We start from the raw sequence: 72,089 nt of genomic DNA, 5'->3' as shown, positions 1-72,089 counted from the left end.
AATTAAGGTAACAAGATCTCTCTAGGTGAGAGTGTTTAATGTAGGTAATCTGCTTTGCTAGCGAGATCAGCCGGTTATTAGTGTGTTCTGTAAATTATTCGGTCCCTTGATTAATGAGGATTAATCGAGTATTTATAGCCTTGGGAAGCGTGCAACTCTCTAGGTTTAAGGTAAACCTAGGGCCGAACGGGCTTCTAGACTGAAATGGGCCTTGATGGCCGGTTGTCCCATTTGGCATGGGTGGACACGTGGCGTGTCTTAAGTGGTCCGTGGAGGACGCGTGGCGGAACCTGGTTGGTCCACTTGTCAAACGGTGCTCGGTGGATAAAAATCCCCTAATCAAACACCACAACAAACTTGTCCATAAATTAATGGAACACCCTATTCATCAAGTCCAGAAAGATTGCTGGAGCATTCCTCAATCCAAATGGCATCAATGTGAACTCATATTGTCCATATCTTGTTCTAAATGCAGTCTTGGGAATATCTTCGTCTGCAATTCTAAGCTGATGGTAACCAAACCTTAAATTAATCTTAGAAAACACAGATGTGCCTCTCAACTGGTCAAATAGGTCATCAATCCTTGGCAATGGGTACTTGTTTTTTATGGTGACCTTATTTAACTCCCTATAGTCAATACATAACCTCATACTCCCATCTTTCTTCTTCACAAACAACACTAGCGCTCCCCAAGGTGATGCACTTGGTCTAATGTATCCCTTTTCTAACAAGTCCTGCAATTGCTCTTTTAATTCACTCATCTCTACGGGTGCCATTCGATATGGTGCTTTGGAAATTGGTGTTGCTCCTGGAACTAGCTTTATTGTGAAATCAATTTCCCTTTTTGGTGGAATTCCAAGGATCTCTTCCGGAAATACATCCAAAAACTCATTCACCACTTCTATATCCTCAAGCTAAGTTGTCTCTTCATGTTCTAAGTTCCTCACACTACAGAAATACACTAGATTCCCCTTCTTTATATACTTTGCCAATTTCAACGCAGATATGATCCTTGGGCACTTGGTTTCACCATGCATCCAATACATCACAGACTCATTTTCAGTTGTACTCATTTTTACTTTATGTGATCGACAACTAATTTCTGCGATGTACTTGCTCAACCAATCCATTCCCAAAATGACATCGAAGTCACTCAACCCAAACTTGATGAGGTCAGACAAAAACACTTTTCCTTCGATTTCTAAAGGTACATCCTTAAAGGTTTTGGTACATTTTACCCCACCCGTAAGAATTACTATAGGTAAATCTACCACATCTACGGTTTTCAAACAGTTTGATAGTTTTGAAACAATGGCCTTTGAAATGAAAGAAAACGTTCCACCAAAATCAACTTTAACAGGAATAGATTTAATAGAAAAGGTATCAGTGATGACATCCTTCGTGGAATCAGCCTCATGCCTACTCATTACATTCAACTTCCCTGGAGCTCCAATTTTCACTTGATTATTCCCATTATTATTGTTGCCTTTCGCCCTATTCTGCTTTGCCCCCTTGTTCCCTAAATAGTTGTTGTTTCCCTGAAAGTTCCTTTGAGCCCCTCCTTGATTATTTCCCTGCTTGTTGCGGTTAGAGTTTTTGGAAAAGCACTCATACTCCCTATGTCCCAACTTGTTACAAGCGTGACAAGTAACCAAATTACCTTCACAGTCCTTTCTAGGGTGATTGTTTCTGCACCTCTTACAGAAATAATTCCTTTCATCCTTATTATTTCCCTGGTTAGAGTTCTCAACCCCTCCATTGAAGTTTTGTCCACCTTGACGATTGTTACCTTGGAAGTTATTGTTGTTGTTGTTGTGGTGGTACTTTTGCTTCTTGAAGTTGTTCTGGGTACCCTGCTGGTTTCTAGAGTTTTGCCCCACCTCTTTTCTCTTTTCTTTTCCTTCCATCTCAGCTAGCTCTTTCTTTTTCTTCAACTCCGATGTATATAGATGTGCAGCTCTCCCATACACCTCATCCAAGGTTTCAAACACTTGACCACACAACTTTAGTTGTAAGTCTGTGGTCAGTCCACTTTCAAACTTCCTAGCCTTAGACTTTTCTGTAGCTATAGACTCTGTGGAAAACCTTGATAGCTCAGTAAACTTGGTGTAACACTCAATGACCGACATGTCTCCCATTGCAAGATTAGAAAATTCCTCAGCCTTTTGTTTCTGTAAGAAGCTAAAGTAAACTAATCCCTACTCTTCTCTTGAAACATAGTCCAGTTAAACCCAGGTAGTGCCTTAATGGTAGCTTCATTTTTTTGCCACCAAAGGTCAGCCTCACCCCTGAGGTAATAGGTAGCACAACCTACTTTTGAATTCTCTAGACACCCTACTGCCCCAAACAGTTTCTCAAACTCCCTCAACCAGTTTTCCAATACTGTTGGGTCAGGTTCTCCTTGATAAGTTAGTGGCTTGCTTTGCGCCACTTTCTTAAATAGCTCTCCCTAAGTATCCCTATTATTGGTTAAGTTCCTTGCGAATTGTTGGGCAACTGCTGCCAACTGCCTCACAACCTCACTCAGCTCTCCTCCTACCATCTTTCTTCGCCTGAATTAAAACAAGGGGTCTTTATTAATTATGGTCTTGGCTAGCTCTCAAGTTAGACACCTAGCTAACTAACTTATACCCTTCATACGTACACATTAAATTTTAAGCTGACAAATTGAGAGTAAAATTTGCAGCTTGATCAACCAAATATTGATTGCTAACCAACCATACATTTAATAAAGCATCACATAAATAAATAAAAATAATTCCCTTGAATTCCTAGAGTTTAGAAATGAATTATGGGAATATATATTAGAGTAAGAAATGGCTTGTTGGAGTACTGATACGAAATGAATGATTTGGGAACGAAATGAATTATTTGTCAATGAAATGAATTATTTGACAAGGAAATAAATAAAGTTTTAATGAAATAAAATGAGTTCGAATAACCTACGCAACTCAATAGGTTTATTGACTCACTATGGACATGCCACTTATTACTTCACTAAAACTGAAATAATTAAAACGTAGAAATGAAACTAAAATCCTAAGAGAAATGAAACTACAAAAATCTAATCCCTTTAAACATTGTCTTTCTTGTCCGTCGATTGTTCGTAGCTTCCAGGATCGAATTCAGGATAATCTTCTTCTTCCATTGGTTCAGGTGTCTCTAGATCTTGCTCTACTTAAATGAATGGGATCGGCTTGTTCCAAAGTTTGCATTCTTTGGTTTGGGTAGTATTTGTGATAAGCCACTTTGACCCATGTCTGCCTCCGGAGAATATCCTTCCGCCAACGATTAAATATATATTTTGATGGAATTTCTTTCACTCTATGTTTATCCCAAACTCTAATGATATGCTTACATAAAATACCATCTTTTTCAAACTTCCGACAATCACAGGAAATGTCTTTGGTAACAGGGATAAAAGACAAGTGAGTAAAACCTCCGATATTAGGTGAGGATTTCTTCACTTGTTCCTTCCGAAATAAGCCAAATTATATCTTCAAGAAGATAATGGATTTCTGTATCACTAAATACTTCCTCACCCTTAGGAATGATAAATCATTCTTGAACATTCTTTTTGCACTTCTTTAAACTTGGCATCTGTGTAATTTTTTTTGAAAAAACCTCTCCGCTCTGAACTCACTTACAAGACGCCAGATGTATTTTGAATCCTTTGCATCATCATCTGTCTCATCGGTGATCCTTTTCTTCATTGCTTTGCAATATTCTTCAGGGAACACAAATAGCTTAGTTTTGCTCTCAATTCTCTGCCTTGTTTTCATACCAACCCAAAAGTACTCTTTCATGTAAGCCGGTACCTTCATGTGCCTCTTAATGAACAAATCATGTAGCTATTCATTCTCCTCCAGCTTATACATCTTCATTGCATAACACTAATAAATCTAGAATTCTTCGACAATGAAGCTTTCAAAGGATTCTTGAAGTGTTTATACCTGTAATTTTAACTATTGATTCATCCCAAACAAAAACATCAACCAAAAATTTATCAAAGCATATCAATGTTTCCACTTTAAAATAAGGAACATATCAGATCCTTGGTAATAGGAATATTGAGTAATTCAGAATACATATAATGTACTCAATGGGGTAAAACAAAACCGCATTGCTAACTAAATGGCAAACAAGAATCTCCAAAGCACACTTCACCAATTCAACAGGCCACGTGAGTTCTAAATGATAAGAATAATCGTCCACAAAAAGTATATGCACAACTACTGATTTGTCAATGCTGGTCACAGGTCACAAGTCAGTATGCTAATTCTTCACATAACACAACAGCGGACATGGATGCAAAATAATATAAAATAAAGGTTCAAGACAGCACATTTCCCAAGCTTATAGGGAATTTTTTTTAGGGTATGCCATATGCACCATCGGTGGCGTGTATTAGGCATAACTTCAGTTAAAGGCTTCCTCATTGCAGCTGCTTGGTTAGTGAGAATAGCAAGGGGAGCTTTGTTTCCCATGCAAGACAACCATTGTTGGAATATCTAACGAAAAGTGCCATAATCTTCATGGGAAATGAGAGCACAACCTAATAAAATGGACGGGCCATGGTGATTAACTCCTACGAAATTAGCAACCATGGAGTCTCTTGACATATGCTTTGCAACCCGAAATCTTTAGAATAGACAATCGTGGAGGTTTCTTTGTCCATCGTTCTTATAGAGATCCTGGAACTCCACAATGGAATGGGGTGTCCGAGAGGAGGAATTGAACCTTGTTTGACATCGTTCGATCCATGATAGGTCTCGTTGATCTTTCGATATCTTTTTGGGGATTTGCACTTCAAAATGCAGCACTCACACTGAATCGTGCTCTGACAAAAGTTGTTGAAAAGACTCCATATTCCAACTCTTTGAATTTTTCAAAAGATTCAGATTTGTGCGACATTAGATAGACATATCCATATCTACTAATGTCGTCCGCGAAGGTAATGAATTAGCGATCACCATTCCTTGCGGTCGTGCTCATTGGGCCACACACATCCGTGTGAATGAGGCCCAATAGATCACTTGCCCTCTCTCCTAACTTGGAGAAGGGTTGCTTCTTCATCTTACTAAGTAAACAAGACTCGCAATTTTCAAATGAATCCAAGTCAAATGAATCAAGAATACCTTCGTTACGAAGTTTCTTAATGCGTTTAATGTTTATATGGCCTAGATGACAATGCCACAAGTAGGTTGTATTCGACCCATTGTCTTAGCCCTTTTTGTGGTAATTTCAACACTATAAACTTGTTTGTCTAAAGAAAGCACATAAAGACCAATTTCCAAATGTGCAATATCATAAAACATATAATCAAGATAAAGTGAACAACCATTGTCTCTTATCTTGATATCAAAACACTTGGCATCCAAAACCGAAGTTTGAAAAATATGTTCGATGATAACAAAAACACAATAAAACTCATCTAGTTCTATTACAACCCATGAGGGCATAGACAAAACATTGTGCCTATATACACGGCGGAAAAAACCATCTTCATTGCCTGTTTGTAGTCGCACATCCCCTTGCAAAGCATCTCGCTTATCCTTGGTCCCTGAAAATAGGAACAAAGGAGTGAGTCATATTTGGTATCTAATACTCATGAGTTGCAAATTTAATTTAAAATTTTATAACGAAGATACTAGAGGTGGAAAGAACATTTCCGCTTTCCACATCTTCCTTGAACTTTTTGCATTCCTTCTTGTAATGGCCATATGCATACAGAAGCATTGCATTCTCCCTTTCTTGAAATTCTTCTTCTTTGCTCCCATTGGCCTTTTGGTAGCCCCATATGATAGAGAGTCGGCTTTGTGAAGCAATTGCACCTCCTCACCTAGTGAGTGTGACTCCTTCTCAGTTACCATTTGCAACCTAAGTGCATCATAACTGGGTGAAAGTGAGCTAAGCAAGATATTAGCCATAATCTCGAGTGGGATTTCAAGTAGCTCCATGTGCTTGAAGAGCCTTATCATCTTAAGCACATGGGCTTGGAGATGCATACCGCGCCTAAGCCTAGCACCACAGACTTTAGACTTTGGACCACACTTGGTACTTCTCTTTGGCAAGACACCCTTCTTCCGGTGGCTTAATTCTCATGTTTGAAAAGTGACCTACTCAAGTCAAACACGTAACCGTCATAGTTGCCACAAAAACTTTTGGTAACTCTCACGTTGGAAACATCCTCAAGTGCTTTGAGAGCATGTCTGAAAGATATGAGGAGAAGTTCTTCCTCCAATCCTCCTAACCCCCGTTCAAATGTGTTTGAGTGTATTTGAACAAGTCGGCACGGATTTGATGTGCTTGTTGACTTATTTCAGAGAGAATTCCGTTTGAGTTTTATAAGCTTTTGGGAATAATGATTTCTGGATCCCCTACTGATGGAGGAATGAGGAATGGTATTTTTATAGGGGATGAGTCCCTTGAGTGGACTTAATAGTTTTGGGCCTCGCCTATTTTATGACTTAGAAGTCTTTTAACCTAATCCATTTAATTTATTTTATAACCTGAATTGTATTTGATTAATTCGGATAATTTATTTGGGTGGGCCAAAAATAATTAAAATCGATTATCAACATGATTTAACTCAATTAATTTATTTAATTTAATGTATGACACTCATAAAATTTCCATGTCTACAGGTGTACTTTCCACCATTGAAATTGAAGGTTGAAAGAGCAGAGAGAAAACAACAAAAGGTTGAAGGAGGAAAGTGAAAATTAGAAAATACTAAAAGGTTAAAGGAGGAGAGAGAAAACAACAGTTAATTAAAGTTAGATATAATTTACATATACACCCCTTGATAAACAATTCTTATTTATTAAGGTTATAAACTTGTATTTTCTTTTTTATTATGGAAAAAAATAAATTGCAATAAAAGGGACTAAATTTTCCTACTAAAAAAAATCTAACAAAAATGGTTGCTAGGAGTATTGAACCCGAGACTTTGACATTTATCTACATACATAGTTGCTCCAACTCTGTTTCAGGGTTTTTTGATATGTCCTGCGGGAGAGTTACAACACCGAGACTGACCTCCGGCTGCCTGTACCTGCAAAACCACGGAGACTCCCAGGGGTGGGAGTTCCGCCTCCGACGATCAAGTTAGAACGCGTATGAGGAGTATAGTACGGAATGTAAATACTTCTCTCTGATTCAGAGAGAATTCTGCAATGAATATTGCTCGGTTTTTTGGTGTGGATTGAATGTGTATTCAATAATGAGTCCCCAATAAATGAGGATGGTTCCTCTATTTATAGTGAAGGGGATCAACTCCCCTTCTAGGGTTCAGGTGACACATGTCAGGAGAGGGTTGGATCCCCCTGGGTCTCTCTGAGGCTGACACGTGTCAGCAGGCCATTAGGACACGTGCTGCATTAGCATTGGTCCATTTATCAGGGGTATTTTTACCCCCAAACATTAGCCCCTCGAAAGGAGTAATCTCTCTTTTAAGAGAGATTGTTCCTTCCAAATAGGAGACCCCTTGAGCCTCTCTGGTCGGCATTTGTCTAGTTCAATTAGGGAGGAATTTGATTGACTTGGAAAATTTTGATACCTGGAGCGGTATGAAATTTTCCAAGTTAATCAAATCATAATAATGATTGCCGCTGAACTAGACAATGTCGACTCTTATTGCTTTTAGCCCCTCTATGCTGATAGCCCCAGATCAGGCGGACTGTCGACCATCAAGTGGGAGTAAGCGCGCAATATTATCTGGCCATTGGCCTCAATTTGATCATCCAGCCATTGGCCTTGGATTGATCATTCCGGCCATTGGCCTCAATTTGATCATCCGGCCATTGGCCTTCGCTTGATCATTCCGGCCATTGGCCTCAATTTGATCATCCGGCCATTGGCCTTCGATTGATCGTAAAGAAATGTACCACCCAAATGGGAGATGCTCTCTACGACGAATTCACTCGAATGGGCGTCGCCGGACGCCTCCTCCTGCTGGAGCAAACGAATTGTTTTTTTTAATAAGATCATCTGGCCATTGGCCTTCGCTTGATCATTCCAGCCATTGGCCTCAATTTGATCATCCGGCCATTGGCCTTCGCTTGATTATAGAGCAATGTACCACCCAAATGGGAGATGCTCTCTGCGACGAATTCACCCAAATGGGCGTCGCCGGACGCCTCCTCCTGCTGGAGCAGACAGTTGATTCAGGCGGTAATGCCTTAACCCAATTTGGCTAGGCTTCAACCCATATACATACAGTCGGCTTTAATGGAGTAAAATATGCGCGAGCAGAGCTGATCATGACGTTGTAGAGTATGCAACCATATGCGGTTGCAATGTTCAACACCTGCGACACTTGTGCAGGCAACATTTATACATGAGGCAAGACTTCAAACTCTACCAGCACATAAAGACGTCCAGCCCCACACTCGGTCATTACTCATGGCATTTCATGAGGTTGCAGTGACCCATATACATACGGCCATACATACGGCCAATCTATTTGCTTCGAAGCGAGTGCTGACACACGGAGGCCGCCTCATGATAAGGCCAGCTATTTCAAATGCTCAGCTTCAAAGACTTGCGATAATGCCATTAAGTATCGGCTGCTCATTGATCATTGCTCCCACAGCCGGCTTTCAATGGTGTGGCGAGAGTATCACTCAACCGGGCAGCTCATGGCTCAAACCACATACTTACAGCCGGCCTAGCAAGGACGCTCCCACAACCGTTGAGAATGACGCTTGTTGAGAATTATACAACCATTTACTCATGCATATACAACCGTTGACTCATGGCTTCAATCATGTGCGTACAGCCAGATTTCAATATAATCCTCAAACACCGGCTGGCCTCCTTGATAACCACCACATCAAGACCGTCCCTCATGAACGATAATGCTAGTTGCATGCTTCTTAACCCGTATACACACAGTAGACGATAATGCCGGTTGCGTGGCATAGAGCTGGCTGGTGCTTTGTGATTAAAGGTTTGCCGGATGCTTGATTGAGTAACCTCATGCATACAACCGGCTTAGCTGGCCGTGGTGTTGCAAGCATGCCTCCCCCATGCGGCATAATGCCGCTTGTATATGTTCGAAGCAACAAGCCGTTCAGCTCTTGCTTTCAATCGTGTATACACAGCCGTCAACTACGACGGATGCGTGGTGGCTGGGATTGAACCGGTTGTATCACCACCTTGCTATTTTTTCATGCGGATGCTCAACCTCAACCGGTTTCAATGGCCGCTCTCTTGTGTCCGTGTGCCGGCTGACTTGCATGAACTTTACACAAATAAGCTGCTTTGATACGGTATTAGATACCGCTTAAATCAACTCACATAAGTGAGATTCTTCCATGGTGATACGGCATTGAAGACCGACTCACCCTCAAATTTTTTAGCCGAATAACCATATAGACAGCCCCTACATTTAGTCGGCTGTGTTTGCGGGATGGAGAAGCTTTTTAAACAGAAGTGGAAGAGAGTGAAGGCTGCCTCTATGATGCCGCTTGTATGCCACTTTTGGCATTCATCATTTGGCATTGAAAAAGCCGAATGCTCATGGCTGCTACCACCATGGTTTACATAAGGCATAAAATACAAGTGCATGGGAATATGCTCCTTCATGCATATATTAATGTATATACAATTGTAGTAAGCGGCAAATTTGGCCAGCTCACTCATGCACTCCAGCTAGCTTTTTTAATTAATTTTTAATTTTTTTTTTTTTAATTTTTTTTATATCAATGATTTGATCAATGATTAAAATAATCATAATAATGATTTGATCAATGATCAAAATAATCATAATAATGACCAACCATTTTTTAAATAATGATTTGATCATATTATTTTAATCAATATGATATCATAATAATGAGTATTCTTAAACACTCAGTATAACCATGCTGGCCTCCTGACCCTTGCTTGCTGGATTACCGTGCAAATGTGTAGGCAAAGCGAGATGGTCTTCATTTGAATAGGGTGCCACCTATATCGAAGAAGTGCCTAGCTCACAAGCACCTTAAACCATACCGCTTGTGTGCTAGCTGGTGGCGTTGAGACATGCACTCACAACCGTATAATTGCCGCTTGTAAGGTTAGAGCTGGCCAGACGCTTAGCTTGCTAGGAGCATCATATTGCTCAAGCACTCACAACCAGCCTAGCAAGCAGGCACCTACAACCGGATTAATCAATGTCAGGTGTCTCATTGGAGGTGATCGCTACGCTCGCAATGTATGCGACCACCGGCTGCTTCAATGGTTCAAGATTTCCGGCTGAACCTAGCAGTAATGGCAGAGAGCAACACCTTTGCCACACATTATAATGCCGTTTGTGCCTTGATAGTGTAATAGAACAAACTCACTTAATCGGTCATTGGCTGGTATACATACAGCCGGTGAGAGTGTCGGTTGTGTGGTTTGAGCACAAAGCATCTGGGCAGCTCTAGCATTCACAGCCGGCTTAGCTTGCATGCACCTACAACCGGATTAATCATGACGGACGAGTGGTTTTAGTTGACTGGCTTGTGCTCATGTAAGGGATTTCCTTCGTTGCCATGGTGAGTGGAGTATTGCCGGCTGTATGCTCTTCAAATCAAGGCCGCTTGTGTATCTTGCTTCCTCAACAACTTGGTTGTTGCTATCCTTGATTACGATTGCCGCTTGCTATACTCATACGGCTGCCGTCTCATGAGAGCTTAAGCAAGGTTTCAAGAGTGCAAGGCTTTATTGTTCTCATGCATGAGAGTAACCTTCATGAAACTAATAATAGTGGATTGCCGTGTGGCTAGTGTTTCGGGGTTTTCTGATGTCCTGCGGGAGAGTTACAATTCTGAGACTGGAACCGGACGCCTGTACCTGCAAAATAACGGAGACTCCTGAGAGCTCCGCCTCCAACGGTCAAGTTAGTACCTGATTAAGGAGTAATTAATACGGAAATTAAAGTAATAAGACCTCTCTAGGTGAGAGTGTTTAATGTTGGTAATCTGCTTTGTTAGCGAGATTAGCCGGTTATTAGTGTTCCGTAATGTTTCTGTTCTTCTCTGTTCTTCAGGTGAGATTAATTGCTTGATCAATTGCCTCTCAATTGCCTGCTCCCTTTTAATGAGGATTAATTAAGTATTTATAGTCTTGAGAAGCGTGCCACTCTCTAGGTTTAGGGTAAACCTAGGGCTGACCGGGCCTCTAGACAGGATTGGGCCTTGTTGGCCGGTTTTCCCATTTGGCATGGGTGGACACGTGGCGTGCCTCGATTGGTCCGTAGAGGACGTATCTGTGATTGACACGTGGCAGGCTCCTATTGGCCTTCGTGAAGGACACGTGGCGGAACCTGGTTGGTCCACTTGTCAGACGGTGATTGGTGGATAAAAATCCCCTAATCATTTGCCCCTCACAGGTGGCACGTGACTGGTCACGTGTCGCCTGTGACAGGTGTCGCACGGTGACAGGCGACGGCCTGCTACAGGTGTCACCTTGCAAACGGCCGAGAGATTTTCCCGCCCAAATTTTGAATTTGGAAGCGACCCTTCGCCTTCTCACTTTGCCTATATAAGGAAGTGCTGACTTCGGTCATTTTCACATTTGAGAACTTTGCGAGAACATTCGGACCCCTGAACTTGCTCTGACATTTCGGACCTTTTCTGCCTACCGCCTGTTCTGACAAGCCGATTGCACCGGATTTCCAGAACTTCATCAACCGTCACTCGTTCAGGTAACTCAGTTCTCTTACTCTTAATTTTCTTTTTATTTTTTGAAATGGCACCACGGAAGCACACGACACGACCTAAGTTAGTGATCAGCCGGTCACCGGGGACGGCTGAATCTAGGACTAGGAGTGCCGCCTGCCCTTTTCTGGACCCATCTTTGCCCTTTATACAAAGTCCGACTGTATCTGTGTCTATGCAGAACGTGATGGCCAGAACAAAAAAGACTGCTATGATATCAAACTCAGACGGCTCCTCCCAAAGGGTGCTCATTAGTGAAACATCTGACCAGGCGCCAGATGTAGAATTGAAACGAGGCGGCTGCCAAGCCGACAGTTCTGAGAGAGGGGCCAAGGTGGTCCCTTCCCATCTTACCGTTGATATGTCTAATTTTCCTCCTGCTCCTTCTAAGGGAGAGGAGGCGGGCCCCTCTGGGAGAGGGGAGGAGTCGTCCTCTTCGGACTCGTCAGAGGACGAGTCCGAGTCCAGCTCTTCTGGCCACAGTTCTCCAGGCTCAGAAGAAAGACATAGCCGCCTACAAGAGGCGAGACTTTCTCATGCAGTTGAGAAGGGGGACAATTGGGCGGAGCCGTCCGCCTCTTACAGAGAGGAAAACGCCCCCTACTACTGCATGGTACCCCGGGGCCGGATCGCAACCATGCAAGACAAAGTGGAGAGCTTTATTGCTAACCACAGAATGGGCCCGGAATTTTTACTGTTCGTGCCGGATCCAGAAGACACTGTCGTCTAGCCGGCTGGTACCAGCTATGATGACGGCTGCTTTGGCTGCTATGTGGCGGCCATCAAAGCTGGACTGCGCTTCCCATTACATCCGGCTGTTCAGCGGATTTTAGATGGGTATGATTTGGGGTTATGGCAGTTAGCCCCCAACTCTTGGGTAAACGTACTCGGCTATGTGGCCGGGTGCAAAATGTACGGGGTGGAGCCAAGCTTTGAGGCTTTCGCCCACATGAACTATCTCAGCCGGACCCCTAAGTCGGGAGGTACCGGCTGGTATCAATTAACAAGCCATAGGGGTTACCTCATGACGAGAGGTAAGGCGAACAAATGGAAGGATTGGCGGAACACCTTCCTTATCATTGAGGGTTCAGACACGGAGCTGAACCAACGTTTTAACAAGTGGAATAGGGATCCGCCTCTTCTCGCAGGCGGCCGCAGCATGCCGCCTGTTCCCCCAAAGGCTAAAAGAGAGATCCTAGACAAAGGACTCTTCAAAGTAGAGACTAGGGTGAACTCTACTTCAGGGGTACGAGAGCAAGTACCCCTAAACTGCGTCCCGAGCTTCAAGTGGCTCTATGACGAGTACTTTTTGGCCGCCTGTGGCCTCAGCAGTCGGTGCTCTAGAGGTAGCCGGCCTGACAAATACTCTGTTTTTTTCACGCCTTGTTTACTTGGGATCTTTACTAACTTTGCTGTTTATTTTTTGCAGCTGACGCCATGAGTAAAATAACAGCATCCAAGACTGCGGCGGCCATGTTGCGGGCCTCTCTCATGCAACAGTCTTGTGCCGACTCCCCCAACAAGGGGGCACCCTTGGTAGGCTTCGAAAACTCTTCCTCTTTTAGGAGTTGTCTTATGCATATACTAACTCTTTTTGTTTTCAGTCTGGCACTCCAAGAGCTTCTTCCTCGCAACAGCCGGACCCCAAGGCCCGGAGGACGACTGTTGCAAGCTCTCCTGGGTCTTCCAGGAAAACAGTGGCGGCTGAGAAGCAGCCGGCCACTTCTTCTAAAACCCCGGCGGGGCCGCCTAGAAGTATGGACAATCACTTGTAAAAACTTTCACACTTGCTTCCTTCTTGACTAGGTCTAACTTGCTTTTTTTACGCTTGATGCAGCTGGCCCTCAAGGGCTTGACTTGGTTGAGGTAGCCAAGTCCATGATCAAAGTAGTTCCTCCATCTGAAAGGGAGGCGGTCAGGGGTGCCGGCACCCTTGACCTTGATGGGATTGCAGGGGTCCTTGCTGAGGTATACTTAGCATATTTTTGAGTATTTGAGTTCCAGGACGCCTGTTATCTTTTTTGTGTTTGGAAACTGACGCCCGTTTTTTTTTTTTGTACTTAGGCCCTGCTCCGAGTTAACAGCCTTCGCAAGCCGATTGATCGGAAAAACAAAGAGGTAAAGGCCGCAAAAGCTATGGCCGCCTCCAACTGTGATAAGGCAATGTTTCAAATTGCCCAAAATGAAGTACTGACCATTGATATTCTTTATTATCAGGCGCAGGCTACCGCCGCTGTTCGGGCTCAGTTAGAGGCGGCCCAGAAGAAGAATGACGAGCTGGAGGCGACCGTCACAAATCTTAAGGCCGAGCTGAAACCTCTTCGCCAAAAAATGCACTCTTACGAAGCCATGGAGAAATCTTTGGCCAACGTAAAAGAACGCCTGGTGAGCCAAGAGAAGAGTCTTACCCAAGAGCTCTCGGAAAAGGCCGAGCAAGAGAAGAAAGAGCTCTTCCGGGAGATGGTGGAAGACTCCGCTCAAATCCAGCGCATGACCTGGGGCCGCCTATTCCCCAATGCCGATTTTGCCTCATGGGAAAGAACGTACCGCCAGTGTTCGGAAACATATAATCAAGAGATCCTGGCGGCTGCTGAAGAAGAGGCGTTGGGAGATACGTTGGAGGAGGAGGAAGAGCCGGTTGTGGCGCTTGTGCCACTTGGGGGTAAGGCATCAAAAGAGGGTGCAGCTGAAGCCGAGTCCAGCAAGAAGAGTGCTGACCAGGCGGCAGCTGCTAATACTGAACTGCCCCCTTCTTAAGCTTAAAGTATTTTTTTTTCCACGGCCTGCGTGCCGTTTGCTTTGTATTTACCCGGCCAGGGGGCCGGGGCTTTGAATATTCTGCTGGTCTTTAATGACCGGCTTATTTTTAATCAAATTTTTGTTTTGATTCAAATTTGTCTAAGTATTCCATATCTAATATCCCATTGTTCACTAGACCGACTGTTGTACATGGCCGAATGTTGCAGACAGGTACAAATAGTAAGTACGCCGCCTATGCCCCTGGACGACTGGTTGTCTGTTTCCAGGATAGACGATCAGTCGGCCATTTATTCAATCGGTATTCGAACTATTTATTCAATCGGTCTGACCAAGTAAATAGTATTACCTAGTCGCCAAGGAATTAAGTAGGATAACAAGCGGCGGGTACCGGTTGTTTCCCTTTATTGCCAATGTTGGCTTTTAACTCGTAATTTGTTAACCTAGCAAGAGTAGTGGTTGACAGCCCCTGTTTATTAAAAACAGGCGGACGACTCATACCTTTTAGGCTCCATACTAAGTTTGAGTGACTATTAAGTTAACATAGGAGTTACTTAGTCTTCGTCACAATCTAGATTGAGTAGTAGAGGTACCAGGCGGCGTAGGCCGGCTAGACCCCTTGATTCGCCAATGTTTGTTGGCTATTAACTCAATAGGTACCCCCTGCATTTATCCCAAGTAATACAGGCGGTCATCTGACTCAGATGTCAACTGCTACCACTGGTTTGGTTAGTGATAGAGTTATCCTTGTCTCAAAAACGGCTACGTGGTTGCCCTTGGGGACAGTCGTATAGGTGTCGTGTAATTAGTTTATAGAACAATGTTCCACCCAAAAGGGAGCTGCTCTCTGCGACGAATTTCATCCGGAGGGATGCCGTCGGACGCCTGCTATGATGTTGGGACAGGTCGTATTAGTTTTGTAGATTTGATCAGGTGGCTTGGCGCCTGGTCTGATCATTCGGCCGGTGGCCTTGGTAAGTTCTTGGTGAACGTAGGTGCTAAGTAAAAGAAGGGTAGCCGCCTGTAAGACACAGGGTCGGCCAGGCCCTAATCTTTTTAGCTAAGTATTGTGAGTAAAATACTCAATGGAGAGTAGCCGACTGTAAAGGTACAGACGGCATGCCCCTCTGAAGATAGAGTGAAAAACTCAATGGAGAGTAGCCGACTGTAAAGGTACAGACGGCATGCCCCTCGTAATACAAAATTGAATAGTAAGTGCAAACTTTATTAAGTAGCTCTTTACTTTACATCATTCAGAAGAAATATTTTTTAAGGTTATCTACATTCCAAGTTCGAGGCAACGGTTGTCCGTCTGGTGTTTCCAGACGGTAGGTACCGTCCCTGACTTCCTCATAGATTCGGTAGGGTCCTTCCCAGTTGGGAGTTAGTTTGCCAGACTCATTAGCCCTACCAACTGCTTCCATTTTTCTAAGTACAAAGTCCCCTACTTTGAGTGGACGCCTGTGTACTTTTTTGTTGTATGATCTAGTCATTCTCAGGCGATAGATCTCATGGCGCAAAACAGCATTGCCCCTCTTTTCAGGAAGTGAGTCTAATGCCAGGCGCATGGCTTCCCAGTTTGCCTCTTCGTCATATAGCATTACTCGAAGAGTCGGCTCGTAGTGTTCTATTGGAAGAACAGCTTCCGCACCATAAGTTAGGAGGAATGGAGTTTCTCCAGTCGCCCCTTTTTCAGTCGTCCTAATGGCCCAGAGAACATGTGGTAGTTCATCCGCCCATAGGCCGCCTGCTCGTTCAATCTTTTTCTTGAGACCGTCTGAGATGATTTTATTAAAGGCTTCTACCTGTCCGTTTGCTTGTGGACGGCCGACAGATGCAAATTAGTGTGCAATTCCTTGGTCTCCCAACCAGCTTTTGAGAACAGGCGTCTCAAATTGGGGACCATTATCAAAAACCATAGACATGGGAACCCCGAACCGAGTGATGACGTTTTTCCAAATGAATGAAATTACATCTTTCGTCTTGATTCCCTTTACAGCCTCCGCCTCTACCCATTTAGTGAAGTAGTCAACGGCAACAAGTATATACCTTCTGCCGCCTGTAGCAGGCGTATATGGACCCAGAATGTCCATGCCCCACTTAGCAAACGGTAGTGGGCTGTGAATGGTAGTGAGGTCAGTAGCCGGACGGTGAATTAATTTGCCAAACCTTTGGCACTTGTCACATTTTTTCACCATCTCCATTGCATATGCTTCCAAAGTAGGCCAAAAGTAGCTCTGCCGCCTTGCCCTTTGAGCAAGCATCCTACCACCTATATGAGAAGCACAGTAACCAGAGTGAAGATCATCTAGTATCTCTCGTCCCTTTTCAGGAGTAACACACTTTAAGAAGGGTTGAAGGTACCCCCTCTTGTGAAGTTCTCCCTGTATCATTTCAAAACAGGAGGCTCGTTTTTTCAGTGCTGCCGCCTGTTGAGGATCATCCGGCAGTGTACCGTTTGTCAGATATGCCCTGATTGAATCCATCCAGGTTGAGCTTCTGTCTAGGATTCCAATAGGGTTTTCCTCGATGCTTCTCTTCTCCATTACTTCCCAAAAAACAGTTCGAGGAGTATCGGAGGAGGCGGATGATGCTAATTTTGACAGTGCATCTGCCTGGTTGTTTTCTGATCTCGGCACTTGGATCAGATGGAAATCCTCAAGGGAGCCGACTGCTTGTCGGACCTCCTGTAAATACTTGATCATGGCCGGATGGGTTGCTTCGTATTCGCCATTGTAATAACTCACTATCAATTGTGAATCAGAACAGGCGTCTATTTTTCTTGCCCCTGCCGCCTTGCACATGCGGATCCCGGCTAGTAAAGCTTCATATTCTGCCTCATTGTTTGAAGCCTGAAAACTGAAGCGTAGAGCATACTCGAACCTGTCGCCCTCTGGAGATTGACATACGACGCCTGCTCCACAACCATTTGAAGTAGAGCTTCCGTCCACATATACCTTCCAGACTTGGTCTTGAACTTGAGAGTCAGGAGGACGAGTCATCTCTACAATAAAGTCGGCAAAGGCTTGCCCCTTCACTGCTTTTCTAGGCTCGAAAGTAACTTCGAGGCTCTGTATTTCTATGGCCCATTTGATCATTCGTCCTGACGACTCCATGATGGTAAGGGGCCGCTTGATTGGTTGGTCGGTATACACGACGACTGCATGTGCCAAAAAGTAGGGCTTCAATTTTTTAACAGCCATGAAGAGTGCAAGACCAAATTTCTCCACTAGGGGATACCTCAACTCGGCATTTTTCAGTACGTGACTGACAAAGTAGACCGGGAGCTGACAGCCGTCCCTTTCAGCAAGGAGCACAGCGCTTAACGCATGATCAGAGACGGCCAGGTACATGTAGAGATCCTCTTTGGGCAAAGGGCTGACCAGCCTCGGCAAGGAATGCAAGTGAACTTTTAATTTCTGGAAGGCGGCCTCAGCATCCGGCCCCCATTCAAACCTTGCCTTTTTCTTAATTGCCTGGAAAAAGTATAGGCATTTGTCGCCTGATCGGCTTAGGAATCTCCCCAAGGCCGCCAGACAACCTGTTAACTTCTGAACCTCTCGGATGGTACGAGGCGACTGCATGTCAATGACCGCTTGCACCTTCTCAGGGTTCGCCTCTATTCCTCTCTGATTGATAAGGAATCCGAGAAATTTCCCAGACTCAACTCCAAATACACATTTCTTGGGATTGAGCATGACATGGTGCCGCCTGAGTGTGGCGAAAGTTTCTCGGAGGTCCGTCAGATGATCTTTCTGAAGTTTAGTCTTGACAATCATATCATCAATATATGCCTCGACGTTTCTCCCAATCTGATCAAAGAACACTGTGTTTATCATTCGTTGGAAGGTAGCCGGGGCATTCTTAAGACCAAACGGCATGACCGTGTAACAGTATAACCCCTGATCAGTGACGAAGGCCGTCTTCTCCTGATCTTTCTTCCATAAGGGAATTTGATGGAAACCAGAATAGGCGTCCATAAAACTCATCAAGGCATGACCCGCTGTTGAGTCGACCAGGTTATCAATTTTAGGCAGAGGGTAACTGTCTTTGGGGCACGCCTTGTTTAAGTCTGTGTAGTCTACACACATTCGCCAGGTGCCATTCGGCTTTTTAACAAGCACCACATTTGCAACCCAGTCTGGGAAGTAACATTGCCGAATGAACCCTGCATCAAGTAATTTTTTAACTTCGGCGGCTGCCGCCTGACTTCTTTCTTCGCCATGGTTCCGCTTCTTTTGCCGTACCGGCTTCTTTTTCGGATCCACAGCGAGTTTATGTACTGCCAGATCAGGACTAATGCCTGGCATTTCATGGACTTCAAATGCAAAGATGTCCTTGTATTCTTTCAATAGGTTGTGAAAGTCGTCACCAAGGTTTCTCAGAGCAGTCGTCCCAACTTTGACTGTTCGGTCAGGACGTGAGTCGTCTAAGATCAGGTCCGCATGCTCACCAGCCAGCTGAGGGCGGAACTCATCCGGCCGCTCCTCTGCCAATGATTGCTATTTTCTTGCTTTTCTTGCGGACTCTGTCTGGGACGCCTTTCTCTTTTTTTCGCCTGTTTCTTGAACAGGCGCACTCTCCTTGACATTGTCAAGGTCTGTTTTTTCTCCACTTGACCCAGTGGCCATAACAGTGGGCTTGACATCCGAGAGATAGCACTCTCGGGCCATCCTCTGATCTCCCCTTAGGGAGCCGACTGTTCCATTATCCCTCTCAAACTTAAGCAGCATAAGAGACGGGATTATAACAGCCTTGGAATTATTCAGGGTTGGTCGACCCAGAATCATGTTGTAGGCCGAGAGTTCCTCTACTACTAGGAACCGGACTACCATGTGTCGTCCTTCCCCTTTTTCGCCCAGGCGAATGGGTAAATCTACTCGTCCCAGTGGGTGGACGACTCCTCCTCCAAACCCTGTTAAAGGGTGGGAGGCCGGATGTATGCAGTCCGTCTGATATTTCAGTTTTGACAGACATTTGCTGCTGATGAGATCTGAGGAGCTCCCGGTATCTATGAGGATTCGGCCAACTCTCTGGTTGGCCACTTTACATTCAATAACGAGAGGGTCGTCATGCGGCCCCCTTACCCCTCCTAGATCCTCTTCAGTGATGACAATCTCAGGAAATGTATATTTGGACGGCCGTTCTTGGTGAACGGAATTTACATCTAACCGCCTTATATTATCTTTGTTGCCCCTAATAGTGGGGCCGCCTCCTGAGAAGCCGCCTGCAATGGTGTAGACGACTGCATCATCTGTATCGGAACTGTCGGCCTGTTGATTCTTTTTGGCCGACTGCTTTTTTGAGGAAGTGTTCCCCGTAGATTTCTTGACATAAGTGTCAAGATCACCTTGCTCAGCCAAGCGGTCTAGGTACCGCATGAGACTGATGCAGTCATTGGTGTGATGACCAACGTCATCATGATAAGCACAGATTTTGTCTTGGTTCCGGTTGTTTGCAGAACCCTTCATGGGGACCGGCTTCTCAATTGAGAACCGTCCCTTTATTTCTTTTAGGATAAACTGGTTATCCTTGTTAAACACATACTTTGGGGAGTATGGTTTGAATTCTTTTTTCTTTTTCTGGGCCGGCTGTTTAGAGGAATCAACCGCCCAGACCTCTTTTCTTTTCTCATCTTTGTTAGACGACTGTTTCTGTCGTCCTTCTCTTTTGTCGAACCTTTTCCCGTCCGACTGTTTTATCGTACACAGATCAGTCGCCTGTATATAGGCTTCTGCTTCAATCAAGGCCTCTTGAAGAGTCGCCACCCTTTTTCGAACTAAATCAAATTTGAAGGTAGACCCGTCTTTGAGACCTCTAAAAAAGTCAGTATAAGCTACCTCATCCGGTAACCCTTGAATCTGTATTCTCATCAGGTTGAACCGCCTGATGTAAGAACGAAGCCCCTCCTTCTCGCCCTGCTGAATTGTTCCCAAATCAAGGGTCGTTTTCTTCGCAGGGATGTTCATGGCGAAGTTGGAGGCAAATAAGTAAGCAAGCGTCCTGAAGCTGTTTACACAACCAGTCGGCAGGTTGCCGAACCATTGCTGTGCGATTCCCTTGAGAGTCGCTGGGAAACACTTGCACCAAGTGGGATCATCCAACCCTTGAAGGTACATCAGGTTGGTGAATGCCATCAGATGGTCTTCTGGGTTAGTAGTGCCGTCATAGGCGCCTACTAGTACATTTTTTACTTTGGCCGGCTGAGCGGCTTCAGTAATTTCCTTGGAGAAGGCCGACGGCTGTTCACCAAGTCTAAGCAACCGTAGCTGCCAGTCCATAGGTTGGACGTTTTTTGCTGCAGGTCCACCAAATGGAGGTGGCTGCATAAAATACTGTTGTTGCGGCACAAATGGTAAGTTTGGTACCGCCTGGGCACTATGAAAGCCGGACTGACGGGAGGTGCCGCCTGACTGACTCTCATGGTACGACTGAGTATGCCTCATCGAGGCATTTCGCAAACTGTCTTGAAAATTTGAAGTAGAAGCCGACTCTGACAATCGGTCACTCTTCTTCTGCTCTAGCAGTAGCCGAGCATCTGTGAACGTTTGCTTTGACCCGTCCGCCTGAATATGACGAACCGGTTTCCTATTTCCCGTAGGATAACGGAATTTTGTGAAATCAAGAGCAGGTGGCTCCCGCTTCTTGGATTTAGGATGAGGAGTCGCCTCTCGCCCTTGAACTGGCTTCCTCTTCAGTGAAGTGGAAGGTTTTTTGGCCGACTGCTCTTTGACTGAAGCAGGCGGCTTTTTGTTGATCAACTCTTGAATCTCTCCCTTGAAGTCCCTCATGAAGGTCATGAGTTCGTTCCTTGTGATGGGAGCAGACCCATCAGTCGGCTGTTGCCGAGCAGGCGGTGCGCCTGCTGGCTCGCTTCCTGTTTGAAGATGCTCCCGTTCCCTCCTTTCGGTATGACGGGTACGTCGGGCCCTTAGGGTCCCGTCTGGAGCTGTATGAGTTTCCACTTCAAATTCACTTTCGGTGTCATGGTCCGACTGAACTTGAGGGTCGTTTAGGGGACGCCTCTCTTCAGGAGTCGGTACAGACTTGGATGCCATCTCTGAAGTACTCTCCCCACAGACGGCGCCAAATGTTTCGGGGTTTTCTGATGTCCTGCGGGAGAGTTACAATTCCGAGACTGGAACCGGACGCCTGTACCTGCAAAATAACGGAGACTCCTGAGAGCTCCGCCTCCAACGGTCAAGTTAGTACCTGATTAAGGAGTAATTAATACGGAAATTAAAGTAATAAGACCTCTCTAGGTGAGAGTGTTTAATGTTGGTAATCTGCTTTGTTAGCGAGATTAGCCGGTTATTAGTGTTCCGTAATGTTTCTGTTCTTCTCTGTTCTTCAGGTGAGATTAATTGCTTGATCAATTGCCTCTCAATTGCCTGCTCCCTTTTAATGAGGATTAATTAAGTATTTATAGTCTTGAGAAGCGTGCCACTCTCTAGGTTTAGGGTAAACCTAGGGCTGACCGGGCCTCTAGACAGGATTGGGCCTTGTTGGCCGGTTTTCCCATTTGGCATGGGTGGACACGTGGCGTGCCTCGATTGGTCCGTAGAGGACGTATCTGTGATTGACACGTGGCAGGCTCCTATTGGCCTTCGTGAAGGACACGTGGCGGAACCTGGTTGGTCCACTTGTCAGACGGTGATTGGTGGATAAAAATCCCCTAATCAGCTAGTAATTTAAATAACATGCTACACATGTATAATATGTATTTAAGTACTACATGCTTTTCTTTTTCTACTAAAATAATCATGCTTTTTTTATTTATTTATTATTTTTTTTTTTACAATCATAATAATGATATGATAGTAAGAATAGCTTACAATCTTGACCGGCTAACCCTTGACATTCGTTCATGTTTCGCCTGTAGCACTTGACACTCGGCCTTATGATGCCTCATGTACTAGACAGTTGGCCTCACGACGCCTGTGGTACTTGGCCACTTGGCCGGATGCTCGGAGGCTGATATCATGCCGGCTGTATGTGCTTGAGATAACAAGCCCTTAGCTCTTGCGTTCAAGGCTCATGCGCCTATGCCGGTTGGATGTTTGTGTTGCTTAGTAGCTGGATGCCGACTATACCCATTGGATGTCATGCTAGTTGCATGTTGCTTGTCCCACATATGCACAGCCGGATGTGTGGTTAGAGCAGGTCGGCTGCCTATGATGCCGCCTGTATGGTATGCTTACAAAGGAGCCTGGGGACGACTGTGTATTAAGCAGCCCCTGCTCACACGCATGGAAGTACCAATTGGACTCAACACAAGGTTGTTTAGCAACTTTTAGCAGACGGAGCTGCCTGTCAAGATGTTGGACGCTTTGTGCCGCCTGCCCCCTGAGGAGGGTCGGCTGCATACATGACTGTCCACACGGCATGAATGGCTGCTGAAGCGCATACTGTGCCGAATGGATTATCTGAGGACTAGAATGGATGGACAAGCCGCCTGACTAACCCCCTCGGTTTGATTGTGAATGCCTCATTGAGGTATTCTAGAAGCTGTCTGGGTAAGTCGACATTGAAGTCGACTCGGACATTTAAGATGGGGAGGAGGCACCTGGTCTTTGACCTCGATCATAGGCCACCTCCTATCAACAGGCAGTACAGACTGCTGTGAAACCATCTCAGCAATACTCTCCCCACAGACGGCACCAATGTTTCGGGGTTTTTTTATGTGTCCTGCGGGAGAGTTACAACATCGAGACTGACCTCCGGCTGCCTGTACCTGCAAAACCACGTAGACACCCAAGGGTGGGAGTTCCGCCTCTAACGATCAAGTTAGAACGCGTATGAGGAGTATAGTGCGGAATGTAAATACTTCTCTCTGATTCAGAGAGAATTCTGCAATGAATATTGCTCGGTTTTTGTGTGGATTGAATGCGTATTCAATAATGAGTCCCCAATAAATGAGGATGGTTCCTCTATTTATAGTGAAGGGGATCAACTCCCCTTCTAGGGTTCAGGTGACACATGTCAGGAGAGGATTGGATCCCCCTGGGTCTCTCTGAGGCTGACATGTGTCAGCAGGCCATTGGGACACGTGCTGCATTAGCATTGGTCCATTTGTCAGGGGTATTTTTACCCCCAAACAAACTCCAAGACCTCCAACCCATTGAATTGCTCTGTCTAAAATAAAAAAGGGTAATGATATATGTAGTCCTTAGGATTATATATAAGCATTTAATATACTTCTTAAAATGAAATTAAGTTGAGAATTCATGACAAAATCATACATAAATCGGTGTAATTAATATTACTTTTTTTTCTCAATATTTCCCTTCTTTTTAGCTTATTAAACAATATTTCCGTTAGAGTTATATTTATCATTTTCCTATAAAAAAAAAACGGACTCACATAGCCTTGACTCCTCCTTTTCTCTTTCAGTTCTCCATTGAAGCGCGCTCACATCGCACTTGACGTTCTCCATCATTGAAGCAGCTTCTGAGGTAAGTTGTTTCGTTTTGTATTCAATTTCACAATCTAGGGTCCGAAAATCTCAACTATTGCTTCTAAATACTAACATTATGAAAACAAAACTATGAGCCTAATTGAATCACATATCCCTAAAATTATGTGATTTTTTCGAGATGATTGAATCAAATTTTGTTGCTAGTGTATTGCACAACCCTTGAATGTTAGGATTCAACTATGAAATTGAGTTGTTGAAGCTTGATCATATGGTTGGTGCTATTTTCAGATTAGTTGTTAATGTCAGCTTTAAACATGAAAATCCATCGCCAACAATTGTACAGTAATAGTTTCTAGTGTTCTTTGTTTGGTGGTAATATGGATTTTTTTCTACTCCATACTATTTAGTTGTAAACTTGTAATATTGAATTTTTGGTACAATTGGTTGTCATATGAATTTTTTTAAAATTTTTTGGAATGAAATCAATTATGACAGGTGGTTGATAATTATTTGTGACCCACCATCCGGAAATCCTGGATCCGCAATTGTTTGGCTCTAGTCCCAGCTCTGATCAATTCACGCTGCAATGGCCGCGAATAATTATGATTTATTCATTGATTTGCCAATTTTGAAGGGTTCTTGAGATATTAATATATAATAGTGTAATCTTATGCACTAGTAGTTTATTTGCATATTTGTGCTGTATCACATGTTCATAGTTTCAATAAGGTTTGGTTGTTGTACTTAATGATGCTAACATATGCTGCTTTCTTTTTTCTTTTCGGGCATTTGAAGTTAGGTGAAGTAGTGGGCATATGATGAGAGTATATGATGCTTGCTATGAAATATTGAAGATTCAGAAATTTCGACGGCTAGTCTCTTATGGTGGATTTTATTGTTTTGCGGCAGTATTGGGTTATGCTTATACCAACAACACGTAAATTTTATATGTTGGTTAATTTTTTATTGTGGGATGAGCTTTGATGATTTGATGAGGAATAATAATGCCTTTTCTGTTCTTGGTGGTGAAGCACGAGAGCTGGGTATTCCAGAGGTGATCAATTCTACGCATCTTATCCTGCAGGAACAGAAATGCTAACAGACACTGCAAAGGTTAGAACTGATAATTGTCGAGTCCCTCTCCATCTGGGAACTTGTGTATTTTTAAGGCTTCATTATCTGATACTTGTGAAATTTGTTTTGCAGTTATATAAAGCTGCGCTTGGCAATTGCTTTGAAGTGGAGGATTGGGGGCCTATAGAGTTTTGCATTATGGCTAAACATTTTGAGCGACAGGGGAAATCACCATATGCTTACCATGCTGTGAGTTTGCTTATATACTCTGTTACAATATAATGTTTTGTGGGTATGACATATCTTGTGGTAGAGCTGTATGATTGCTAAAAACTCTATGAAGTTCATTGAACGCTCTTCTTGTCCTTCACTCCGTATGTTACTATCAAGAAAATTTCTTGGTGTTAAACTGTCTAATCTTCTGTGATGACAGCAATACATGGCTCATCTTCTTTCACATGGGCAGCTCGATGGAAGTGGATAAAAAGTTTACTATGAGAGTCCTCGAGGAAAACTTGACTGGAAAACTTTTACTACAAATACCATGAGCTAATAATGAACCTTGGCTCCGCACCATAAATAACATGCCCTCAAGGAAATCCTGCCTGGAAATGTTTTACTATGATGTTCTATTGTACACTTATGTCTCAAAACTAATTCTGAAATGCAGAATTAATGTACATGTGCAGGGTATCACAAACTCTTTTTATTTTTGCTTATTGCTATTTTGCTTAAATACAAAGTGCATCTTGCTATTTTGCATTTGCATTAACTTTTCAATAAGTACTGTTATTAGTTAACTTGAATCTGTTCTATTAGTACTTGAGCAAATGTTGATGTGGAAATAAAGCATCAATCTATCAACAACGGGTTTGTATATTGTAATTATAATAATTTCAACTGGTAAATTCGGTAGCAAGACATTACATTGGAAAACCAAAGATGTTTTCAAACTGTAACAATTGCCTCTAGAATTAGAAGCTCAACTTGGGTAAGGTAGGATAACAAATTAACAATAGGGAAAGGAGGAAAGATAATAAGGCTCTATGCCAATGGCTTGTAGGGGTTATTTTGAAAGCGAGGCATAAGTTGCTGAATAGAAAATTCTTGGAAGGTTTGAGGCTCTACCATATCATGTGCAAGTAATTTGGTTTCTCAAACGTAGAAAAGGCAAAGCACGCAATCTTCTTCCCCATACAAAACTTGTAAACACAATGAAATTGAAGGACCAAACATTCAACTTAACCAAACACCGGTGGAAGATTTCTGGCAGAAACAAGCTCAACGGTCACTCCTGATCTATCCTAAAGAAAATTAGCCATACTGTACATGTAATCGTACAAGGTTAGAAGTTGCTAACGTAACAACAATCTAACAGACAATGAATTATGATGTATCTACTAAATACTACGTGGCTTAGAAAGCCTACATACACACAACAAAACAGACAATACCCAGAGGATAGTCCGGCCTGCAGTAAATATTTTAGAATATATTACAGCTGAATCCACCATTATCTTGATTTCCACACTTTGCTCTTTTTTATTTTCATTCTGTCATCCTGCAACATACACAATAGAGAATAGAAGATTAATTATGCATGCAGAGAACCTTGAAACATCTATACACATCTATGGTGTCAACCAGTTAAGTTACATTCATGATAACAATTTGCCCACTAACAGTGAACATCAAACGTGTCATAGGTATTATATACAAACTTAAAGACCATGTCAAGCACGCCTGGTGTTTAGTATTCAACTATGCATACTATATTATCCCTCAGACCTTTTTAAAGTACTGTTATATGCTCTGTCAGGCAGATTTAAGCAATCTCACCCCTTTTAATGGCTGAGTTTGTTTCCATGAACTAGGCATATACATGAGACTGCTAGTTTTCATAAGAAAACATAGTATAGTAAAACAAAATTTCAAACCGTCACATATATGTTACAGATTATATCTAAAAAGTTTCCAAATGAGTTAGAAGTGCACTAGACCATCCAGAAATAACAATTAAACACAATGTCTTGGATGTCCACAAAGTTGTCACGTATCCTGAAATAATAACAGTTCATAGAAGAACTTCTTGAGTTGCCCTATAAAAGTGATGGAAAGAAAGAGGGAATGATAGTTATTAAAGGGAAATTAGTAACTCACGTACTGAGTGGCTGGGTGAATATGACTAGATTATCTTTAATGACTATTGATATGCAGATACAGAAATGTGTAGTACTAGGATAGATGAAAATTGACTTTTGAAAAACCACATCAGAATTCCTTCCTCGGCTAAAAAATCTGGCACTTTCATCAGGCAAGAAGCGTGAACAAGCAACTTTAGAATTTAGATGATTTAAAATTAGTTAAACATGGACTGTCAGCAAACCAGCAACACATCTAGTTAAGAGATTATTACTGTATCTCCAAACAGTCTTGATGCGTAAAGCACGAAAAAAATCCTCCTAAGCAGGATTAACCATAATAGACATAGAAAACACATATAATTATGTTTGATCCCTAAGTTGAGGTTTTGGCTTGATATATTTCTTTAACTTGAGGGATATTAAGCTTTAATTTATAACTTATGTTACGGCATGCATTTGAGGCAATTCTAATTTTTCTAAAAGATCTGCACAACTGCACATTTACGCCACCATAGTTGAGCTAATAGCAACATTCTAAAATATATTTCCTTTCAAAAACAAAAATAAAAAAAAATAAAAAATAAAAAAAAATTTAGCAACATTCTAAAAAGTTAATTGCTAAGATAGTAAGATGTCTATTTACATGATAATCCTTGAAAAGGAAAATCCACGCTCTCTCTCACAACTATATAGAGATGAAAATGTTCTCTCACAGCTTAAAAACCTTACAAGAAAATAATTAACCAAAAAAAAGAAAGTGTTATGATCTTTATCTGGATTAGACCATGACCACACCCTTAAATTAAGGGTAGGGATGTCCAAACTAAATTGAACTATTCATTTTGAATTAAGGGTAGGGATGTCCAAACTAAATTGAACTATTCATTTTGTAATTCCTTTTATTCAGTTTGTACTTGAGATCAATTTTTAAAGTGTCTAGCTCCAAATGCATGTTACATAAGACTAAAGTTAAACCAATTAATCTAATGAGAGTTTTTTTCAGAAAAATCAAAAGGATAGGGTAAAACTAGGAATTAATGCAAATCTATATTATTATTTCAAAGTGTGGGCGAATGATGATTAAGCAAAGGCTAAGGCTCAATCCATTCTCAAAATATCAAGTATGCCACATCATTTGCATGTAAAAGGCAAGCATTTTACTAGTGATCACTCATCACGCACCAATCAATAAAAAAGGGGGAACAAAAAAGGAAACCAAGATCAAGATAGAAAAATGAACAAAAAAAAAAGTACTACCTTCATTAATTTTTAGTTGCAACAAAGCAATTTCACTACTCACAAATAATACCGCTTTGATGCAACTAAAAATTAACAAAGGTAGTAATTCAAATAAATAGTACAAGAACAAAAAAAATTTAACTAAGATCAAATCAATAATCATGCAGGGAATAAAAACAACAAGATTATAAGAGAAAATTAAACCAAAAAGACAAGGAAAAAAAAAAGTAAATTTCAATTATATTTTAGCATGAGAAAAGACTAAGAAATGAGCCAATAAAAAAAAGGAAAAAGAGGAAATTTCAATCGTTTTCACCTTGAATTAGGCAAACAAGATGTTCATAAATCATAATTAAAAATTATAAATCAATTTTCTAGCATGAGAAAAAGGAAACCAAGAACAAATTTACAGTCATGCAACCGAAAAAAAAGATAGCCACGATCAAGAGAGAAAACTAGACAAAAATGAAAAGAAAAAATAAACAAAGGAAATTCAATCAAGATATTTGAATATGACAAAAGACTAAAAAGGAGCCAAAAAATTAAATTTTGAAAGTTTTATTTTTATAATAGTTGAAATTTTTTAATTTTATGCCAAAATTATCTATGTAATGCATTTAAAATTATAAAGTTGGATTAGACAATAAAATTTTAAGACCATTTCTTATACACGCACAAACTAGTCTTTTACTTAATAAAAAAGATCATACTAGTCAGGTAATTCAGCTGTCCGCCATGAAGAATTACTAATGCAGTATAGAAAGATTTGTCCTTCAGCAAAAATTAGATATTAATTCAACCACTTGCAATCAAGTTCGGGTCAAATCATATTTGGTCGATATTAGGTTCGGGTCGGACTACCTTTGGGTTGATTTCAGGTTTGGATCAGATCACTTTTGGGTTGATTCAGGTTTGGGTCTGATCATCTTTGGGTTGACTTTACAGGTAGGTCATATATGGCTCCATTGCCAATATGCTTTAATGATAAAACTAGTTTTTAGGCCCGGGCGATGCCCTGACTGCATTATTCCATAATTGAAATCCTTATTTATATTTAATTTTGGTAGAAGACATGTATATGGTGATAGCTTAAGTGGCTAACACTTAAGTTTTTAAACTTAGGTTGTGGATTCAAATCTTGTACAATCCATATTTTTAAGCACGTGAAATGAAAGATTAATTGAGGAGCACCACGTGGCATGTAGGCTTGTTTAGGAGCGCCTTTTAATATATAGTATAGATAATTATTATATTTTTTGTCAGGTCAAGTCAAATTCAGATCAAGTGATTTCGGGTAGAGTTTGAGTTTCACATAAAGTATTCCGAGCCGGGTAATCAAGCATGGGTTAGTTTTATCAGTCACAAGGTGGAACATTTTGCAATAAAAGGTGTAAATTATGGCATTTACCTGGCTGCATAGCGGACGAGACTAGTTCAAGTGCTATCCAGAGATTGACGCTTTATTCTCGAGCGCAGCTGGTCTATCGAGGCCAACGGAACTACAGCAATCTTTGCTGCCTTTTGACAATTGCGCTCATTTAGCTGCTGGTCAGGCTGGTTGTCAGAGGAGGTTGTCTTTGCTCTCGTTTTAGGACGCTGAACTTCAAATTTCCCTAGATTCCCCTCATGTTTGTGATAGTGCCACTCATTTTGCTGCTGATCAGATTGATTATCTGAGGTTGTCATTGCTCTTGTTTTAGGACCCTGAACTCCTTCAAATTTTCCACAACTTCTGTCATGGTCATGACGGCGCTGCACAATTTGCTGCTGATCGGGCTGATTGTTGGAAGAGGTTGTCATTGCTCCTGTCTTAGGACATTGACCTTCAAATTCTCCTTGACTTCCTTCTTGTTCATGACAGAGCAACTCTTTTTGCTGCTGATCAGGCTGATTGTCAGAGGAGGCAGTCATTGCTCTTGTTTTAGGACGCTGACCTCCAATGTGCAATTTGTGCTTCTTCAGCTGTTGACAAGTTTCATCGTCTGAGGGTGGTGTTGTTTGTCCAGTTTCAGATGTCCTGTGAACTTCACTTTGCAATTTCTCACTGATGTGTTGCTGTGATATGCTGAGAGTTGCTGGTTCAGAAAACCCGGCTAGTTTCTGAGGATGCAATATCGATGAAGCTGCAGTATCTTCCTTGGCAGCTTCTATCTGTTTCGGTGACCTTCCTTGGCAATCTTTTTCTGGCTGTTTGAATTGTGGCTGAGAATTTTGACCACTTTCTGGTTCAGATGACCCTTCTTGTCGATGAGCATGCAAATTTAAAGAAGCCACTGCATGTTCGTTGGCTGCTTCTAGTTGTTTCCATGGCCTCTCTAGGTTTTCTTCTTTCATCTCTTTGGTATGTTGCTGAGAATAATGACCAGCTGAAGGTTCACATGACCCTTCTTGGAGATGCAAATGCAAATTTGAAGAAACTACTGCGTCTTCTTTGACTCCATCTGTTTGTATACACGGCTGTTTCTGGCCATCCGTTTCTAGCAGTATGACTTTATGCAGAGTGTTGGAAATAAGAGCAAATTCAGATGACTCATCTTGCGGCTGGAAATGCAAGTTTGAAGAGCCTAGATCATCTTCCTTGCTTGCTTCTACTAGCTTCAGTGGCCTTTCTGGACCATCATTATTAGGCTGCATTGTTTGCAGTTGGGGATTCTGATCAATTTCCAGCTCAGACAATCTTTCTTGCTGAAGATGCACATTCATTGAAACTACTGCACTTCCCTCGGTTTCCTCTTTTTGTTTCCGAGGCCTTCCTCGTTTCTTTACCTGAGGTTGCAAAGTCAGCAAATCAGCCTTTACCTTGGTTGCACTTTCTTCTTTCCGAGGCCTTCCCCGGCCTCTCTTCTGTTTGTTTTGCTGCTTTTGATTCCATTGAGTTGCAGGTTTAGAAAGCCCTTTTTGCAGCTGAAGCTGCCCATCTAATGAAGGCACGACATCTTTGCTTTCTTCTACTTGTTTCTGGGGCCTTGTAGGAACATTTTCCTCTTCTAATGTACACATAGTTGCTTCTCGAGGTTGAAGTCTACCATCAATTTGACTTTTTACTTCTTGGTGTTCTATTTGATGCTTGGGATTCTGCAAGGATGGTTCTACCTGCTTCCGGTGTTTTTCTTTTTCTTGCACGCTTTGCAGAATATCTGACACAACATGTTCTGTAGCAATAAATTCAGATGGCTCGACCTCTGGACAAACATTTTGCTGATCAGTTGCCAGTTCACGGTTGCTGATCTTATTAACCTGGCAAAGTTTGGAGGGTGTCTCTTCAACAATCAAATTGGATGCTGGTTTAGATGGCACTTCCTGTTCCCAAAGACACTGACGCTGCAAAAGAAAGGATGTGGTAGTTTCCTCTGTAGGCTCCTGTTGGTCGATGAGCTGCTGGTAATTCTGATCCAGTGTTGACACTATATCTTCTATTACAGCAGTGGTTACCATGTCACCTATATACAGTTCATCTTTCTGCCCATTCAGATGCTGGGTCGGGGATAACTCTACTGTGTTTACTTTGGCTGAATTTTCTGGTTCACAAAGAAGAGTATGGTCACCCCTAGTCTGTTGGTTATCTTTCCAAATATGACCATCATTCAATGGAAAAGTTTCTGCTGTCAGTTCGAACTGTAGTGAGCTTCCCTGATCCTTACCTTGTACTAGATGCTGGTGATGAGGCAACATATCAGAAATTTCTTCTACAATATCCAATACTCCAATCTGAGATACATGATCAACACAGCTCGGTCTGTTTCTCCATTCCACCATGTGAAGTGATGGTGATGTCATGCTTTCAGTTGCAGCAACAGTATCTGCCTCAAAACTACTACACTTCTGATCCTGTGGCTTCAGCTTCTTCTGTAGTCGCTGTTGCTGTGGTTGTTTTTCTTTTCTCTTAGGCAGATTTACATGTGGATTTGAATTTGATTTTGATGATGCCTCCGTCATTAAAGGAGTGTTTTGTGTCAGCATTTGTGCTACATGCCTTCTTCGCTTACCACACTTTTCCAACACCTGTTGAAGGGGCAGGTTTTCTTCGTCATCCGCAGATATAAGCTCTTCCCAGCTAATACGGTGGTGCCAAGGGTCCAGAGACTTCTGCCTATCCAGCTGATCTTTGAAACCATCAATCAAAGATGATGTACAAGCTTGTTGACTTTGACCAGCAGGTAATCCCTTGAAATTTGGAGACTCCAACAGAGTTGAACAGGGCTGAAAAATTAGCATCGTCAATAAATACAAATGAAATAAATAAACTAAAATAAAAACTGGCACTCAGCAGCATAAAAAATATCTTTCCAACTGTATAGTTCTTTCCACTAAAAGAACTAGTGCTGTCTAATCTTTAACAGAAAAAGGCAAATTCAAAGGAGATGAAAATTCAAAGTAAAACATTATGGAGCTATCCACCTTTTAGAGATATTCATGAGAACGAACAAAAACTCAAGGTCAATATTTTCTTGTTTACCTAACCAACTGTGTCAAATGGTTACACGTACAACGATATCAATAAAAATTAAAGAAAACACAATTCATGCAGAAACTGTTTTTTTTTTTTTTTTTTTTTTTTTTTGAGGGGATGCCCTGATATAACATTCAATGAAGTTTTTCAATTTGGTAAGAAAAGAAAAACAGGAACCTTTTTAGAGGTTAAGTTGATATTGTGCAGAATTTTACATGTAGGTTAATCAAAGAATCTGTTCTAAAAGTAATTACTGAATGGAACAGCAATAGAATGATGCCAATTTCTACTCCAAAGAATTAAAAGTTGATTATTGCAATAAGAACTGGATTCTTGGGGGTGAAATAGCAATTTTCTAAATGGGAACTGCAGATTAGATCCTGATCAGGAAACCACCTGCACAGACGTGAATTCTTCACTGGAACAAAATAATAACCTATGTAACACACGTAAACTAATGGAAACAACGATCCCGATTTATTTGGTAATTATCAACCAGAAAGTCCAAAGATTTACACCAAACTATTATTCAGTATCACTAGTCAAAAATTAAGACAAATTCCAGTCACACATGAACATGAAAGAGTAAAAGCGCGCAGACACTTGTTACACAGAAGCATGTGTTTTAGTCCAAAATGAATTATTGAATTGTTAATTGTGCGAAACAGGTACCTGAAGGGTACTAGTAACATAGCACAGGCATATACACAACCACTAAAGAAAAGACTATCATAAAAGAAATGTAATGAAAAAAAAAAAAAATCAATCCAGCTTTCAGCAAGGAATCACTAATTCAATTAAAAGACATAATCATTAGCCCAATGTCTTGACATCTTTTCCCTGGCCTAAACTCTCTCCTTCCCTAGTTCATCATCAGACGTTGTTCTCCATTATTCTCACCCCTCTATAATGCCTTAAGGCAGAGACCATCCACTCTCTGTGAAAAAAAAAGCCACCACAAACCTCCTTATTCATTAAAGAAGACAACCCCTCTATAGTCCCTAGTGATTAGCACCACCCCACAATAGCCCTGTATTCATTAAAGAAGTACAATTATTCGCTAAATAGGTGGTGTGAGTACGTGACATGATTCTAGGGCTTAAAGTTGGTGTCACATCACACATGACGCATATACTATAGGAACACATTTTAGTATAATTAGTATAGATTCTCATTTTGTTTTCACTTGATGGAAACATCATATAAGACAAGAGTAACTGCTCCTAGCTCCTACACATTTTAAGACTGTTACCTTGGTCTCAAAACCTCTCTGAGAAGAAAGCTCTTGTAGCTGGCTGCGATCAACCAGATTACGATCCACAGTTAAAGCTGGCAAAGATGGCACGGATTTCGAAGAGACTTTCATCTTTTTTTGGCAAGCTTTCAACCTCTTTTTTGTGTGATACACCGAACGTTTCCGTTGTGGTTGCTCTTGCTCGACTGGCAAACAACATACAATCACGGGATCAATTCTCACTGAGGTTGGATTTATTCCAGCACTAACAGCAGCTAGTGGAGTATTGCCCTCAAAAGGAACAATCATTAGCTCACTCTCCTTTAAGGCTGATTTTTTAACAGCCACCTCATCAACATCAACCCTAATCAAAAGCTCACTTTCCTTTAAGACCAAATCTTTTACGGATGACTTCTCAACACACTCAACGGGTTCAAGCACCAATTCAGCAGCACTCTTATCCTCATCCATGGACATTGTTTCAGTTGTAACTTCACTTTCATGTTTCGCCTGCAATACTCCCACAGATGATGGAACCAATAATTTTGTTTCAGCATTTCTTTCACACTCATCATCGTCTAAAGGAAGGGCTTGACATTTCACTTCAAATTGGCATTCTGTAGGCAGTAATTCACTTTTCAAGCCGCCAACAACTAACTGATCATGATCCTCATCAACTGTTTCAATACCACCCCATTCCTCAGACGTCTCACTAGCTTCCCAAGTCAAATCAACTACATCTTTTAGCACCATCTCTTCATTATGCCTCCCAACCACAAAGTTATTGCTATTGTTAATAATATCCTGCCCTCCACCAACAACCGCAGCTCCCCAAACTTCATCATCTTCTTCAACAACCACAGAACTAAGCCTTCTGCTCACCCGGGTCCTCCAAGCTATATCATCTTCATCTTCTAGCCCCCCCGCCTCATTACACTTATCAACCTCCAAGTTTTGGCTACAACTAGAAATATTGTGCTCTTCTCCAACAATTCCACCTCCCCTAGCTTCATCATCTTCTTCAAAAACCACACAACTCCGCCTTCTCCGCTTCACCCTGCTCCTCCCTAACACCATAATGTCTTCCTCTTGAAACCCTACCACATCTCCACTCACTTCAACCACTTTTTGTCCACCTAAATTCCCCTCAATTGCACACTCTTTAATCCTCCTCCCCAACCTTTGCTTCAGCTGTTCACCCCTCAAATTACGCTCCTCGATTAACGCTGGTGTGGTATACCGATTATCAGAAGTGCATACAATCTCACCATTTTCACACATTCTACTTAAATGATGGCTTAAATACACACTGTGTGCCCATGGTAAACCATCATAATTTTCCTTTATAAACTTCGAAATCGAATCCTCATTCGACCCATATTCTTCATCCAACTCCTTCACCGCAGTTTCTATCATCTACAAAGTAATAAAATTAAAAATTAAAAATATAATAATTCAATAAAGTGGAAAAAAAACCCCACAAAATAAACAGAAATTTCAGCTAAGCAAGTTCCATCAATGATCACTAAAAATAAAATTAAAAAAACTCAACAAAATAACCATAAGAAATACCCAAAAAAATATGCAGAACATCGGCAGAAATTCAACAAAATTAAGCCCAAAAAAATGCAGACAATCGGCAAAAAAATTTTTTAAAAAAATAAGAAATAAAAACCCACAAAATTCAACAGAAAGGTAATTAAGCAAACCTAATTAATGATCACCGAAAATTAAATTTTTTTTAAAAAAGCCCACAAAATAAACAGAAATATTAACAATGTAAACTCCATCAATGATCACTAAAACTAAATTTTTATTTTAAAAAAAAAAAAAGAAACCAGAAGAAATACCAAAAAAAATATGCAGAACATTGGCAAAATTCAACAAAATTAAGCCCAAAAAAATGCAGAAAATCGGCAAAAATTATTTTACAAAAATAAACAAAAAAAAACCCACAAAATTTAACAGAAAGGTAATTATGCAAACCTAATTAATGATCACTAAAAACTAAATTATTTTAAAAAAACCACAAAATAAACAGAAATTTCAACAATGCAAACTCCATATGATCACTAAAAATTAAATTAAAAAAACTCAACAAAATAACCATAAGGAATACCTAAATAATATGCGAACATTGACAAACTTAAGCCCAAAAAAAATGCACAAAATTGTCAAAAATAACAAAAAAAAAACCCACAAAATTTTACAGAAAGGTAATTATGCAAACCCAATTAATGATCACTAAATATAACATTAAAAAATTCAACAAAGAATTAAGGATAAAAATGGTAGAACATACCGCAGTATAAGTAGGATGAGTAGGAGTTCGGAAAACAGGAAAAGCTAAAAGGAGTTGTTGTTCAATGAAAGCAATTTGAGAGGGAGAAAAGGGTTTAATTGAGTAAGAATTAGCGACATTGAAAACAGAATTTCTCAAATTTTCCATAATTAGGGCGTGTTTTGAGGAGCGAAGGGCAGGTCTAGGATCCGCCATTGTTAAGAGAAGTAAGGTTTGTGAGTGAGTTGCATGAGAAAGAGAGTTGTAACGAAGAAGACGAAGTTGCTTGGGAATAGGGATTTTATAAATAATAAATACAGTGCTTAGTAAAAAAAGAGTCGACCCTAAACTCCCTTGTTCTAGAATCCTAACCCCCAACAAGGCAACACAATGCCTTTGTCAATAGTTGTCATCTAATCCGTCCATGATTAAATCACGTATTGGCTATAAGCGTCCACCACTAGATATCAATATTTAGGAATTTGTTTTGAAAAAACTTTAAAATAATATACCTTTTACAATCAAAATCATAACTATTTTACATATCTACCATAGCTCATACTCTACCGCTTCAATTTGATGTGAGCAATAATTTTTTATGTATTCGCATCTTTCCAAGTAGCCTTCGCATCTACGCTGATGTTTTGATCGTAGAGTTGATGGAAAATCCTAAACTCATATGAATCCAAATCACCTTCTCAATTATTATTAGAACCTTAAAAATAAAATTATCATCCATAGATGGAATCAAAATCCCTCTTACAAGTTAAGTGTACAAAATTAGAACAAACTCTCATAAAGGGAGAGAACAAAACAAAGCAAACAAAACAAACAACAAATAACTGAATTAAATCAAAGAAAAAGAGTAGAAAATAGTCTAATTTCCGAAAATTAGACTAATTCCGGCCTAAACGACCCAGAAATCTAAAACCCTAAAAGAGATAGGAGAGACCGAGAGAGAAAAAGAATAGAGAGAAGAGAGTACCGATTCTTTTTCAGAAAAATTAGAACGAAGAATCGGTACTCTCTTCTCTCTATTCTTTTTGTCTCTCGGTCTCTCATTCACATGTGAAGAATATATATAGTTACAAGAGATATTCCTAACCCTAACAAGACTAGGAATAAGATAAAATAAACATAACTAGGAAATCTAAATATATTATACAATATTCCTAATTATTATCTTAACATCCCCCCTCAAAATGGAGCATGTAAATCTCGAATGCCCATCTTGTCAAGAAAAAACTCAAATTGCGCCTTTCCTAAGGCTTTTGTAAAAATATTTGCCAATTGAATCTTCGTGGAAACATACGATGGCCTAATTACACCTTCTTCAATGGCATCTCGAATAAAATGACAATCTACTTCAATATGTTTAGTCCTCTCATGGAACACCTGATTGTTAGCGATATGAAGTGTTGATTGACTGTCACAATACATGTTCATACCTTGCTTATGTTACATACCCAAATCTTGAAGTAATTGTTTCAACCATTTCAACTCACATGTCAACCCTGCCATTGACCTATACTCTGCCTCTATGGAGCTTTTAGAAACTGTGTATTGCTTTTTAGTCTTCCAAGACACGGGAGACAACCCAAGTAATACAAACCACCCAGTCAACGATCTATGAGTCAAGGGACAACTTGCCCAATCCGAGTCCCACCATCCTTCCAACTGGAGACTACTATCAGACCTCAAAAGGATGCCTTGACCCGGACATTTCTTCATATATTTAACTACTCTCATTGATGCCTCCCAATGTTCCTCTTTCGGGAATTGCATAAATTGTGACAAAATATGCACCGAATAAGCTAAATCTAGCCTTGTGACTGACAGGCTAAAGTCGTATTACCTAATCAAAAATAATTCCTAAAACCACTAACTAAAATAGATAGGGAAGTTGGGTCGAATCCACAGGGAAACAAGTCTTTCTATTCCTAATTAATTAATACAATCTAAATTATCACGAAAAAAGTAAGAATTGTGAGAATTATACTACAATCTATAATTAAACTAAGAGAATAATCAATAATAAAAAGCCTAGGGTATAGGTTCACCAATAAATAATATTTCAGGGTAAAACACAACAATCAATTATCAATGCATCATTTGATCAGATCATAAAGGGTTTTCGCTACGTATTACAATCACATAATTAATCTACCGGTATTAAATCGCATCTCTCGAATCTTGACTTAACCATTTATAAATTAACCTGCCTATTGAAACTAAGCCTAAACATCAATTCTCATTCCTCGAATCTTGAATCAATATTGCGTAACTCATACAATTAAACCAGCGTTAATCTAATTGCATAGTATTAAATTAATCAATAGGAAATCAACCAAAGCATTAACAATCAACAATAATAAATTACCCCTTCATATAATTTATATATCCCCACAACCTAGAAAATAATTAACTACTCACGCATATTTAAATCTAAACTAAGCAAAGCAAATAAAATAAAATAGACATAATTAAATAAAAGCAATTAATTACTGAAAATAAGAGGGAAGAAATCGTTACCAAAATAAACGGAAATATTGAATTGCATAAACTAAAGTGTAAAGAAAGAAAGAACAAGAGTATTAACTAAAAGCCTAAAACTAAAATCTAGAAATTAACTAATGAAAAAGATGCAATCATATCCAGCTTAAAAACGTATTTATACTTAAGCACAAAAATCCTAATTAAAATAAAACAAATTAAATCGTCAAAACTCTTCTTAGAAACACGCGCCCGGTCGGGCGTGAGGCAGGGCGAAGGGCGCCTTCTTCCTATGTGCCTCGCCTGGCCGGGCGCACCTCAAGGCGAGGGCTACCCGGATCGGGCGAGCTTCTTGGCAACTTGGACATCTCAATTGGGCTCTTAACTAGCCTAATCCGAATTTCCTCTTGGGTCTTTAAGAACCGGCCCAATGCCTCGAACTCTTCTTCTTCACCGAGTCCTTAATCACCGGTTTGATTGCTCCAACACGATCTTGGGCTATGAAATATGGTCATAATAACACGATCCTACTCCAATGCTCGTAGTGGCTGAAATAAGTCTGGGAAAATGCTTCAATTCAAATCTGCAATTTTCTATAAAACAGTACCAAATCTACGAAAACACTAGAAACTGCGTATTAGTAATAAAAGTGACTCCGAAGAGTAAAAAATACTCCTAAATATGACCAAGGAACAGGGGTAAAACACTATATAAAATGAACATATCAAACTCCCCCAAACTAAACCTTTGCTTGTCCCAAAGCAAAGAGCTCATCAATGAACAAATAAAACATACTTCACCCCAAAAATCAAATAAAATCAAGCATAACCAATTCAGGGCAAATCCAACAAATATGCATCAAAGTCAACCAATCAAATCCATCCAACTACTCATCCTCCCTAACAATTGTCAAATAGAGCACACCACAAGTGTATATGGAATTCAAGACTAGTGCTTACACACTCAACTCTCATTTATATGGTGAGTAAAAGATGTACTCAATCGCTCTCCATCCCAACCTCTTTATATGTGAACAATGCCCTCCCAACTCACGCACTCGTGTATTTAAAGAGACATGCACTCAACCTAGTAGTCGACTCGAAATATATCAAATCATCCTTTGCATTGATAAACAATAAATTTCACATCCATACAACTCTATGCACAAAGGTTGGAAAGTCTTTAAAACTTGTAACGTAAGGTTAGGGTAAAAGGTAGGATAGATTTGGGAAAATGTGATAGTAAAGCCATGCTTTAGGGAGCCAATCCTAATAAACCACGGTCAAAAATAAATAATGACCAAGCATCTCCAACACAACTCAACCCAACCAAATATTCACTAAACAACCAATTATATCAACAATTTCCAACTCTTACAATTTTGCTCATAAAGATATGATGATTAAGAACTTGAGCGAATCAAATAAACTTTTGAACTCTTTAACACTTGATTTCTTTTTTTTCTTTCTTGAACTTTTTTCAACATGATGCTCTATATTTTCAAGAGAATTAATCTTTCAACAATCATCAAAATAAACCACAATCAAGAACAAACAACTTCTCAACACCACCCAACTTCTCAAATTGTGCAAATAGTAAGCACACCACACTACGAACTCCCTCACCTCACTCACTAATGACTCCCCCAAGCCAAGCTTGGGACTAGTAACCAATGGGGAAAAATTGGCTTGTAATGTGGCTAATAAACAATAAAAAGTCAAGGCAACAACATGGGTAGCAAGAAGGGAACAAATGTATCTAAAATCATCTGAAGGCCACCTAAGAGAACAAATGCCTTCGTCCTCCTCAATGTGCATAATAGTGAATCATATAAACATTACTCAAATTTAAAACCAATACTCAAATTCATTGACATACCAGGAACTAACACACATACCTAACCAAATCAACTAGTCAAGCACTATATTCAGAAGTAGTTGGGCAAAATTAACGCATGTTAAGACATCCAAGCAATCAAATATCAAATTATGGATAACCTATCCACAATACTCATCATCATATACCAAGAATCATACAATTTTCATGTATGGGGCACAAGGAAGCATGATTTATCATTCATTGGATCATATTTTTGTATTTTTTTAATTTTTCTCAAAGCAATAAAATCTGCACTAGAAAGCAATAAAAACTATGCTAAACACACCAAAAACAAAAAGAGAGAGAAAAGAAAGATACCTACATCCAAAAATCTCCCCCAAACCAAAATCAGACAATGTCCTCATTGACTCGGGAATTAGCCCAGCATGGCTAATCATTACCATCCTCATCCATCACACCAAATCCTCCTCCACTGCCACCTACACCACCGGAAGAACTCCCAGCAAAATAATTAGGGTTAACATTACCCCCCATCCCCCCAAAAGGAAAGTCTTGGCCGTAGCCAGAGAATGAAGATTAGTCAGTGTAAATACCACGGGAGTCGGGATCCACGTATCCCTGGGGTGGTGGCTGGAACCAGTCAGGTAAAGAGAGTCAGCAGGAATAGCACCACGACGAGCATAGTCGTCGTACATGGGATAAAGTCCCCTACCTGTGTTCCGCTCAACATAGCCCACCCTCTGGTCAAGGGAACCAACTAACCTCCTAATGTCACCTACATGTGCCCTAAGCTCTCCCTGAGTCTCCTCTATCCTTCCTATAGCCTGACCTATACTCTGTAGGTCCTAAATAGTCTCGGGGTCTGACCTAGGCTGGTGTGGGGGTGGTTGAGGCACATGGGGTGGTGGTAATGGTACCTCAGGCTGTGGCCGTGGTGGTGATGGTGCACGTGGTCGAGGCTATGCTCGGCCCTGGGCATGGGCAACTAGAATATCATAAGTGTAAGAATCTTGCCTAGGGGGAAAGGCAGTCAGCTCGGGGTTAGGAAGAGGGAAAACGGGTATGTAATCCTTCCCTACCCTTACATGCCACTCTAGGACTTTGCTACGGTTAGGTTTAACCCAGTTCAAAAATTGTAAGTACGGCAAGTTCATAAGAGTATCCCTGCCACAGTTGGTCAACCCCTCGTATCTAGACTCATTAAACCTTGCCTTCTTAATCTCTATCCTAGTGATTAGGCCGCCACAATGGATAAGGGTCTTGACATTGTTAGTACAGGCATTGGCGTGCCTACTCAAATGGGTAATGATGTATCTAGCAATGTTTAATTTCCCGTACCCATAAACATAATGTCCTAGGATAGCTAGCTCGTTGGTTTGGGTGTTGTGAGGTTCATGACGAGCTAGAAAACAAGTCCCTGAAAATCTTTGGAAGATTTCAGGGACGAGGTGGTGGAAAGGGATTGCACTAGCATGTTGTGAATTTGGGCAAGGTTTGCCCGACAAAGCAAGGTATATATCATCGCCCTTATAATCTTCATGCCATTGGGTGGGGGGAAGAGGATCAAGTTCAAATAAATTTGCAAATTCTACATAAGTTAAATTAACATTTCTATTATTCAACCGAAAATGCAAATTAGGGCCATTATTTGATTGAACCACATTTAAAGAGGATAAAAATTTGCATGTTAATTCCCGATGTGTGGGATACACTACTAGAAATAGGCCATATTCCGACGGAATCGTTCCGACGGATTGATATTCCCTCAGAAAATTCGAATTTTCCGACGAAATTTGGATCTGTCGGAAAATTCCGCCAGAAAATGTAAGTTCCGACGGAAAATCCCTCAGAAATATTCCGACGGATTTTTTTTCCCTCGGAATTACTGCTTCCGACGGAAATTTCCCTCGGAAAATTGCTTTCGACGGAAATTTCCGTTGGAAGCTGTAAATTCCGAGGGAAAAAAATCCGTTGGAACATATTAATTTTCTACGGATTTTAAATCCGTAGGAAAATTCCGAGGGATTTTAATTCCGTCGGAAAGTTCCGACGGAATTTTAAGCTCTTTCGACGGATTTATGACTTTTAAAAAAAAAAAACCCTAAATATTCCGGAACCCCCTCCCTTTTATTTCTCATTTCTCTCTCCTCTCCTTTCCTCTTCTCTCTGCCTTTTTTCTCCTTCTCTCTCCTCTCTTCTCCTTCTTCTTTTTCGGTGCTCTTTTCTTTCTCCATCACCTTTCTCCTTCTTTTCTTTCCTTTCTCTTTCCTTTCTCCTTCTTCTCTTTCCTCTTGGTTATTATTATTTTTTTTTTTCGACAACAAATTGCTATGGGTTTTCGGATTTTCGTCAACAAGCGAATAATTATGGTGTTTATGATCAAATTCGACCATGCAAACTCTAGATCTAGAGTTTTCATGGTCGAATTTGACCTTTAAAGCCTAAATTCGACATTTTTCCGGTAGAATTGAAGGTATGTCTTCGTTTCTTCAAAAATTTGGTTTGATTTTTTTTTTTTAGATCTAGTTTGCAAAAAAAATTTATTCAGAATTTTTTTTTCTGTTTTTTGTTTGTTAGTTTTTCGGATTTTTTTTAATTGTAGATGGTGGTGGAGGGTGGTGGTGTGTGGGTGGTTGTTTTTGATTTTTTTTTCTGTTTTTTATTTCTCATTTTTCGGATTTATTTTTCTGTTATATTTCTTTAATGTGGTGGAGGGTGGTGGTGTGTGGGTGGTTGTTTTTTATTTTTTCCTGTTTTTTATTTCTCATTTTTCAGATTTATTTTTCTGTTTTTTTTTTAAAATGTGGTGGAGGGTGGGGTGGTGTTAGGTGGGTACGGTATTAGGTGGAGTGTGGTGGGTGGGTACGGTGCTGGGTGGTCTAGGAGGGGTTGGAGGTGGTCTGGGTGGGGTTGTAGGTGGTCTGGGTGGGGTTGGGTGGGTTGGAGGTGGGTGGCTACGGCTGATGGGTGGGTAGGTTGTGGTTGGTGAATCTGGGCTAGGTGGTTGGAGGTGGGTGGCTACGGCTGGTGGGTGGGTAGGTTATGGTTGGTGAATCTGATTCGGGTTAGTTTTTCGGTGGTGGTGGTGGTGTTTTAGTTGGTGATACGCTGTGCCGGTGGTGGCACGAATTTTTTTTTTTAATTTCTTAAAATCAGTTTCCGACGGAATATTCCGTCGGAAGGCAATGTGTAACGACGGAAACAGTTCCGTCTGAACCTTGCGACGGAATTCCCATTAAGGCAAACCGGACTCCGACAGTCTCAATTACGTCGGAAATTCCGTCGCAACTGACCGTTCCGACGGAATTTCTGTCGGAATATAGCGAAATACCTACAAAATGTTTTGCGACAGTGGATTCCGACGGAATTCCGTCGGAAACCGACAGTTCCGACGGAATTTCAGGATATTCCGACGGATTTTTTCCGTCGTTGATTAGATGTTTTCTAGTAGTGATAGTGCATATCTATAAACTTTCGCATGCCAATATCGTTCATAAAACGTCTAACATGCTCATATAAACCTAAAGATTGAAAGGTGTCTCAGTGTAACCACCGAGAGGGATGTTCCTCCTGTTCGTAGAGGTTGATGAGCCGTTCACGTTGTTGCGAAGTTGTAATCTTGATCGTTGGCCATTGAGGTAGTTGTACAGCCGGGTCAACCGGTGCACTCGAGCTTGAACTGCGTCCCCCTTGTGTTCTTGCCCTCTTTCCAAACATCTTGAATATGGGTCTACAATTTTTTTTGTTTCAAAAACAAACAAAATTAGGATAGAAATAAAGAGGGTGAAGAGAGGAGAAGGAATATGTAAAAAAATCTGAATTTGGGTGAGAATCGGAGGAGAGATCTTAGAGAGAAGGCAGAGAAAATTGAGTTTTAGAGAGAGAAACTATTGAGGAAAGAGAAAGAAAGAAGAAATAAAGAAGAAGAAAGGAGAAAGAAGAGGAAATCTATGGGGGAAAAGAAAGGCGCCGCCCGACCGGCGTGCGCCCGCCCGACCGGGCAATTCGGTGAATTTAAAATCGTTAGGCTCGCGCCCGGTCGGGCTGATCCTCGCCTGGTCGGGCGAGTTTAAGATTCCAAATGCGTTTCCTCTCGTGCCCGGTCAGGCGATTTTTGCTCATATACGGACTTCCTCTCGGGCCCGGTCGGCCGCACTACAGCACTAGAGTCCGATTTTTCCTCTTTTCTTCAAAATTTGGCTAATTCTTTTTCTCCAACCTGTACAAAATACTCTAAAACACATTAAATTCCCTCTTCTCTTCCTCTCAAAAGACAAAAATAAGGGAAAAAATATTCTAAAAAGCAAGAAAATACGGGTTGCCTCCCGCAAAGCGCTGGTTTATCTAGGTCCCGCACGACCTTCTTACCATATGTCGATCAGGATGAGATGGAATCGATCAGGTGAAGTAATTCAACTGCACTAATCGTAGCCCCTTCATGATATAGGACAGGTGGTTTCTTGCTACTAGCTACTCGAGATTTTGTCTTTGGCCTTGAATTTCTTCGTAATTTTGCTTGATTGAGCAGATGTCACCCGATCGAGTGGGACTTTCACTACGGGCTCGATTCTCGCATGCAACTTGTTCATTTTTCTCCACTTGTTCATCTTCAAAACCAAGCCCTACACAATTTAGAGCTCCTTCTATAGCATCCATTTCATCTTTCCATGTAGTAGTTTTTCCTGCGGAAGATGAAACACGAAATACTGGCTCCAAGGGATCTCTAACGAGAGCTTGGGGCTTATCAGAAAAGTTATTTACATTGATCAAACCAATACTAAAGCACTTTTCTTCTAACATGGGGCTTTTAGGGATATTATTTAGGTTAAAAGTAATATTATCATCCCCTGCACATAATGTAAGTTTACCACTTTTCACATCTATTATTGCCCCTGTAGTATGAAGGAATGGTCTACCTAAAATAATCAGAATTTGCAAATCTTCCTCCATATCAAGAACAACAAAATCAATAAGTATATAAAATTTACCTACTCTAACAGGAACATCCTCTAAAACACCTAAAGGGTATTTAACAGAACGATCGACCATTTGCAGAGTAATATTGGTAGCTTTTAATTTATCCATATTTAATTTAGAGCTCATAGATAATGGCATGACACTTACACTAGCACCTAAATCACATAAAGCTTTATCAATCATCAGATTACCAATATGACAAAGAATAGAAAAACTACTCGGATCTTCTAATTTAGGTGGAGATTTATTATGTAATATAGCACTACATTCTGCAGTAAAAGCAACCGTCTCTACCTCACTAATTGATCTTTTTCTAGTCAAAATTTCTTTCATGAATTTAGAATATGCAAGAACTTGAGTAATTAATTCTGTGAAAGGAATCGTTACCTACAAATTCTTGACAACCTCCAGAAACTTACCAAACTGCTTATCTAGCTTACTCTTAAGATGTCTATTAGGGAATGGTAGTTTGATAACTGGTTTCTGTACATCTCCACTCTTGTCTTGAGTTATATCTTTCTTTGGAGTTGTACCCTGCAATGTATCATCAGAAATGTTAGTTTTACCCTAGAGCCTTGCAGGGCTAGTAACGACAATATTTGGTATAACAAAATCAAGATTAGCAATATTTGTAATGATAGGTTCATCATCTTTAGGCATAGAAGGCCCATCGTATTTTGAACCACTTCTCAGGGTAATTGCATTCACGTGATCTGTAGGTTGTACTGGCTGCGATGGTAGGGCTCCCTGCTAGCGAGTTTGTAGAGCAGAGGAAAGTTACGCAATTTGATTGTCCATGATTTTATTATAAGCTAGAATCAAATCAATTTGCACATCCCTACTCTGCATGTGCTTCTTCATATTGGCTAACATAGTTTTGATTTCAGATAGGCTGAAATCAGAAGGAGGAATAACAGCCTGTTGTGGTCTCAAATGTGGAGGTTAGTAGTACCTCTGTTGTGGTTGTTGTACCTGTGGTGGGGGATTAAGCACATTCGTACTATTGTACGACATATTTTGGTTATTTTTCAACCCTGCATTGTAGGTGTTAAAGTACGGATTAATTTGCTTATAGGTCTGAAAAACATTAATCTTATCAAGTGAACTCCCACATTCCTGCGCCCAATGACCTATAAGACCACAATTTTCACAAATTATTGCAGAGTTAGTACCAATAGCAGAAACATTAGCAAAGGAAGATGAATTAGAATTATTGATATTGTCTAGTTTCTGGCTAATAGCAGTCAATTGTGCTTGCAAAAAGGATATAGAATTGACTTGGTGTTTTCCCTTATTTGCAAATCCTTTGGGATTCCTATATTGGGAATTATGAATAGCCATCTCTTCAACAACATTGCTCGCTATATTCACATCCAAATTCCTAAATCTTTCGTTAGCTGCAGAGTCCAAAATCATTCTTGAATTTTATCCAAGCCCGTTGTAGAATGCTTGCATTATCTGCCACTGTGCTAGCCCATGATGGGGGCATTCCCTCTGCAATCCTTAAATCTTTCCCAAGCTTCATATAAAGATTCATCTGCTTCTTGGGAAAAGTTTTGGATAGAACTCCTTAACAAAGCTGTCCTCTCTGCAAGGTAGTATTTATCATAGAAATTCAAAGCAAGAGTTTCCCAGTCAGTAATACCAAGTGCAGTTCTATTCTATCCATTGTACCACAATTTAGCTTTACCACATAAATAAAAGGGAAAAAGAATCTCCCTGATTTGGTCCTGCGTGACCCCAGCTTGTCTAAAATAGTGTTGCAATATTGGCAAAAATCCAAGATGTGAAGATTTGGATCTTCACCTTTAGCTCCACTGAATTGCTTCCTTTTGATCATAGTAATAAACTGGGGTTTAATCTCGAATTGTACCCCCTCGAGATTTGGTGTGGGAGCAAGATGTGGAAAATCTGCTAGGGACGGCTGCGAATAATTGCTGAGCTTGCGAGGTAGTTGAGCCGTCATCTCTGATTTTGGTTTTGAAGAAACTTCTATGTCGCTAGAATCAGATGAGGGTTCCAAAGGTGTATTACCCTCGAAAGTAGCTCGTACCTATCTAAAAAGGTTCTTCTGTCTATGAAAAGAACGTCCGATTTCAGGATCAAATGGAATGTAACCTGATCTAGAACTCCTGGGCACAAACACATAACTAAACAGACAAATATGAGAAACTATCCCAAAGAACTTGCATTCTCTGAGACTAAAGAAAATAATCTAGACTACAGACACTACAACAAAATAAAGCATAGGTAACATTGAAAAACCATTGCCTAATGTAGAAAAAGTGTTGCCTTGTAGCTAAGGCAACACATATGAGGCGTAGTTTATGCCCCTGTTGTCTATTCCTAAGACAACACATTTTTATCTAAAGGCAACAATTTTATTTGCAAAAGCAAAATGATATCTAAGACAACACTTTTACAAAGGCAACAAATAATAACTGTTGCAACCTTAGACAATAATTCAAAATCGTCACATTATGCTATAAAATGCAACAACCTTTCACTTGTTGTATTTGTTAGCTAGCTTTAATATATGCTGTCGAATTTCATAAAGGCAACAATCTTGAAATTGTTACTTGTTAACATAACAAGTTAAAATGAATCAACTATTTTTATCTTTTATTATAAGTAATAAAATATTTTTTTTACATTAAATGATATACACACACTAGTATATATGTTAAAAAAAAAATTGAATTTTTAATTTATCAAATACTTGTAATATTACATCCTAAACATAATAAAATTTATTAGCATCTGTAAAAAAAAAAAATAATAATAATAAAAATATTACAAGTTTTTACAACACATTACGAAAAGGTAACAAGTAATGATGACCACATCAGCAAGAAACGACAAGGTAACGAGCTGTGAGCATATCAGCAAGCAAATATAGCATAAGAAACAACAAGCAGCAACACCAACGATGGGCACTAGCAAATCAACGACCAACAAAGAGAACTTGTGCACACAAGGCAAAGCATTAGAAAATTAAGGAACTTTGTTTCCTTTGTAGAGAGAACACAAGCAACATCTGCATCATCTAGATACCAAGAGTAATAACAACAACACCTTCAACTTAAGACCAAAGTTTGAATTCATTGTCGATTTACCACTCTTTAGTAAACTTGAAGTTATGCTTGTTCATTACAACACTACCACGACTAAAACAACCCATATAGCCCAAGTAGGAGCATAACTAATCAATACCCTTAAGGATATAACAACGAAAATTAAAAAAAAACAAGCAGCATGTAACTGAATGTTATATAGTGATTTTTCCATCAATAAACACATGTAATCAAGTGACAATGGCAATAATTTTTAATCAGCTAGCTGCGCTACATATGTAGAAAGCGACACTTAAATGTGAAATAGCTCATAGACTAATGATGTAAACGTAATTCCGAAATTCAACATTTTTTTGCTACCTTACATTAGTTTGTTGAACATCCGTTGAAGCCAATGTAGTGCAATGCGCTGCTTCCTGGTGATATGGAGGGGCTAGGACTCAATGTGAAGGAATTCAATGTGCGGAGTCCTCATGGGCATTGATTAAAAAAGAGGGTGAGATGCAGCCTGCTGGTCAAAGAGTTAAGGTGTGCAGCAAGTTGCTGTTGTTTGGTAGCAAACCTGAATCTCATTTTCTTAGTGTCTAATAGATCATTAGAAATCTTAGGTATATTCATAATGATTATTATAAATAACACATTAGGTAAGATAAATAGATAATTGAACTCACTAATGCAGTGGCAACCTACAAATGTCCTATTGCTTGGTAATTGAGTCCAACTTTGCAGCATCTAAAGTTAGTATGACAACCTCTTTTCTTTCTGCTACACACAAATGACACAATAAATAAACAAGTGTAAAAGGTTGTCTTTAAGGAAAAGTAATTTCCCTAATCGATAAGATGCAATTTTACTCTATGCTAAAACTGGACAGGATTGTAGTAAAGACAACCATTATTGCACACCCATGAATCCTCACAAAGAAGCATATATAAAAGATTTAAGTTGTTACATTCAGTATTTGAAAGGCTATGAGTAACGTAAGCATTGAGGAGTTGTAGTGGGCAGCTACAATAGCAACAGTAAAATAGCAGCAGGCACCAACTGTTGCCGAGTGGAGTAGTGTAGGCAACACAAATTATGGGTGGTGCCTTGGGCAAGACATAAGTGCAGGGGTAGTTCTACCAATTTTGTAACACTCATTCCCAAATCCCGATCCACTTTTAATTGATCCTAACATTAATCCTTGAAAAAAAAATTGTTCAATGGTTAAATTATACGTGCAAAATTAAAATTGTAAGTAATGTTTAGAGCCCTTTTAACCCTTTAGGACAGGACTTAGTTATGCTCGATTCATTCTCTCAAGCAGGACTTCAATGATTTGCCTTATCACTGTAGGTTAACTAATTGATAGGAGCTCATGTATTATGACATATGTACATAGTTCTTAAAGCCCCTAGTCTTTGTAAAAACTATAGAATGGGACACATTATATTGATGAGAGAATGTTCAAGAACCGTAACTAAATATGACATCCCACAAAGTAACAATGAGCAATACATGTTCTGAAGTTTAAGTCATTTACGACTTCATGTATTCATGCTAAATGCTTTTTTCATAGATTTCATTCAACAAATGCAATCAGTTGTGAGAACATTCAATATATATCACTCATTACAGAAGGGAACCACCTCCCCCACCATTTCCCACCCATCCCTCTAAATCTCGAATCTTGGGTGGTAGATTTCTATACTCTAAACATAAAATTAAAAATTATCATAGTGACAGCAATGAACACTATCTTAGCACGCATGGTAAAGAAGCTCTAAAAGGATAACAAACAGTATTTAGAAAGCAGCCCAACGCAATCAGCAACTAGTAAAAGAAATTTGGGTTCTAAGAAAATTCAAGTATATTTTTTAATATTTGGTCAAATAATTTCAACAGAAAAACCTAATTGGAAGTCAGAAATCATGTTTACAAACCTGTGGTAGATTTGAGATTCTTTAGCAACATTGTATACACTGCCTTTTTGACTTCTTGCAAAAGATTGATGAATAATGCATAGCTTCTTACAAATCAACCAATATTTATTCTGCAACTACAATCATTGTAGGCAAATCCTGTACATAGATGATAAATATAAGACCACAAAGGATTTAAACACATGCAAATTAGCCAATATTTAATTGAACATAAATTAAAAAGGCTTTGCAAATTCTTGATATTGGCCAGAATGATGTTTAAACACAAGCATGGAACCTTAAATTGATAGTGGATGATTATCCAGGAATCTATATGCAACTAAGTTCGTTTATATCCACTTTACATGTAATCTCGTATGAATCAATAAGAATAAGCATGAGAAATCAAAATAGATATAAAAGGAGTAGGCTATATCAACTCTGTGATAATCATAGTGCCATCATGATCTAGAATAAATCTAGATATATATATTCAATGTTAGTAGTAGTTTTTTAGATTGAAAATAATTAGTAGGCTATATTTTATATCACATGAATTTGGTGTGGGGATCACCACCTTCCTGTCTCTATTTATTGATCTAAAGTTTTAGCTAAAAAGAGTTTTTCTCTAAGAATCAAGTGCTAAAACATTCAAAAGTTCTCTAGAAATCTAAGGTCATATGGTTGCCTTCCGCAAACACATGTAGACTAAGAAGTTTAATAAAGTACTATATAATAGAAATGTAGGTTATGACGAAAACAATGACAGCAAAAATCAACTATGTCAAGATTAATTATAAAAAATCTCTGAATTTGAATCTCACACATCAAATTTCATCCACAAAACATCTTTGCTTTCCATATAAGATATAACCAAAGAGAATATAACAAATAAGAATGTTCAAATTAGGAGTAACCCCACAAAATAATTATTGAAATTTACCTCAACAAGAGAAAAAATAAGATGCCCAGATCGAATTAAGTGGAGTTTCAATAAACCAAGAACAAAACCAAAGTGGGTACCTGAAAAAAACCGTACCATTACATTATTTTTTCGAAGAAATACCTAATACTAATTAAAATCAGAGAATTAGAGAGAGAACCTGTAATTAGAGGAAGGGCGGAGATTAGCAGCAGCGAGAGCTCGTCTTCATACTCTCTTTTAAATCTTTATAGACCAGGAATCACTGTCAATAGAGCAATCGTCGTCGAAAATTAGATTTGCGGTGGCCGGAGTTGTTGGTTGTTGAGAAAGCTCCGCCATAACTTTCGCAGGTGTAAGCTTGATTCCAGCAATTTATGGGAATTACTGTGAGATGAATTCGGTTTTCGGGAGGAAGTATTAAATTAATTTGGTAAAGATTAAGTGGAAAAGAAATTGAAATAACAAATGGGCCGTGACACCCAAGGTTGACATGGGAATGTTCTAGTGAGATGAAGAAATGAAACCTGGGGTTAATGATAACTGATTCTTTTAGTGGGAAAATATTGAAGCTAAAAAATTTCACCATCTTTGGTGGTTTAGGAGATGAAAGTTAATGAATTATTTTCACTTTTTTGTGTTATTTTATTGGAATTATCTTTTGGAGATAAGTACTATATTTATTTTATAGGTAAATATAAGTCTCATAAAATTGTCAAGATGTAAGTATTTTAATAAAAACACAATGTATTTTAGATTTTATCAAAAAAAAAAAAAAATTTTATAAGGTGTACAATATTAGTATATACTAGATTAGTCTCTTGCAATGCACAATTTAAACAAATAAAACATTTTAAATTTGTTACATAACCTTTAAATCCAAACTATTTACAATGCAACGTGTTCAACCCAAACTATTTCAACTTGTGACTCATAAGACCCAAAATCAAGTTCTTTTATTTACTTTAATTATTCAAGTTCTTATATAATTATATTTACCAATTACTAACAAGTTTACCTTATAAGGTTATACGGCTAGAGTGACACCCTAAACGCTTCACCTTATTTTTGCTGACCACAAACTATTTTTATCGAGTTAAAATTATTTATGTTGAACTTAAATTAAATTTACTGAAATGAAATTATTCATTTTAATATCTTTTATATTACTTCTTTAAAATTACTGATTTTTACTGAAATGAGATTATTTTTACTGAACTAAAGTTATAATTACTGAACTGAAATTATTTCTACTAAACTAAAATCATTTTTACATATTCATTTTTAAGGTGAAGTGAACAAAGCCTAACTGTATGTGGATATGAATCTATCATTAGTTCACTATAAGTATTATATCACGTATATAGTTAGTTATAGATATTTTGATAATAATATGGTTTAAAAATAAAGCTAATACAAAAATTATATGACGAGAAGATGAATAAAAGTTAGCAAAATGATATAAAGAATGGCCCATGAACTACTCGATATAATAACTCAATAATGTAACTCTTTTAATAAAAATGAATTTGATCAGCCTAACCCAAATTTACCCAAACTTGATTGAAAGGATCCAAATAGTAAACACGACCAAATATTGAATCGAAATTATTCGAATTGGAGCTAACCCAACCCAAATTCATTTGATCCATTAATTAATCCAACCCAAACCGATGTGGGTCAAAGGGATATTCTTGACCCATTATGACCCGAGCCATCATTGGTCACACCAGACTCCTTTCGATAAACCGATTTGATATAGTTACTTACACGTGGATCTACTTATACATCTTTTCATTTAACCATGTCACTATCATATTTTAATAAATAGCCATTTCAATGTTACTCCTAACTTAAATATATTATAATCTTTTAAACATATATTATAGTCTTAATTGATAGCCTTCTCAATGTCATTTCTTATAAAAATATATTATTTTTTTATTTAAGCTTGATATCCAAAATTTGTTGTAAATATATAATATGCATATAATTTTTTAGTTTACAAACGTGTTCATTCATTTTAAGACAACTTACCTATATGAACATCCAATATAAATTATAGGCACATAATCATGCATTCTCCCACATATTGTGGACAACATCATAATTTATGTTGCCTTCTTTTAGTAAGTTGTTGTCATAGAGTGCAACATAAATGTTAGTGTTACTATATTAGACAACAGTTTTGTTTTCGTTGTCTTTTTTAAGCAACATTTTTCATAAATGTTGCCTTAGAGGATAAAATGGCAACACTTTAAGCAATCGTTGTCTTACAAAGTCTACGACAACACTTTTATAAATGTTGTCTTTTAATCTAGTATAAATTGTTTTATTTAAAGTAACAAATATGAATTGTTGCCATAGACTATCATGGATAACGATTTTTAAAGAGTTGCAATTTTATGTGTTGCCTATTTTTCATTTTTTTGTAGTGAGAAACAATCAGGAATAAAAAAAAAAATCGTCTCCCCGGCAACGACGCCAAATTTTGACAGGCTAAAGTCGTATTACCTAATCAAAAGCAATTCCTAAAACCACTAACGAAAATAGATAAGGAAGTAGGGTCGAATCCACAGGTAAACAAGTCTTCTATTCCTAATTAATTAATATAATCTACATTATCACGAAACAAGTAAGAATTGTGAGAATTATACTACAGGCTATAATTAAACTAACGGAATAATCAACAATAAAAAGCCTAGGGTATAGGTTCACCAATAAATAATATTCCAAGGTAAAACACAATAATAAATTATCAATGCATCATTTGATCAGATCATAAAGGGCTTTCGCTATGTATTACAATCACAGAATTAATCTACCGGTATTAAATCGCATCTCTCGAATCTTGACTTAACCATTTATAAATTAACCTGCCTATTGAAACTAAGCCTAAACATCAATTCTCATCTCTCGAATCTCGAATCAATATTGCGTAACTCATACAATTAAACCAGCGCTAATCTAATTGCATAGTATTAAATTAATCAATAGGAAATCAACCAAAGCATTAACAATCAACAATAATAAATTACCCCTTCATATTATTTATGGATCCCCACAACCCTAGAAAATAAACTACTCACGCATATTTAAATCTAAACTAAGCAAAGCAAATAAAATAGACATAATTAATCAAAGCTATTAATTACTGAAAATAAGAGGGAAGAAATCGTTACCAAAATAAACAGAAATATTAAATTGCATAAACTAAAGTGTAGAGAAAGAAAGAACAAGAGTATTAACTAAGAGCCTAAAACTAAAATCTGGAAATTAACTAATGAAAAAGACGTAATAGTATCTAGCATAAAAACGTATTTATACTTAAGCACAAAAATCCTAATTAAAATAAAACAAATTAAATCGTCAAAACTCTTCTTAGAAACACGCGCCCGGTTGGGTGGAGCTTCGCTTGGCTGGGCCTGCCTTTTTGCTGGTGGCTTCTTCGCTCACGCCCGGGGCGAAGGGCGTCTTCTTCCTATGTGCCTCGCTCGGCCGAGCGCACCTCAGGGCGAGGGCTACTCGGATCGGGCGAGCTTCTTGGCAACTTGGACATCTCAATTGGGCTCTTAACTAGCCCAATCCGAGTTTCCTCTTGGGTCTTTAAGAATCGGCCCAATGCCTTGAACTCTTCTTCTTCACCAAGCCCTTAATCACCGGTTGATTGCTCCAATGCGATCTTGGGCTACGGAATATGGTCATAATAATGTGATCCTACTCGAATGCTCGTAGTGGCTCAAATAAGTACGGGAAAATGCTTCAATTCAAATCTGTTTTTTCCTATAAAATAGTACCAAATCTACGAAAACACTAGAAATCGCGTATTAGTAATAAAAGTGACTCCGAAGAGCCAAAAATATTCCTAAATATGACCAAGGGACGAGGGTAAAACACTATATTAAATGAACATATTAGTGACTGCCAAGTATATCAGACGGCCAACCAATCACCTATAGTGTTCACCATCTGCGAGCTCCTTCCCCACTGCCATAGCAAGTTTATGATTTTGCTCCATCGGAAAATCTACCAACTTTGATCCTAGTAACCCTGCCTTAGATACAATATCCATACATACTTACGTTGACATACATAGAAATCGTGTTTGCTGCGTGCCACTTCTAGCCTCCAAAAATAGTTCAAGGCTCCCAAATCTTTCATATTAAAACATTCACTCAAGTATGCCTTAAAACTCTCCAATGCAAATGTATTATTTCCTTCAATTATCATATCATCCACATAAATCAAGACACTCATTCCACCCTTCGAAAGAGTGAATAAAGAATAGTCGGAGTATGACTGTTTAAAACCATATTTCTTCAAAGCCTTGGACAATTTTTCAAACCAACATCTCGGAGCCTGTTTCAATCCATACAAAGATTTTTTTTCATCTTCCACAGTTTTTCAGAATTGTTTTTCTGAAACCCCGGGGGAACTTTCATATATATATATATATATATATATATATATATATATATATATATATATATATATATATATATATATATATATATATATATATATATATCTTCTTCTAAATCACCATGCAAGAAAGCATTATGCACATCCATTTGATGTACATCCTAATTTGGGTAAAAATACCATGGTGACACTTGTCACCCTAGGGGAGGTCCAAAATGGACCAATCCCCCATTGACACATGGCATTCCAAAATAACTGGGAAAAAGACGGCCTTCAAGGCCCAATTCCCGAGATAGCCGCAAAACGGCACTACCTAACAGTCCTAGGTTTTCGTGACCTAAACAAGGGCACAAATCCTGAGGACCCTATAGACAGGGAGATTCCCCCAATTTTGGGGGCACGTTCATTTATTACATTCAATCAATTCTCTTACATCAGAGAAATCACCTGATCTCGGAATCTAAGAAGATCTACTTTCACTTTCCGCTCTTTTTACTATTATTCGACCGGTTCTAACTTGATCGTCTGATGCAGAGCTCCTACCAACCGGAGTCTCCATTGTGTTGCAGGTACAGGCATCGGAATCTGGACTTAGTGATGTAACTCTCCCGAGGGACACAGAAATCCCCGAAACATTTGGTGTTGTCTGTGGGGAGAGTACCTCTAAGATGGTTTCTCAAGAACATGTACCGACTGCTATTGATGAGGAGCCTACGACTGAAGTACTGGTCCAGTCGGACCATGATACTGATGACAACTTTGAAGTCGAAACATATGTGGCCGAAGATGGGTCACTCAAAACTAGACGCGTCCGTCCCAAGGATAAAAGGGAACGGGGCAACAATCAATCAGGCCCAGGCCTGTCATCTGGCCAGCCATCTATCCAGCCCCAGGCGGCAAGAGGGACTAACCTTGTCACCAGAGGCGAGCTTATGAAATTCATGGCAAGTTTCAAGGGGGAGATAAAGGACCTGATCACCAAAAGGACGTCTGACTCCAACAGGGGTCAATCGGCCAAGATATTTTGAGAAGAACAAGTCTTTCAAGGACCGAGAGCCCACTCCACACCCCAGTACTAGGGAAAAGGCTCGGACCTTGATAGATTGGACAAAATTCCGCTTGCCCGAGCCTGGAAAGAGGAAGGACATTCGGCAAGTTCAGCTGGATGGCACCAAGAAGACATTTTCCGACGCTCGCCTTTGCATCGAGCAAAAGAAAAAGCAGCAACTGTCTGAGTCGGCTTCAGCGTCGAGTTTCCCAGACAGCTTCAAGAATACCTCGATGAGGTATTCTCAATCTGTGTATGAGAGCCAATCAGGCGGCCCGTCCGTCCACACAGGCCCTCATGTGATCGGTTCGGCTCAGTATGCGCCCCAACAGCCACACAGGCCGTACGCCCAGCAGCCTTACATGCAGCCAAATCTCTTCGGGGGGTCAAGCGGCATATAACGTCCAGCCTTTGGACTGGCAGATCCGTCTGCTAGAACATGAGGAATAACCTTCTGCGTTTTCCAAGGATATAACCGAGGCGGCACAGCCGGCTAAGGTTAAAAACTGTCTTGGTGGGTACCTATGATGGTACCACCAACCCTGAAGACCACCTCATAGCTTACACCAACCTCATGTACTTACGGGGTTAGATGATGCCACCTAGTGCCGGTGCTTCCCAGCTACATTAAAGGGCATCACCCAATAATGGTTTGGCAATCTGCCGGCTGGGTGCATCAATAACTTCAAGACGTTTGCGTTCTTGTTTGCCTCTAACTTCTCCATGAATATACCCTCCAAGAAAACAAGTCTTGACTTGGGCGCAGTACAACAAGGAGATAGAGAGGGGCTTCGATCATACGTCAGGCGGTTCAATCAGGTGAGAATCCATATTTAAGGACTGTCTGACAATATACAGACTTCTTTAAGGGTCTGAAGGACAGGTCAACTTTTAAGTTCAACCTCGTTACGAAAAGGGTTGCCACTCTTCAAGAAGCGCTGATGGAGGCGGAATCCTATATACAGGCGACCGAGCTCTACTCCACTAGCAAGAAGTCGGACTCCAAGAAGTCTGACAAACAAAAAGGGAGTCGGCAAGATCAGCCGACTCAGAAAGCTAAAGAGAGCAAAAAGAAAAAAGAAATCTGGGCGGTTGACGATTTTGATCACCTGGCCCAGAAGAAAAGCAAAGAGTTTAAACTGTACGTCCCAAGGTACGAGTTTAACAAAGATTGCTACTCTATCCTCATGGAGATAAAAGACCGGGTGACCATTGAGAAGCTCGCTGCAATGAAGGGTTCCGCCAAATATCGGAACAAAAACAAGTACTGCCACTTCCATGAAGATATTGACTATGCCACCAACGACTGCTATAGCCTCAAGCGGCTGTTAGATAGACTGGCTGATAAGGGGGTGCTGAAATCTTACATTCTCAAGTCCAAGGTGACCCTAAAGATAAACCCCGGGCAGTCGTCCAAAAAGGTTGTCCAGCTTACTAGTAGTCCGGACACTGATAAGGAGCCGATTTACACCATAGCAGGCGGCTTTTCCGGAGGGGGCCCAACTATTAGGGGCACCAAGGACCATGTTAGGCGGTTGGACGTCAGTTCAGTTGTTGAGGGCCAGGCGTTCACTAACACTTTCCCTGAGGTCATCATCACTGAAAAGGACCGGGGCAAAGTCCGCCGGCCGCATGATGACCCGGTGGTTATTGAATGCAAGGTGGCCAACTGGCTAGTTGGCCAAATCCTTATTAATATAGGTAGCTCATTGGATATCATCAGCTACAAGTGCTTGTCCAAGCTGAAGTACAAGCCCAGATTTGATAGCATGCACAAGGTCACTCACCCCTTGGTTGGTTTTGGGGGAGGAGTTGTGCACCCTGTTGGTCGGATTGACTTACCCATCCGGCTGGGAGAAAAAGGAAAGGGACGCCACATGGTTGTCAAGTTCTTGGTCGTGGAGGAGCTGACCGCCTATAATCTCATTCTAGGCCGTCCGACTCTGAACGAATCTAAGGCCGTCATTATCTTATCCCTCATGCTGCTGAAATGTGAAAGAGATGACGGTTCTGTTGGCTCCCTGAACGGGGACCAAAAGACGACTAGAGAGTGCTACCTCTTAGACGTCAAGCCCACAGTAGCCGCAGCCGACCAGGGTGAGGAGCCAATAGACCTTAACAATGTCAAGGAAGTTGAGCCTGCTCCACTAGCAGCCGACAAGAAGAGAAATGTCGACCAGCTGGTGGCCATCATGAAAGAGAAGCAATAGCAATCACTGACCGGGGAACGGTTAGATGAACTCCGTCCCCAGCCGGCTGGTGAGCACATTGATATTACTCTGGAAAATACACGTTCGGAGCATACGGTTAAGGTGGGGATGGCTGCTTTTGCAAAGCTGGGTGCAAACTTGCAGTTGAAGGAATTCAAGGACATTTTTGCCTTTGAAGTGGAAAAGATGTTAAGCATCAGACCGGATCTCGCTGTCCTCAAACTCACCGTAGATCCTAAAAAGAAGCCTTTTAGGCAAAAGAAAAGAAATCACGGTGAGGAAAGAAGTCAGGCGGCAGCTGCCGAAGTGCAAAAATTGTTAGACACTGGGTTCATTCGGCAGTGTCACTTCTCGGATTGGGTTGCGAATGTTGTGCTTGTAAAGAAGCCGAATGGTACTTGGCGCATGTGTGTTGATTACTATAGAGACCGGATTGTGTCTCCCCAAAAACCAAACCCAGTGATGAGTATCTTTCACGTCATTGATTATTGATTAAGGTGAAATGTTGAAGAGTCTCGTGAATTTCCCTTTTTCTAAAATATTTTAATCTAAAAATTATTCATTTCGTATTTCTAAAATCATTCATTTTGTATCCTATTTATGAAAAACGTCCAAACGAGTTTATTTTGGTCCATAATCTGGGTCCAATAATTGTGTAGTTGGATGGGGATTGAAAAGAGCTTTCCTACGATATATTATAAGCCCAAATCCGAGTTATAGCGAGGAAGTTATGGTCAAAATACTAAACCGGGCCCAAACCGAGCTTTATATGCGGACCCTATGATCACGTGGAGGGTCCGTTAATCTTAATTATATCGTTAAAACCATTAGGATTTATTTTAAACTTCTAGAATTATCTAGAATGTTGTTTCAAGTTCTAAAGGCATTATGATTGATTATTATTTTCTAGAAGGTTCTAATTTATCCTATTTTTGAAAAGATAATGATTAAGAATTTTATGTCGGATAAAACAAGTGTTTTTAATAGATTTAATTCTGATTTAATAAGGATAAGTACGGATATTTTACTAACCCAATTTGATTGGAAGTTGGATTCCGTACGAATCTTATCTTCTGAAATTCATCGCGCCGTGATGAATCTATCGCCCCCGTGATGAAACCTGTTTTACTCCGGATAGGATTCGGATCATTTTCTGATCGTTTTCGATCGTTTTTCCTATAAATAGGGTCTTTTTCCTTCGTTTTCATTTACCAAAAATCATCATATTTCTCTCTCTAAGCTAAAGTTTATTCTTTCTCTCTCCCTCTTGCTTTTCTAAGCCTAGCCTACACACATATTTTCCTAAACACCCACCATACGTCCTTTGCGAGACTTGAATACTCCAAGCCCTTCTCAAAGTTGCCTTCGACCTCGACGTGAAAGGTTGATAGTTCTGAGGGTTTGGTCCCAAATCTATATTTCAGTTCTTATTTGATTTATATATTTATTTAATATTTCATTGAAGTTTACTAACGTGTGTATTCTTTTAATAGAAAGAGGTACGAGGTTTCAAAGTGAGTAATTCAATTGCTCTATTTCCTTTAGAAAGAATGCTTAGATTATTATTTTAATTTCTAGTATCATGTTAGGATGTTTATATTGCTTTCTAGTATCATAATTTAATTCAATTTAATTCAATTATCATAGAATCATATGAAACATGCTCATTCAATCCAATCGATTTCAAAGGTATCTATCCACCTAAACGTAGCTTTGATCCTTGCTTAGCACACACAAAGAAACTTCAAGAAATCTTGTCAAACACACCCTACAAATAAATATAACCTTAATCAATATAAGGTTAACAAATACTTACAACAATTAAATTAAAAACCCCCAACTAGATGTACATGAACCTTATAAATTATTTTCTCATAAACATAATTAAAATCTGATTTTATTTAATTAAAACCATTCATAATAATTTTTATAAATCCCCCATAATAATAATAATTATTACATAAGAGAAGAGAAGAAGAAAAGGTAGAAAACCAAGGAAAAGAGAGAAGAAGGTGGCAGCAGCTGGTGCCGGAGGTGGAAGGTGGTGTTTGGTGGTGGTGGTTGGCGCAAGAAAAGAGAAGAAAAAGAGAAGAGAATTAAGAGAATTTGGTGGTAGTGTTTGGCCATGAATCAATGGGTATATATACGCTAGCTCATGCATGAATTAAGGTAGGAAAATGTAGGAAGAATTATGGTAAAAAGAATTAAGGAATTACTTGGAGAAGAGTAAAGAAATATGGAAAGGTTTGATACTAAGGTTGTTTCGGGGTTTTTTGATGTGTCCTGCGGGAGAGTTACAATTCCAAGAATGCCCTTCGCCGCCTGTACCTGCAAAACCACGAAGACTCCGGTTGGTTGGAGCTCCGCCTCCGACGATCAAGTCAGTTACGTATGGGAGGAAGATAGTGCGTGAAATAGTGAAATTACTTCTCGCGTAATGGGAGAATTCCGCAATTAATATTGCTCGGTTTGTGTGTAAGTCTTTATGAATGTATTGAATATTCTGAATTGAATCCCCCATTAATGAGGATTCTCCCACTATTTATAGTGAGGAGACTTGGTTCCCCATTTAGGGTTTCTAGGACATGTGTCAGTAGGGGATTGGAGCCTTGCTGACCAATGGCTGGGTGCCACGTGTCGCTCGGCCATAGGGCCACGTGGCCGGGGTTTTTTTACCCCAAACATTTGCTCCTCTCAGGTGCTGACGTGGCAGGGTGCCACGTGGCGCTTGAGAAGAGAGCTGACGTATGCAACACATTTTTTTATTTTTTTTTATTTATTTATTTTTTTTTTTGTTTTTTTTGAAACCTCTTCTAATTCTAACTGAAAGAGGAGGGAAAAGCAGAAGGGGAAGGGTCGCGTCCCTTCGCCTTCTGAGGCAACCCTTATAAATAGGGGGAGACACACACGAGAGCTCATTTACAAACTTCATGAATTTTCTTGAATTTTGAGAGCATCCGGCATTTGAGAGCATCCGGTACTTGAAATTCAGAGCAGACGGAGATTTGATAATTTAGAGCAGCCGGTTTTCAGACCGCCTGTAAGGTAGCAAGCAAGCAAAATTTTTTCGTGAGGGTACCCAAGAGAACCTAGCCGGTCTTCAAACCGTCTGTGTCTTTGCAAGCATCCCCAAGAAATTTCTTGAGGTTTCAGCAATCTCTTCTACTCTAGGTACCGTCTCTATTCCTTTTCGCTTTTCCATGTATTTTCGTTTGCGTCTTTTGCTTGCATTTTTTTTATTAGTCCCATAGGTAGATGGACCCTTTATACCCATACCCGGAACATAGTTGTGAACTCAGCCGGTCAATTAGTACGACTGAGTCAAGAACTGGATCTGCCGCCTCTGATCTTTGGAATTTCCCCTTTTCAACGCCTGTATTGACCGACTCCGTGTCTGTGCAGGACACGATGACCAGAATTAGGGGAACAGCTATGGACCCCAATTACAGAGGCAGAGACTCAAATGAGTTATCGCCTGAGCGACAAGGCCCAGACGAGGCGGCTAGAGAACCATCCGGCGGCACTCCCGCCACCCCAAGCGATAGTATTTTAGGCTCCTACAACGAGACCTCTCTTGCTCAGGAGGCTGAGCAGCCAGGAACCGCCAATGAGGGTCCCAACTCCCCATCCGGCTCTGATGACGGTCGCGTTGAAAGCAGTAGCTCTAGCTACTTGACCATGTGAGAAGATAGTGAGGAGGCGGAGAGGCCTTCGTGGCAAAGCAGAAATGACCCTCTCATGATCGTCGTCTCCCTCAAGGACCGGGCCCTCATGCGGTCTTCTCTAACAGACTTTATTACCAAGCGACCGCTTGGAGAAGGTTACAGGATGACTGTACCGGGGGAGTTCGGGACGGTCGTATGGGAAGATGACCAACCCAACGCTAACAGTTGGTTTGGATGCTATGAGGCGGCTTTCCTAGCCAGTGTCCGCTTCCCCCTTCACAACACGATTAAGGCCATACTTAGGGGATATGGCCTAGGCGTTTGGCAACTCACCCCTAATTCTTAGGTGAAAATTCTAGGGTACATCGCCGCCTGTGAGATGCAGGATCTCAACCCCGGCTGGGAGGCGTTTGCCCATATGCATTATTTGAGCCAGAGCCCAGGCGGCTGGAGATCCTGGTACACCTTGACGAATCATCCTCAATATATGATGACCTTGGATAAGCCGTCTAAATGGTCGGACTGGAAGAACCGGTTCTACCTAGTCAAAGCTCCAACTGAGGAGGAGAACAAGGAGTACCAGACCTACAATCGGAAACCAGAGCTTTTGGGGCAGAAGTGCCGGTTGCCCCTAGTGCCTGATAATGATAGGGAGGCCATTTTGGACTCCGAATTTTTTGAGCTGACCTCTTCCTCTCTCTCAACCGGAGAGATAATAAGGGTACCCAAGAACTGGGTGCCCAAACACAAATTTTTTAGGGACGAGTGCTTCTTGTCCGCCTGTGGGCTTAGCAGCATGTTTGAAAGACGTAGGTTACGAACCCTAGCCGGTTAATTTTATGTTGGCTAACCTTTTTCTTTTGATTGTAATGCAAAATTATCATGATCTTGACCGGATGTATTTGCGTTTTGCAGAAGAAGCTAAAAACATCCTGCCCACCGCCAAGACACCCGCAAAGAAAGCTTCAGATATCCGCAAGGAGAATTTGGAGAAGAAGCTTGCCGCTCAGGCGGCTAAAAAGGTTAGCTCGCCTGACCTTCTTTATTTGTTTGCCTTGATGCTATTTTGGCTACTCCTTCACCTGACCGTTTGTGATCTTGTTTCAGGATGGGGGCGTTATCCCTCGCTCCTTGCAAAAACAGATCCGACCACGACCGTCTGTTGGAGAACCTGCACTTAAGGTGCAGAGAACCGCGTCTACCGCCCGGGCTACTACCGGCGGTAAAACAATAAAGACCCTAGGCGGGTCTAACACTGAAACGGCCTCAAAAGAGGTCACTCCAATAAGGACCGCAACCGGTCCATCTGCTGCAGGAGGCCAAAGGGCTTCCCATAAAGGTACAAACCCCTTCAACCTCACGTTGCTTAACCTACCCATGCGGGTTAAGTCATATTCCGCGTCTCAGCCGGGAGATTCTCCGATCAGCCGACTGTCCGTAGGCGGAGCATACGCAGCTTTCTCACCGTCTGTTTCTGGTGCAGATAATTCTCCACGTTGGCCAGACGCTGCTCAATACGCCCGGGCCATGCTGAAAGCCATCCCTCGGGACGAGAAGGAGGCGATTCCTGGAATCAATACCTTTAATGCCGACCGTGTGATGGTGACCTGGCCGATGTAAGTCAATGAGTACCCACCCGGCATTTAATTTGTAGTATACTCATCCGGTTTTTCTACTAATACCGGCTGTGTTGTTGCAGGCACTGCTCCGTGTGGAGGGGCTCAAGAAGGCCTACATCCGGAAGCAGGAGGAGGTAAGAAGAGCCAAACGTTCTGCGGATGACGCACATAGCGTTGCCCACTATTCAATGATTGTGCATGACTTAGAAACTAAATCTATAATCATGCAACAGGCTGACCAGGTCAAGTCCCTCCAAAATGCCCTCAAGGAGTCTAAGACCAAAATAGACAACCTCCAGGCGGCCCTGGACAATGCTGAAGATGAGCTCAAGAAGCATGAGGAGCCCCTCAAGCGGCTTGAGCAGGCGGAGAAGAGCAGCAAACGGCTGCAACTAGAAAATGACCGCCTGGTCAAGGAGGCTGCTGATGCTCAGCGCAACTTCCAGGCCACTCTTGAAGCTGATCAGAGCCGGCTCATTGAGGAGAATAAGCAGGACTGCGAGAATCGAATGAAGAGGGCGTTCTCCATTATCCATCCGGGTACAAACTACAACGTCTGGGAGCTCGCCTACAAGTACACAGATCTTGCCATTCTGGCTGAGGAGGAGGGCAAGCCGGGGCCTGAACCCTATGAGCAATGGGTGGAAGTCGAGTTCCAATGAATGCAGGCGGAAGCGGCTGGTATTGAGGCGATAGTCAAGGATGAGGTTGCTCCCGGCTCCGTTCCTACCACCAACCCTGCTCATCCGGAGGGTAACCAGGCGGAGGCTGACCGGGTGACTGTGCAGCTAGAGTAGCAACGACCACCCAGCCTGCGTGCCGTGCATTATTTTGTAATAGAGCCGGAAGGGTTGGCTTACTCTGTTGTCATCTTTTATTTTGAGTATTGATACATTTTCGCCGGCTGTGCCGGTTTATTTTGTAAACAATTTATATTTTCACCGGCTGTGCCCGGTTTACTCTGCTACATTTCTACCGGCTGAGCCGGTTTTAAATGAATTTGTGTGTTCCTTTTTGCTGCTTATTTTTGCTTTTTGAATGAATGTGTTTCCGCATGACTGGTTGGGGTTAGGGTAGGTAATTTCCCCTGGATAGGAGGCTGGCATAGGTGAGATGGTGCCAGGCGGCTATCCATATGCTATAACGCAAATGTTAACGATTTAGCTAAGTGCTAAGTGCTAACCGTAAGAACGAAGAGCAGCCGGTTTTTACTGATTTGCCTGCTGAGGCTTTTGGGAAAGGCCTTTTCGTAGGATTTAGGGTGTCAATTTTCCGGTTGGGCCTTTGCAAGAACACCCCTTCATAGATTATGGCATAAACCAAATGCTTGAGGTCTGCCTTCTCTTAGTCGATTAGGCGGCACTTTAAGTACCGACTGTCTGTTTTGAGATCAGCTTTTAGTGGTACTTAGTCCAAAGAGTGGGCCGGTTGCATGTTTGGGAATGAGAGCCCACGATTCTTTGGTGCCATGGATCATTCAGGCGGGTAGGACCGCCTGATTTTTGACCACTAGAACAATTTTCCACCCGAATGGGAGATGTTCTCTTCGATGAGTTCACCCGAATGGGTGTCACCGGTTGATTCGTTAGTTTTCAGGGCCGCCTGTGTTGAGCACAAGAGATGGCGCATGGAAAACCGGCAAATTGGGCCGCTTGTGTTAAGCACAAGACATGGTGCATGTAAGCATAATATGTAGTGAATTTCTCATTAATTATACAGAAGTCTACAAAAGCTATACAATTTCTAGAAGTAGTACTTTTTAAGATTGTCTACATTCCAGGTTCTAGGCAGCTTTCTACCGTCTGGGGTTTCCAGGCGGTATGTGCCGTCTCGTACTTCTTCAAAGATCCGGTAGGGTCGCTCCCAGTTAGGGGTCAATTTGCCTTGTTGATTGGCCCTACCGGTTGCTTCCATTTTGCGAAGCACAAAATCTCCTACTTTCAAGGGCCGTTTGTGAACCCGCTTGTTGTAGGCTCTTGTCATTCTCAGGCGGTAAATCTCATGACGCAAGGCTGCGTTGCCCCTTTCGCTCTGGGAGAGCATCCAGTGCAAGCCGCATGGCTCCCAGTTGGCCGCCTCATCATATAGCATGATGCGAAGTGTTGGCTCATAATGTTCAATGGGAAGCACCGCCTCAGCGCCGTAGGTCATAAGAAATGGGGTTTCACCAGTTGCCCCTTTTTTAGTGGTCCTGATGGCCCAAAGGACATGAGGTAATTCCTCTGCCCATAATCCACCGGCTCTTTCCACCTTCTTCTTTATACCGTCTGAGATCAGCTTATTGAAAGCCTCAACTTGCCCGTTTGCCTGAGGACGGCCAACGGATGCAAAACAATGGGAGATTCCTTGGTCCCCCAACCAGCTCTTGAGGACAGGCGTTTCAAATTGTGGTCCATTGTCAAAAACTATAGACATTGGAACCCCAAACCGGGTGATGACATTTCTCCAAATGAAGGAGATAACGTCCTTTGTTTTTATGCCTTTGACCGCCTCTGCTTCAACCCATTTGGTGAAGTAATCCACTGCCACCAAAATATATCGGCGAGCGCCTGATGCAGGCGCATACAGACCCAGAATGTCCATGCCCCACTTTGCGAACGGAACCGGACTATGGATGGCTGTCAAGTCAGTTGCTGGTCGATGTATCAACCGGGCAAACTTTTCGCATTTGTCACACCGTTTCACCAAATCCATGGCGTCTGCCTCAAGAGTGGGCCAAAAGTAACCCTGCCGTCTGGTTGTTCTTGCCAAGGACCTACCGCCTATGTGTGAGGCACAAAAACCCGCGTGCAGATCCTCTAGATTCTCTCTTCCCCTTTCAGGGGTTACACACTTTAGAAACGGCTGTAGGTATCCCTTCCGGAGAAGTTCTCCATGATGCATAACGAAGCTCAGAGCACGCTTCTTGAGCGCCATTGCTTCAGAAAGGTCATCCGGTAAAGTGCCGTCGGCCAAGTAAGCCCGGATGGGGTCCATCCAGGTGTCACTTCGGTCTAGGACACCAATGGAGTCATGATCAATGCTTCTTTTTTCAATGACTTCCCAAAAAACCGTCCTAGGCGCGTCACAGGAGGCGGATGATGCCAATTTGGAAAGGGCATTCGCCTGATTATTCTCGGACCGGAGCACCTGACTTAGATGAAATTCATCAAGTGACACGGCCTCTTCTCTGACCGCCTGCAGATATTTGATCATAGCCGGATGGGTGGCCTCGTAGTCACCATTGTACTGGCTAACAATCAACTGAGAGTCTGAACAGACGCTGACTTTTCTTGCCCCTGCTGCCTTACACATGCGTATACCGACTAGTAGGGCTTCATACACTGCCTCATTATTTGAGGCTTGGAACTGGAACCGTAGTGCATTGATGTGTGGCATTTATGCCACCATTTTAACCCTTTTTACTACCGATTTCCCCCGGATTTGTCACTTGCTTACGCCTCTTTTCACCCCTTTTATCTTGATTTTAGTCACTTTAGCTCCCTCTCGTATTTTTCCTCCCCTCTTGTCTTTCTTCTAGTTTTTACCTCCTTTTTGTGTGTTTTGACAGCTCCCAGCGCTTATGTGCGATTCACGAATCAATAGCTCGAGTGGAGAAGCCAAAGGAGCTTGCCAAAGGAGTGGAGATGCCAAGATGGAGAGGGCGCGCTGTTCTGATGGGCCGCGGGCGCGGGCTTGTAAGCCGCGGGCGCGGACAGGAAAAGTCTGAAGCCAGTAGAAGAAAGTGGAGATGGCGAGCCGCGGGCGCGGAGCATAGGGGCCGCGGGCGCGGCATTGGCCCCGCGGGCGCTGCACTTTCCCCCGCGGGCGCGACTTTCTGGGTTTTACGAGGCTATTTACCCAGCTTGGAGAGGGCGCGACTGCCTGTTCGGAGAGCCCTCTCCCTTGCCCTTTTTCTTTCTTTTGGTAGAAGACTATAAATAGTACCTTGCTTGAGTTTCTTAGGATCCACTATTCCATTGGCCCCAAAAATCATTTGTAGAGAGAGAAGTTCATGGTTTCTAGAGAGAGAAAACACTAGCGTTCAAGATTCAATCTTTGTAATAAAATATTCAAGCTTTCTTCTAGATTGTTGCTACTACTTTGATGATTTGGTAATCTTTCATCTTTATAAAATCAATCTTTACTTTTGTTTCTCTAGTTTTTGATCTTCTTTGTTTTATTGCTCTTACTTGAGTTTATTTCCATAAATATTCAAGCTTTATTAGTTTCTTTGATTTTCCTTTCAAGTTAGAATCATGTTAGGTTGTGTTGGTATTGAATACATGCTTATGTTAGTTGTTATGGTTGTTCCCTTCCTTCTAGCTTAGGTTTTTAGCTAGGGAAGGGGGTGAAAATCATGTGTATTTGAATATCTATTGATTATTGATTGGGACTTATTCTTGAGTTGATGATTTGAGCTATAATATGTTTGGAGTTAGTGTGTGCACTTCTAATCCCAAGAATCTAGCCCTTGATTGAATGCATGAGAATGATTTAATCTAGGTGTGAATGATTTCATCGACTAGCTTGAGTAGTTGCATGAGAATGAACTATTTTAGGTAGAGTTTATACTCCTAGAATCGGTTTCCCCTCGGTTTTCATGAGTACTCTTTGTTCATGGTTGAATCCCCCTCTCCCTAGTGCTTTTGTCATTGTTATCTTTCTAATCTTGTCCATTTATTTGTTTTTAAAGGTGTTTAATCTATTTCCCTTATTTCTAGTCTATTCTAGGCTCAATAGTAGTTCGTTTGTCCATAGAATTCTTCAAACACAAATACAAATACCCTCTTTTGTTACTAGCAATTTCTCCTCGATTCTGTATTAATTGTGCTAAACCCCCGTTTCCTTGGGAATCGACCCTACCTTACCGCTATCTAAAACAAAATTTGATAGAGTAACGTTAGGAGTTATAAATTGTAATTTTGATCTAGGATAATAAACTAACGACCTATTGTCCACCGATCAAAATTTTGGCGCCGTTGCCGGGGAGACGGCTAGTTTTGCACACTTATTTGCGTAATTTGTGGATTTTGTTGCTTTTTGTTTAGTTCCTTTTCCACTTGCTAGTCATTTCTAATTGTTTGTTTAGCTTTGGTGAATGCAAAGAAGATCTCAAGGACCACCTACTCACAACCTTGATCACGAAATCGACCGAACCTTGAGACAAGTATGTAGACTCTATCAAGAAGAGGGACGAGGTTTTGGTGCAATCTTTGACAGTGAAAGTGATTCTTGTTCCTCACATTCCCAAGGTGATGAAATGGCAGGACAACAAGTGGATGTATTATTTCGTGAGTTCGGTAATCCGGAGGATTATGAGCTCACCGGTGGGATATTGTTACCCGTCACTGAAACTAACTTCACCATCCATCCTCAATACACTCGAATGGTTCAAGCGGAGCAATTCTCGGGTTCGCCAAGTGAAGACCCCATTGAGCACCTTGATAGGTTCCTCGAACTCTGTGCCATGATACAAACCAACCAAGTTTCTCAAGAATACATCCGGATGCACCTATTTCGGCAATCTCTTGCGGGGAGAGCAAAGAAGTGGCTCAAGCAAGTCAAGCCTAATTCTCTCACGACATGGAGGAAATTGTCCAAGCATTCTTGAAGAGATTCATCTCCGAAGAGAAAACCGCCGAGATGAGGAGGAAGATAGCATCTTTTGAACAAGAGGCGGAGGAGAGTCTTAGTGAAGCTTGGGAGAGGTTTAAGGAGTTGGTGCAAGCATGTCCTCACCATGAGTACAATCAAAGCTTACTCATGAGGTTCTTCTATGATGGTTTGGAACCGATGTCCCGAGCTAATTTGGATGCTGGGGCGGGTGGACAATTGATCAAAGTCCCTTAAAATCAAGTTGAAGCAACGATCGAAGAGGTAGTTAAAAAATACTCTTGGGGAGGAAGAAGGAGGAATGCGCCAAAGCTCCTCCCAAGTCAACTCTTTCTCTTGTCAAAATTGTGGTGGCACCAACCATGATACATCCTATTGTGGCGGGTTGAGCCCGGAGCATGTAGCGGCATACAACACAAGGCAAGAAGGGTATAGGGGAAATGGTGGAGGAGTAGCTTGGAGACAACCACCACCCGGATTTGCAACCCAACCTCAACAATGGAATCAACAAGCTCCACAACCATACAATTCCAAAACCCAATATCAAAACCCTCCTCCATTCCAAACCCAAAATCAAAGAGAAAACTACCCAAGAAACAACCAACACAATAATCAACACCAATACCAAAATCAAACCCAAGCAACTCAAAGAAGTCAAGAGCAAGCATCTCAACCCGATTCTACTCAAACTCAAATTCTTCAACAACTTCAAGCCATGAATCAACAAATGCAAGAAGTCAAGGCTCATAACAAGATGGTTGATTCACAACTAGCACAATTGGCCGAGAGAGTTCCTTTCAACTCATCTTCCACTTTGCCCGGACAATCACAAACCAACCCTTCCAATATTGTAAAACCCGACTCTTGCAAGGCAATCACATTGAGATCGGGTACATCTTATGAGGGTCCCAAGGAAGAGGATGGTAAGGAAAAGGAGGGAGAAGAAGAGATGAGTGATGATAAAAAAGTTGAAGAAGAGAAGGTTGATGAGAAAGAGAAGAGTGTGGAGAAAAAGAAGACTAAGGATGTGGTGACATCCTCAACTTCTAGTGAGGCTAGAAACCTTGATGGACCGGTTCCTTTTCCCGGTCGGCTTGCGAAGAGAAAATTGAACGATAAATTTGCAAAGTTTCTAAGTGTGATGAAAAACTTACACATTAACCTCCCTTTCATTGAGGTTGTCACACAAATGCCTTCATACTCCAAGTTCTTGAAAGACATTCTCACCAACAAAAGGAAGCTCAATGATGAGCTTATCACTCTTCCCCACCAAGTGAGCGCACTTGTTCAACGCAAAATGCCCAAGAAGCGAAAGGACCCGGGAAACTTTACCTTGCCGGTCAAGATTGGGAACATGGAAGCTAGGGGTGCCCTAGCCGACCTCGGAGAAAGTGTTAGTTTGATCCCTCTATCCATTGCTCAAAAACTTAACATTGAGATGATCCCCACAAGGAAAACCATTCAATTGGCCGATCGATCGGTGAAGCTACCTAGTGGCGAGCTTGAAGATGTCCTTATTCAAGTTGGGCATATCTATGTGCCATGTGACTTTGTAGTGATGGATATGGAAGAAGATGTGGATACACCTTTGATTTTGGGCCGTGAAACTCTTAAAACCTTGGGGGCGGTAATCAACTGCAAGAATAATACCATTACATGTGAAGTAGCCGATGAAAAAATTGTCTTTGAATTTTCTAAGCTACTCAAAACCCCCATGGTTGAGAAGTGCTATAGGTTTGATGTTGTCAATGAAGAGCTAAATCGTTTGGGAAGGGTTTTCATGAGTCCTAAAGACCCTATGGTCGAAGCTCTCACATGTGAGGAAGATTACTTCTCTCAAGAAGCAAAGGAATTTGCTATGGCCATTGAAGAAGCCAAAGAGGAAGAAGAGAGTGGTACTAAGCATGATGAGCATGAGGAGGAAAAATTGGAGGAGAGTTCTAAGCCTCCTCCCAAGGTAGAACTCAAACCCCTTCCCCCTTCTTTGAAATATGCTTATCTTGGAAATGAAGGAGAATACCCCATTATTGTTAA

The 72,089-nt window shown here is 40.9% G+C and overlaps 2 protein-coding genes and 1 long non-coding RNA gene across 6 annotated transcripts; 1 reads left to right on the top strand and 2 right to left on the bottom strand.

The window, feature by feature from the left end:
- Nucleotides 1-23,760: 23,760 nt before the first annotated feature.
- On the top strand, nt 23,761-25,739 carry LOC110704835. Of its 3 annotated transcripts, XM_021882652.1 has the most exons (6): nt 23,769-23,902; nt 24,361-24,527; nt 24,661-24,802; nt 24,897-24,978; nt 25,072-25,188; nt 25,373-25,739. In XM_021882652.1, the coding sequence occupies exons 3-6, from the start codon at nt 24,681-24,683 to the stop codon at nt 25,421-25,423; spliced, it is 372 nt and encodes a 123-aa protein (XP_021738344.1). In that variant the 5' UTR covers nt 23,769-23,902; nt 24,361-24,527; nt 24,661-24,680; the 3' UTR covers nt 25,424-25,739. The 3 variants fall into 3 exon arrangements, with proteins under 3 accessions (XP_021738343.1, XP_021738345.1, XP_021738344.1); XM_021882651.1 differs by lacking the exon at nt 24,361-24,527 and having other exon boundaries at nt 23,761-23,902; XM_021882653.1 differs by lacking the exon at nt 24,361-24,527 and having other exon boundaries at nt 23,768-23,902; nt 24,665-24,802.
- Nucleotides 25,740-25,810: 71 nt separating this feature from the next.
- LOC110704834 lies at nt 25,811-37,219 on the bottom strand. Its single transcript, XM_021882650.1, has 4 exons — nt 36,309-37,219; nt 34,025-35,422; nt 29,731-32,522; nt 25,811-26,500 (listed from the first exon to the last, which is right to left on the bottom strand). Exons 1-3 carry the CDS (start codon nt 36,501-36,503, stop codon nt 29,757-29,759), a joined length of 4,359 nt encoding a protein of 1,452 aa, XP_021738342.1. The 5' UTR covers nt 36,504-37,219; the 3' UTR covers nt 25,811-26,500; nt 29,731-29,756.
- Nucleotides 37,220-48,873: 11,654 nt separating this feature from the next.
- On the bottom strand, nt 48,874-52,202 carry LOC110704708. 2 transcript variants are annotated; one of them, XR_002507992.1, is made up of 5 exons: nt 51,678-52,202; nt 51,518-51,597; nt 50,596-50,733; nt 49,342-49,432; nt 48,874-49,232 (listed from the first exon to the last, which is right to left on the bottom strand). It is a non-coding gene; the product is annotated as an uncharacterized LOC110704708 (long non-coding RNA). The 2 variants fall into 2 exon arrangements; XR_002507993.1 differs by lacking the exon at nt 49,342-49,432 and having other exon boundaries at nt 51,678-52,201.
- Between the last annotated feature and the right edge of the window lie 19,887 nt (nt 52,203-72,089).

This window comes from Chenopodium quinoa, unplaced genomic scaffold (genome assembly GCF_001683475.1).
Source record: "Chenopodium quinoa cultivar QQ74 unplaced genomic scaffold, ASM168347v1, whole genome shotgun sequence".
NCBI classification, from domain to species: Eukaryota; Viridiplantae; Streptophyta; class Magnoliopsida; order Caryophyllales; family Amaranthaceae; genus Chenopodium; species Chenopodium quinoa.
The sequence above is the reverse complement of the archived record's forward strand: the minus strand, read 5'-3'. Positions and strand labels throughout refer to the sequence as shown.

Bases quoted from the DNA above. Each gene is read 5' to 3' on its own strand.
- LOC110704834 (XM_021882650.1), bottom strand. From the start codon at position 36,503: ATGGCGGATCCTAGACCTGCCCTTCGCTCCTCAAAACACGCCCTAATT. The intron at 35,423-36,308 runs GTATGTTCTACC...ATTACTTTGTAG, and splicing joins CTCATCCTACTTATACTGCG to ATGATAGAAACTGCGGTGAA. The intron at 32,523-34,024 runs GTAACAGTCTTA...CTAATTTTTCAG, and splicing joins AGAGAGGTTTTGAGACCAAG to CCCTGTTCAACTCTGTTGGA.
- LOC110704835 (XM_021882651.1), top strand. From the start codon at position 24,681: ATGATGAGAGTATATGATGCTTGCTATGAAATATTGAAGATTCAGAAA. The intron at 24,803-24,896 runs GTAAATTTTATA...TTGGTGGTGAAG, and splicing joins TATGCTTATACCAACAACAC to CACGAGAGCTGGGTATTCCA. The intron at 25,189-25,372 runs GTGAGTTTGCTT...CTGTGATGACAG, and splicing joins CACCATATGCTTACCATGCT to CAATACATGGCTCATCTTCT.